The 72,089-nt window shown below is 42.4% G+C and overlaps 1 protein-coding gene across 1 annotated transcript; it reads right to left on the bottom strand.

Annotated features, from left to right (window-relative positions):
* Positions 1 to 11,538: 11,538 nt before the first annotated feature.
* TM9SF2 (transmembrane 9 superfamily member 2) lies at positions 11,539 to 40,440 on the bottom strand. The gene is made up of 17 exons (XM_054827248.1): positions 40,107 to 40,440; positions 36,035 to 36,102; positions 34,840 to 34,933; positions 33,990 to 34,117; positions 29,441 to 29,570; positions 27,746 to 27,870; positions 26,763 to 26,874; positions 24,149 to 24,228; positions 23,947 to 24,055; positions 23,690 to 23,822; positions 23,320 to 23,439; positions 21,067 to 21,124; positions 20,265 to 20,424; positions 18,625 to 18,776; positions 17,469 to 17,580; positions 16,689 to 16,860; positions 11,539 to 12,719 (listed from the first exon to the last, which is right to left on the bottom strand). Exons 1-17 carry the CDS (start codon positions 40,233 to 40,235, stop codon positions 12,652 to 12,654), a joined length of 1,950 nt encoding a protein of 649 aa, XP_054683223.1. The 5' UTR covers positions 40,236 to 40,440; the 3' UTR covers positions 11,539 to 12,651.
* Between the last annotated feature and the right edge of the window lie 31,649 nt (positions 40,441 to 72,089).

Genomic DNA, 72,089 nt, shown 5'->3' on the forward strand with positions numbered 1-72,089 from the left:
TCACTAGATTACTGCCTTTTTGCCATACAAGTTCTCGTTAAGACCTGAGAATAAAACAGTCACTTTGTATGAAAAGGTAAAAACTGAATAAGCAAAGTAAATCTGTTATTAATTAAAATATTTTTTTAACTTCATACTAACATGGCATTTAGATGGTTTAAATTGCATTGTATGAGAACGTGCGTGGAAAGGACACTCAGGCTTCTGAAATAATAACCTGTAAAATATTTTTAAAAAAAAAAGAGTTTGCAAGCTGTTACACAGATCAGCGTTAATTTAATCTAACCCAGAGTGAACTAGAAACCAGAAGTATTTTTCCATACAATTTTTTTCTGTCAACAATCTTACTGAATTTGTCAGAAGGGGAAGTTTTATTCAACTGTGTGGTAAAGCTGAACTGAGTAAGATAGTGGCAGTTTTACAGCCTTATCTTTAATGCCACAGAAGGTTGTCAACAAGCCTTTTCGGTGACGTCTCCACATGAGCGTGGCGAGCGGATGATTTGAGGATTACCAGGCTGCTGGACAGGTCAGCTGGCATCTTAAAAATCTCTTCTATGAAGGACCAAATCTGCAGCCAGAAGCTGTTTACTGGCTGGAAGGTGGAGGGAAATGGGGTTTGTTTAAAAAGCAAAGACCCTTGCGTTTGTTTGTGCGCCTGCCACTGATCGCTGTCTTTAAAGCTTGGCTCTGTACACTGGAGAGCTGAACTCTGGTTCACACTTGTTTGAAAGTGAACTGGTAGGCAAAGTAAAATTTCAGTAGCGAAGCACCACCATGAGAAGAAAAAAATTGTTTATTAAAATTGTATGATATTTACTATGAGTAGAACAGACCCATTTTCTTCCAAGGTGGAATGTGTTAGTACCAAATTTCAGTTATACTGCAAGTCATATTTTAAAAATTGTTTATAATCCCAGTTTTAGGATTTTTTTTTAAATCCTGTTGTTGATAGTCCAAGTCCCTATTGTACTTTACAGAAGAGTTTGGATATTTCTGAATGGAGGGTCAGACTCTTCCATATCAAGCAAATTAAACTCCTTCTGCAAGCGTGCCTGTGTCGGAGATTTCTCTTCCACGGACTGTCCGTCAGCTGATAGTTTTCAGGTCCACTTCCTACACCTGTACAGCCCCTGGATGTATGATGCTGTGGTTTCTGAGAAGCTTATGAAATCCCATGCAGAAGGGCACAGCAAATGGAGGTGGCACAAGGCATCCACAAAGGCATGGCTTTGGGACCAAGCGTGAATTGCACGTAGGGAAGACTATTGCCCATTACTGTAGGCAACGATGCTTGTGCCCAGGGTAGCGCAGCGGGGACCGGGAAACCTTCACATTCTAGTAAGTGTCACCTGAATCGATGTGAAAGAAAAGACAGACCTTTGGCAACCTTTCAGTGCAGCTCCAAAAGAGCAGTTGCGGCCAAAGAACTGAGGAGTTGGCACTGGGAAACTGGAAGGGAAAACACCTAGAAAAAAGCTGATGAGCTTTGATGAATCCATTTCCCCACACAGCTCTCTGTGAGGCAGTGTCCAATTTTCATCAAATCCTAAACTAAAGGTTTGTACAACTTAGCTTTTACTTCTCCTTAGTTAAAAAGTCTTTTATAACAGCCCTGTGGTACTAGCAATTTGGATTAGATTGCTGCTAGCTTCAGAAGTTATGCTTCACTATAATAATAAATGAAATAAATGTTTAAGGAAGTCTTAGAGAAGTTAAATCTAGCCTACCTACAGTCCACTTCAACAGTCTTTTCATAATTTTTTAACATTTCTGAAGTCCCTATGTAAAAGACTGTACGTAGTACATTATCCTTTAATGCCAAAAGAAAAAAAGTAGAAAAAGAAAACCAGAAAGTGCAGCTTTCACTGATTTCCAGTAAGATTTTTCTCAACTAGTAAACTTGCTGAGATCAAGAAGGTAAGAATGTGTTTTGAATACAGTGCATACTCTGAATATATTACTCTGTTTATAGACATCATTTGGATGCTACTGCTGTCATGTCAGAAAGCAGTGTATCACGAAACAAAAGTTTTCCAAAGACCACTAAGCATCCAAAGGCTAGTGTCTCACATCACTTCAATGAGGTCATTTTCTCATTTTGATAAAGAGAACAAAAGAATTTGGCAAGTGTGATAAGATTTTGTGAATGTTTTCGATGTGCAAAACATCAAGTGAAATGATTTTGCTTTCCTCAAATAACCCAGGTACCCGTGCATCCCAGCAAGAAACAGAGACTTCATCAGATGAACAGTGGGACGTAATTGTGTTATACCCCTGTCCTTAAGCACAGGCTGTCGCTGCTGGCAGCAGAACTCCCTCAGGCTCCGGCCCCTGGGAAAACCCGGAATCCCTTGCAAACGCACAGAAGCGCTTTGCGTGCCATGTTCTGTCCTGGCTAGGATTTTAAAGACTAAATTTTCCTTTCCCCTCTTTGCATGAATCAGAATTGGGGGTTTTTGTGTTTGTTTCATCGAGCTGGAGAGATAAAAACGCCAGGTAGCCCCCTCACGGACTCGTCTCTGCCCAGTGCCACGTGCCACAGCAGAATCACGGTGGGAGCTCTCCGAAGACCTCTGTGTGGACAAGGCAGATATAAATTTAGTGCCGGTCCCAGATCCCAAATTGAAGCATCTGCTGACTTCATCATCCACGTTTGTCATGCCCAACAGGTACAGACAGTAGCCTGACAGTGACCGATGTTACAGGAGTATACTAGAAATATACTTTCCATTTTAACCTTCAGTTTTGTGACTGACGTGGCATGAAGAGTAGCGGTTGTCACCATGATTTTAATGACACGTAAGCATTTTCTGCCATCAACTAGCCCAGAATCTTCAATCATTTCACAGATTGTGCCATATGGCTATCACGTGGCAGGAAATTTGTTCTTTAACAATTTGGGCTACTTTTGGATCAGCCAAGGACTGAAAAACTTCCCACCTTAGAGCCCAGCCATGGAGAGTGACCTACAACTTAAATGCAAGTAGAGCAGTCCTAGCAGATGCAGAAACATGCCAGCTAGCCATCTCCCGTATCTCACGTCATCTTCACAGAGAAAAGAGAGTTGTGCTTTAACTAAAGCAACGTAGAGACTGTTTCAGAGTGGATTTGCATCAGCTGTGGTTGTAAATGACCCACTGCTACCTGCAGGACCTCCTGAACTGCCCGGTGACTCGAGAGAAAGGATCATATGATTACTCACAAAAGTCTTTAATTGAAATCAGTTAGTTTAAGTAGGAGATCTTGGCTGACCTAGCGTGTTTGAAATGAAGTAAGTTCAGGGTGGTCTCATGAACATCGCAGCCTGCAGATCTAACAGGTCTCTGAGGTACCACTTTTGGGAGTGAAGCTCCCCAGCCCGGCCTCATGGACAGCCACAGCTGGGAGACAACCTAGATTTCAGACTCCAGGTAAAGCAACGTTGGTTTTACCAATTTAACAAATGGTTAAATATTCTTAAAGGGAGAATACTTACCAGTATACCTATTGGGCTAAAAACTTGGATCGGCAGACCCGTATCTCTCCCTGTGCCAATAATCCAACTGACTGTAAAGAAAACTTGGCTAACAAAGTACACCACGCTCACAGAATAAGCCCGTGGCCCAGTTATGCTTGACAAAAATACTTTTGACAAGGAAGTGTAATTCATTGTTTAGAATTGCTGAAATGTATTTTATAACTGTTATTCTCTGGCATTCACTCCAGAGGAGCAGCTGTGCTGCTTATCCAGCTGCTGCTGAAGGCATACTGAATTCACTGTAGATACAGAAGGGCTGAACATAAGACGTGAAAAATTTTGTCAAATTTTTGAATAGGTATCGTGCAGGCATTCCCTACCTATGTGTCACATTAGCTTGGTATTTCCTATATATATTTTCGTTTCACTTTCTTAATTTCAATCCATTCAAATAATTCCGTCTCAGACCTTGTTTTTTCCTTCGAAAACCCACTGCCATATGGAGGAAACATTAAAATTATTGGATCCAAAGTAAAAACAAAAGCAGCTTAGTGTTAGAGCAAGAGGCTTAAATCGAGACAATTAAACCTGAGTTAAACTGAAAGTAAAAATTACAAATAATTTTGGCCAGTAGATGTATACCATATACCACACAGAAAGCCGTTATCATCCATAGTGGAAGCACACAGTCTTCAAAAGAAGATCATCATCTTCAGAAACACTGAAATAAACTTCCAAGAGAAGTCTGTGTGGTAAGCGTACAAGAAAAATCTCTAGCAGGAGTATTTTTGAGAAGAGGCTGCCACGTCTTCCAGAGTTTCACCAAGGGAACACGCGCTGCTATGCAACCCAGTGATTTTCTGTGACTACCATTTTGTGAAGAAGGTCATGTGGTGTTTTCAGAATGGACGGGACCCAGGATAATCCTTCTGCAGCCCAGCTTTCCTCTTCTGCTTGTTATTTTAATGCTGTGATTTATACTTAGTGCTGCTGCGAGTGACAGCTACTGTGACGGCCACCTGCATATCTCCCAGATGATGACGGTTGGCCTGATTAACTGTTGTGGCGTTGGGATATGTCAGAGTAGCCTGAATAGTTGAAAATGAGATTGCTACACTTGGTGACCGTAGCATGAACTCAGTCTCTTCCACATGTAAAAATCTTGTCCGTATTCATTTGCAGGAATAAACCTGATCCATCAAAAATGCCAAATTTTAAAAATTTAATTGGTTATGTTACCAATTGGATGACACCAATCCATGATCCTTTACTACAGACTTCCACGCTGCTTCCCAAAGACCACTAGGTGTTTATTATTAACACCCATCTGCAGGTTTTAACCAAAATTTTGGCAGGCAGCTCTGGGCATTTCAGTGACAATGAGCATCAGCTAACAGGGAAGGGAAAAACCCCAACACTCTCCCCCCCAAACTGCTGTCAGGGCTGGCAGTGAAATGATGGAAAAAATTGCCCAAAGTTATAATGAAAGGGATGGGTTATAATTTTTACACTCTAATTTGTTAGCCCTATCCACTCTCTTTTACCCCTGCGTGTAACAGCGTGCCCGTGACCGGGCAGCGCTCTTGCTCAGGTTGGGTTATGACAGCCCTTTTCCTTTTCTTCCTGTACTCTGTCCTATTAACAAGAACAAACTCCAGCACCAACTTCTGCATCACGGCTTTCTGAAAACACCCAGTTCCTTGATATTCACAATATATTTACCAAAACCCAACAAAAACATTTAATAAATTCTATGCGCCAGCAAAATTATTTTACTATGACTATATGATACTTTTTGACTATATGATACTTTATATCATATATATGATACTATTTGACTATATGATACTTGATATCATCTTAAAATTTCAATTTATCCCAGTTCTCTTTCCCTTTTGAGCTTAGCTGCAGTAAATAGAGCTCTTTTATTGACTCCTGTAAACTTTCGAAGAGCATATTAATTTGTTCTTCCATGAATTTCTTTTGGCCCTGACGTAGATGGATTTCTGCTACATCCATATATGTACTAGTAGCGTTGCAGCTTTATATTTGCTCAGGCTGTGAGATTCAAAGTTGATTAAAAGTACAAGAGGGAGTATTTGGGTTTGCTGTCATCTGCAGCCCTAGAACTCTTTTGACATTTGTCATGCAATGTCTGTTTCCTATTTATCCCCTTTTTCTTTGGCAGAGTTTTCATGAAGGACACCAAGGCTACAGTTTTCCCTTCCTGGTCCTGCACAGAGATGGCCCATCAGACTCTCTCCATCTGTAGGGGCACCTGCCAGATGTTTCTGTTTGGACATTGTGAACTGGGACTTCTCTTAACAGCGTGCAAAAGTGTATTTTTGCATCAAATCGCACGGCAGGTGGCCTGCTTGGGTTATTTTACCAGCAGTCCTCTGAAGTGTCAGGGATGAGCGGGACAGGAGACTGGGATTGCAAGTTCTGTCCCATTCTGTGCAGCAACTGTCTTCACAAACCTCTGGCTGTAAAGCCGTTTCGAAAAACAGAAAGATAGACATATTAACCCTAAAATAATCCACCAGTCAAGAAAATCTCCGGGGATTTAGAACCACGTTCCTAATCTACCTAAATTTGTCTGCCTCTCTTGCTCTCTTCAGAAATTGTTCTGGATCTAAGACTCCTCTTCCACAAAAAAAAAAAAAGAAAAAAGCTTGAAACTGGTAACAGACTGACAGAAAAGACTTGGATTTAATAAACAAGCATTTTCCTGGTACATTAATCAATTCTTTGTTTGGGTTTTGCTCCCCCTGAGTCTTGATATTGTCTTCCTTGAAGGGAAGGAAGCCTCTTTCTTCTTCTCCGCAATTTTTGTCCAGAGTTACTTCGGTCACCCTGCTTTCTGGGACAAACAGTAAATTTAAGGCCACCCGCTGCTTCCCTTTGCCTTGCCCTCCACCTGCCTCAGGGCTGCGCTGATCCGACATCATGCAGCAGGAGAACATGCATAATTGTGTGATTTAGCTCTGCTGCTGTCACTACGGCCTGGGGACAGCAGGAAAAGGGCAACAGAACAAACCGTCCTCTTCTCGGCTGTCTCGCCAGCCTTGCCAGCGGAGACGAGCAGTTTCCAGGCAAAGAGTGGTTAGGGCTCCTTGTGAGAACCTGCAGGAAAAAAGTAGGAAAAGGGTCTGACCTTCCGATTGCTCCTTTTTTGTAGCTCCTAAGCAAGGCTAGAGAAGAAACGTTACAACCCTACTACCTCTTGTATCCTTAGGCCATAAAGGGAGAGAAGGGACCTTCCCGCCAGCCCACCGACTTCCTCCGTAACGTCCCAGAGCGACTTGTTCCTGGTGCTGCCGGCAAACAAGAAGCTCGCTCATCTTTGGCAACGCCAAGGGCAAGCAGGGGCCAGACTGCCCTGCTGGGAGGTCACCACCTTGTACCACTTCTTCCTCGCGTAGGCGTAGCCAAGTCAGTTTATTCTACTTTTTTTTTTTTCATACCTTGACTGAATTGTAATTGTGAACAAATCAAAAGATAGTAATGGAAAGCTGGGAAAAATGTCAAGAACATTTTCTCTACCTTAATAATTTCGCCAAAATACAGAAGAAAAGTAAAAATAAATCTTCTGTCTTCTTGACTTGATATGATCAAAGGCAATGAAAAAACAACAAAAAAACCCCACCCAACAAAAAAAAAACCCAAGCCAAAATAAATCTTGCTCCAGCAGTAGCAAAACAATGTTTGTGCTGAACTGTTCAAAAATGAGGACTTGACACTATTGAAAGCATGAAGCTGGGAAATGGCATTTGGCTGGCCAGCCCTTTGGGACACTCTGAGGGGCCCCCTCTGATGCACCCCTTCTTTAGTCAACTTAGAAAAACTGTTTAACAGTATCAGAGTGGGCATCTGTCTGAAATACAACTCCTTCTAAAGGTCCCTTGCTAGTCATGTCCCCATACTAGACACAGGAGATACATTTTTAACATCTTCACAGATAAATTTGTACTGTTACTGGTTTTTTGCCTTGATTTTTGGCTGCCTACTTCCAGAAACTTTAACATTAGCATATGTATTTAAATATACAACGTTAAGGATAAGTCCTCGCCAGTCGTGTGCTTTGGTAACTTCCTGTCGTCCCATTAACTCTGCTCCTGCACTCGAACGCTTTATACGTGCTGCGGCCAGCAGGCGATGCTAAAATACCTCTGAGGGAAGGAAGAATTTAAAAATGCATTTTCATTGGAAGTGCTGGAATCCTGAGAAGCAGCAAGAATGTGCCATCACCCCAACGTGACAGGTTTCATTTGTAATCTTCTGGCGTTATCTGATTTACAAGCAGTTAACTACTCTCATCTCACCAACAGTGAGTTCCAGATGTTTCAAATAAGAAGGAAAATGCATGATGGCAGCTATACAATAATCAACTGATCAGTTAAGTCTCTTGGTACTCCCTGAAGATTTATGCTTTAGTCTGAAGTATCATACACTTGCGTACGCACACATACCCAAAGTCAATATATGATGTAATAGCAGAAATAATTCAGGAGTCAGCTTTATGTAGAGACATAAATAAGTAGATTGCTAGTAACTGTCTGGCATAAGGAGAAATAGCAGGATAGTGAGAATAAATTAAATTAGAGGTGAATGGTACAAAACTGTATTTGAGAGAAGATGAGAACATGTCTGCACAAGTCATCTTCTGTAAGATTAATAATCTGTAAGAAAATACTTAGTTGTGATGATCTCCAAGAGCACGAGTTGGGGCTATTACCCAAAGTGAGAGCTTTTGGAGGAACACTAATTGAAAGGAAAAAAGGGATGTAAATGCAGAGATGAAATTGTTCTTTGCAGAATACACATTGTTCTCTAAAGGATGCTTAGTAATTAATCCAAGGGAGCAAGCAAAGATTTTAGAGAGCACTAACCTGGATGAACAGCTCATTTCAGAAGCAATAACTTTTAAGAGAAATTATGACGAGGAAATATGGCTGCCCCCAGAACGAAGCTGTTGCCCAAACTGGTAAGGCACGGAAAGAGGACAGCGTGTAACTTCATGGCATAAAATTATGGTCACGTGTATCCCACACCAGCTAAGCTTATCAAAGTTCCGGCTCACGCAATTTGGCTCACACAATTTAATGTTTGGGGTAGCTGGAGCAGGAAAACAATCCAACATTGCAGTAACACTGAATTATAACAACAACAGACAATGTTTATCAATCATCAAATATAAAAACTTCTCCCAGCTGTTAAGGATTTACTGTGCTTTCATGTGACTTACACCTTACTTGTGAAAGTCAAAGTCTCTATCGGCTGAGTAACAAAAATTCACCAAGCAACCTCAGGTTTTATTTACTGTGTACTGCTAACGTAGTCAGGAGCAGCTGCAGCAAACCCTCCCTCGCAATCCCGCAAAGCTTTGCGGAAATGCTTGGTGACAATTTCCAACTCTACCAACCAAAGTCAGATACACCTTTCAAGGTCTCTCACTCCTCCCCTACCTTGCCTGAAGTACAGATATTGTCCAGCCTACTTTTCTTAATTTAGAGACTAGTATTTTGGCCTTTACTAGTATGAGTAAACTGGTGGTTCTCATCCACAACATTTCATGGCTTTGATTTGTACATCATTTCAAACAGGACTTGATTTGCATTTCCTGTCCCTTCAGATGGGTTCTTCAGATCAGCGTAACTCTGAGTGCCTCGGACGCCTGCCAGAATTCCACCCTGCTCCGCCCCCTCTTCCTCAACTTCTCTTCCAGACTGACTTCTCCTGAAGAAAATACAGGTACCACCCATGACAGGCCTGAAGTCCCCACCTAAAGCATTTTTCAGGCAATCACAGAGAAACTCTAGTTATCTTCCTTCCACCTCACATCCAACAACCAGACAGCTCACCACCCCACATAGGACGGGCTTTCTCCTCCATCCACAAATGACGGACCTCTGTGTGATACCATGACTCTGAACATCTCAAGCCCCGAAGGGACAGCAAGTGACGTTACAGAAGCATGGGAATGCACCTACAGGTTCCACAACGCCGTCCACACCTTTGTGCTTGGGGCTACGTCATACCTGTAACCACACATGTTCTGGGTAGCTGAGTTTTCAAATACAGAAGGATTGTGCCGTTTGCAAGAGCCAGGTAAGGTAATCCCTCCTCTTTGCACTCGTGGGAAAGACAGAGGGTTGAAACATAAGGAAATCTGGGTTTTAAGCAATCCTAAGGCAAAACTGCAAAATGGGAGAAAGGTAAGCAACGACCTCAGGCTTTCCTCGCTGCCCTTTACCTGAAAATGGCACAAAACTCGCCAAGATACTGTCCACGACTAGCTCAGAGTCAACTAATACTTGTGATATGGTTGCAAGACTCCAGCTAAGCAGCTGAGGACATGTGCAATCCGTATGACGGCAAAAATCTAGGAACTCTGACAGCTGCTCACACAGCTGAGCACTTTGCCAAGAAGTGAAGCTACCAGGCTAAAGCTGCTTTTTTATTTCTTCTTTCTTAGAGAAAGAAAACCAAACCAAACCACTAACTGCCATATCACGTTTTCAAAACCCAGTTTGGACTGAGGATTACTTTCAGACTAAATTTGGCAATGATGGTCACTTTTTTCAGACTCAGAAGAATGAGCTTTTAAATTATTTACTAGCCCCCAAAAAACTGACACTGGTCTGAAGTGTTCTACTTTGTATAAATTAGCTCTGTCTTCATGCAGCCCAGCAATTTGTTCCTACGTCTTAACCTTCCTATTAGGTTTACATTTTCTCAGATATCCCTGCAATTAGTGCCTTTTAAGAAAATGTCTGGGACCATGGAAAGATTTTGGAAGAGGCCAACTTTTGAAAGTTTAGACAAAAACCCAGGCCTCCCAAGAGATCTGAAGGACAGGTATGGTATGCAATAAACATCCAGACACCGTAACACACACCAGAAGCCTAAATGCTAGAAAAGCTTCTAAAATTTTTTGAGGCACTAATGGGTTTCAAGGGAGAAGGCAACTTTAGAATAGCTCTTCTGTAAAAAACTGTGAAGTATTAAACTTTCTGGGGTGTCTCAAGCACTGCACACTGAAACCCAACCATTTCAAATTCCAACGCAGCTGCAATTACTGTAAGGCAAGGCTACTTGAAAAAAAAAAATGTGTATGCAGTAGGTTTAGATTTCAGGAGATAATGACACACTTCACAAACTGCATTTAAAGGTGAAAATAAGATACTTGAGAAGCTGCTCTGACTTGTCAACTAGTCGGGGGGGGGGGGATAAAAAATACACCCATCAGTTTCAAAGCCATATACAGACCACAGTGGCTACATCTTACTTCTATTAATCTGATTTTTAGGCAGCAGTTGTAAATACATCACCAAAAAAATTGTTTTCATATCACTACACTGAAATTCTTGAGCATCTATTATATTAATATTTCAATAACAGACAACTGATTCATGTTTCTTGAACTAAGCATTCCCATTTGTGTAATAACTATTGATGATTTTGAGCAGTGACTATACATACCATAAGTGATCACAAAGCCAGGGATAGTAAGAATATTCAATTTTACACTTGTAAAAATTTAAATCAAGAGTCACACTACAGCTCACTGCATCAGTAAAGAACAAATGCTTACCACACTCACCCTTTTCCTGTTTTGAACACAAAACATGGACGATTTATCTGAAATCAGCATTTCAGTGACTGCACGTGGGGAGGGGCATGAGAACAAGTCTGTCCATGTTGTCTGAAGAGAGCTGTGGTTGGGGACAGGCAGAACACGAGAGCGGTGTGGTTCATCTGGGAGGGGTTGTGGAACACAGCGATTGAGGAAATGTCACCTGAGGCCTTCTTACATGCCCACTTCTAGGAGGTTAATACTGACAAGTTACCTTAACCAAAGATATTTTTTATTGGGTTCAATATTCGAGCATCATTAGGTTGAGGTCCTTTAGAAAAGTAAACCTGTAAGACTAAAAAACCCCAACCTTATGAATGGCAATCGGTACATGAATTTTAATTTTAAATGAGATTTTATCAGGCTTGTGAAAGCATGCCAAAAGCCAAATTGTGTTATGAATCTAAAATTACCGAACAATATATGAACAAAATACTCCATTTTCAAAAAACAGCAAATATAGGTTTAATGCTAGTCATCCAAAAATCAACATTGGTTTCTTAATAGAAGGCAAAAATAGTAATTTCCTTTTATTTTTTAACCTACATTAAGTACAAACAGCAATAGTTGCTGTATAGAATATGCATCATCGAGATCTTTTAAAAGCAAAATCAGCAGAGAATGCAGACTCAGGCGTCAAGATCTTCTCAACGTCCTGACAATTCCATAGCAATCTCTGAAAACGTATCTGGGTTAAGGACTGGCTTAATGCTGCAGAGTGGTTCTGTTAAATGTGCGTATAATTTAATTGTCATGCGCCACAATCACATTTCTGTGTTATAGCCATGTAGCACAACTAACATTTTTCTTGCAGATCAAAGGGTGTGTCAATATACACGAAGCCATACAAAATGCCATAAAATACTTTATGCAATCTTTAAGCATCTGTCTTCAATATAATTGTATTTACATATTTTTATGAACTTATAATATGTAACGAGCCACTGAAGACATTTTTACAATATTTATTAGATTATGAATTTATAAATTCAAGGACTTAGAGGCACATAGTTTAAAAGGCCAAGAACACCGAAACTAATGAAGTCACAGAAATCAGAATATTTATGGACGTAACACCAGTAAAAAAATCAAAATCACATCCAAACTAAAAGCAACACTTCTTAAGAGTCATCCTTCAAAGTTAGCATAATAAAAAGTTCTCATTTCCCTCAAAGAAAAATAATTCATCCCATCTACCAAGCTAGAAAAACCTATTTACATTTGTACTTTGATCAGAAGTATCATTGTGTAATACAGCCACTTCTATTCCACCATTAGAATTTAACATTTCTTTTTAAGTATAGTTGTATTTACAAATGCATAAATATCGTAATTCTGATCTTCATTAAGATCTGAATGAAAACAGGTTGTTAAGTCACAATACAAACGTGTTAGTGGAAAAAGTGTTTGGGGCAGCTGCATATTCAGCATCATTCTCAAAGAACAGGAAGCCAATACTTTGATAAAGCTGAAGTTCATCAACTAGACCAGGTCTTTAAGTTACGTTAATGAAGATTAAACCTCTTCTGTGTTAACTCTTTACATTGGTTTCTTCAGTCAACTTTCACCACGCTGTATATTTTGGTTACAAACCAAAAGCATGCAAAGAATCCAATTGTACCTAAAAAAAATAGTAAACATTAGGAAAACTGACACAGGAGACATCAATTTCTATCTGTAGCTCATAAATCAGGACATACATGTATGCACTCTGCTATCTTTAGCGTTCAATACATCCATCAGATCAGATAACAGGAAGTCGCAGACAGTACCTGGTCTTTACAGCCATCAACTACTATATAACGTATCTCATTATTTTCACAATCACAGAGCTGATCACATGGAAGACTCATTTTAAGATGTTTCTGCGTTATTTCCCTTCCTACATATTTGTTCTTTGTTGTTTCCTTATTCCCCAGTCCAACGCCTTCATACCGCTCCCCCCTTCTTCAGTAACTAGTCACACACTCTTTACCTGGTCTGCTCAGCTGGTCAGAATCTTGTTATTATATTTAATAAACCAGTTAGATTAACAGCATCAAAAGGAATTCACATTTCTTAGTTATACTTCAAGATCTTGGAAAATTAGAGTACTACCTTTTTTCTGTGTAAATCAAGTTAATACAAATTTCAGTATAGTGTAGTTACTATACAACTTGTACTTCCTATTAACGACGCGTTACCTTAAAAATAAACACTTTTGACTGCTTTCAGTATTTCAGAAGGTATAAGCAAACTTGAACTGAAATTTAAGGATGAAGACCGTTTCCTTGATAACTTATAATCCTGTCAGCTGAAGAAAAACAGCTGCATCCCTTCTCTTTGTGAAACTTCAACAGAAGTTTTTAACAAAAATATTCTTTTGAATGCAAAGTAGTTAGTATAGTTGGGCTGTGTTAATCTAAATGGATTACTTCAAAATGCAGCCTCAGTCAGAACGATAACAGACTTAGCAGCTCAGAACTGTTACAGGAAACTTCATTTCTCACAAAAACTAGGGCAGGGAAAAAGCCCCAAAGATTATCTGATTTTTGCCTGCATACCTCTTCTAAAAATCATAGCCTTAATTTATGCAAGAGCCAAGTAAGTTCTTTCAAGACAAAAAAAAAAGCGCCTTTATTTTAGATCTGATAAGAGGCACAACAAAAGTTGTGTGCTAACTCATTCACTATACAAGCGTGGAAGGAACCATGAATGATATCACAGTACTTTTTTTTTTCCTTTCACGCTTGCTAAACTACTGATGTTTAACTGACTCATTGACTATGATACATAGTTGTGGTCCCAGCTGTGAATCAAAGATTTGTCACGTAGCTCCCGGTATTTTGCCTGCTGAGCCTGATCAATGACCTGGAATGCAGCATGGATGCAAGTGCCTGAAGCATGTGTTACACTGACATAGCAGCAGGGCACTGTCAAAACCCTTCCCGATACTGACGATTTTTAACAGATGAGTAAGCAGCAGCAGCATAGTTTTGATACAACAATTATGATTTTCTCTTTTTAGCTTCTTTATCATCCTGACACAGGAAGTCAGTTGCCTTTAGGAGCAGTTTTTGCTAAATTACTAATATGCTTTTTCGTTTAAGAAACTGGAGAACTGTCTGTCCCTTTACCCTGCCTCTGACTTTTTATGTAAAACCTTATCTCGAAGCACTTCAGTAAATGTCAGAGAACCGAACATATCCGTCCTTGAGTGCATATCAACCAAAATCGACAAAATTATTCTTAAATCTTAAGAAATACCACTATCCCCTCAAATTAAAGGATAATTTGCACTTAATCTTGTGGGAAGTAGATTTAAAAAAAAAAATTGTTAAGCATATGATGTTTCAAAGTTCTAACCACTTGGTTAACTTCACATGTATTCTCCCCTAATTTCAATATACAAACTGAACATTTCAAAGAACTAAAGCATACAAACTCTGAAAGCTTAGTTCAAGTTGCACAGCATATGTCAGATCTCCGCTGCCCCAATTACACACAAATGACAACCACAGAAAGCACCTGAAGGGGACTGAGAGTAAACCACCTCTCATTTGCATGCTTGTGAACCAACATGGAAAAGGACCCCCAAAATTTGCTGGCAGGTGCTGCACAGCCAACTGGGCAATTGAAAGTGAATGCGTGAGCAAAGGAAAAGGGGGATACACTGGACACATCTTAATGACTCTAGATGACGTCGTGCGACACTGCATAAGGGCAACAGATGGAAATTATACGGGTACCTTAGCTAAACCAAGTCTCAGCATAGAAAATTTAGCGTAAATCCCCTTTATCTTGAATGTGTGCGCTCCAGAATTAGTGCGTGCATCCAAAGTAAACAGACTGAATAAAGGAGGCAGGGTAAACACAATTCTTGTTTTGGCCAAACCTGCTTACTATTGAAAGACAGACATGCTGAATATCTGTTGGAAAAGCTAGTGAAACTAAATTAATTGACCTTACACTTACCAAAGACCTAATTATTTTTTCACGCTACTTTGTAAGTTTGCACTGTGTGTAAACTTGATCTACATACAGCAGTACACATTCACTTCTAGTTGAACAAATGAATTCTTAAATTCTTTCGTTCAATGAGACTATTAGTAAACCAAGATCAGAAATAAAGGTTCAGAGAAAGGCAGGGTGAGAAATAAGAGGGAGAAAGGGAGGCAGATGTATGATCTACTCATTCAGAGTGTCTTGCTAACCAGTGCACAAAGTATAAACAAAAGTAGAGATGTGTAAGTTAGAAAATATCCACGAGCAATGCCAAAACACATTAGACTGACTTAAAAAGAAGGATGGAAGATAAAACCAACCACTTTTGGAACACAGCTTGATCGCTTTTCGAAGAGATTATATAACGTACTTAAGTCTCGTTCCCTCCTTTTAACGGGCAATGACCCAAGAAACTCCTTGCAGGCTCTTGCTCCTGTTCATCATCTGCATTCAACTGTGCTGCACAAACAGCTTCAATATTTCCTAAGCTGAAGTGGCAAGGTCTTTGAAATTAATAGTTGGTTACACTTAAAATGAACACCATTCTCAAATGTCAGTTCTTTTCCCACTAGATTTTTTTTTTCTTCTCCTATGTTAAGTGGAAATGAAAATTCTACTTATAGTGAGATCTGTATTAAAGCCATTTGTGTGCTAGGAGGCCTCAAAATATAACCTGCATAGCTGTATACATAAATATGTATCAAAGCCTTAGGAATCATTAAACTTCATCATAAATGTGGAGCTTGTAATTATTTAAAGCATCGATCAGTTCAAAGTAGTTTTACGGTATTGCTCGTAAAGTCCACAGAGACAAATTAGATTCTGCTGGAACAGAATTTAGTATTTTTAAGATTTTTGAGGAGTTGGCAGTTGCTGCCTTCTTGCATGAGAGTTTGAAAGGAGTCTTCTACCATTTTCACTGCCATTTTTTCACCCTAAACAAGTGGTAAGTGTGTCTGACTGAAGATTCCTTCTCAGTACTAAAGATGACAAATGAAGATTTTGTGACCTCATCTCACTTATCGAAGAGGAAATTGAAACGCAGCAACTAAGACAGGTGCTTTTCCAAAAGCTCACAATAAAGATGACAAGGTTCTGACAGCTGCATCAAAAAATGTTTAAGAAATTCTGTCTCCTTCTCGCGCTACTTCAATGCAATTGGGTAAGAAAGTAAAGAAATTCTGGTAGAAAGCAAATAAAAAGTATTCTCTGTACTTTTACTCCTCTCTCTTCCTTCCACCTATTCCACAAAAGCTGCAATTTTTTCCTTAATTCACACTGTGTTTCTCCGAAGATGACTAATTTAAAAAATTTAGTTTGTCACATGACTAACATAGGAATGAAATCTGGAGAAGTATTTATCACATTTAAAGGTGTCATATTTGAAGATCTAATTGTAGGCCACATCTCAAATTAGCAGTAGTTTTGCCTCATCGTCACTTAATCTCTTTCACTAAAATTTGTAATCAGTGTTGCAAAATGCTACACAACTATCTGGAAAAAATGAAAGACTATATATAAATTTATAATCCTGTATCAAGATAAGTTTTGCCAAGCTAAAGGCAGACTTAAGTTTTGATTTAAAATTAAGGTTCAATATACTTACCCGTGAAGAGGAAGAAGATCAAAACCATAATCATGGTATAACCAAAATATAAAATGGTGCTAGCTGTTCCTGTGATTTGCAGTTTAGAAAAAAAATAATGTATTGCATATATTAGGAAATAAACTGCAGTAAAACCACTAGTGAGAAATGAACGCCACTGCCAGTGATAGTCCTAGAAGGAGCGGGGAGAAAAAAAAAGACAAAAACCAAATGTATGAGTAAAATTCCATACACCTCTAACACACTAACCCTATTACTGGATGCAGATCTACTTTTTCTATTATCTTTTTATCCAAAAGTGAGTTTTTATAGTTTTTATCTACAGGAAAAAGAACGATATATAATCAATACTGCTTTAACTACACCATTCACAGAAAGAAGAAACCTGAAGATCAATATCAAGTAGGTAAGAATCTAAAAGCTCAAATAATCCAGACCTACTATTGTCAGCTACAGATTTCCCCCCCTCCCCAAGGTTGGGCACGTCCAAAATGCACTTTGATTGAACAAAGTTAATGGATTAGTTTAGTGTCTTCAGGAAACAGGGAGTTAGAATCTAACGATTGAGATATCTGACTAAGCAGTACTCAGTGCAGTGTTTTAATATTTGTTACAAGTTTTGCCAAAAGTAGCCTGCTTCACTTTTTTAAAGATATGGTTTAAGCACATGTCATCTAGTAAGTGTTTATGTTGAATTCTGAAATACTTATTTTTCAATTACAAAAGCCCTTAACATTTTTTGGAAGCATTCTTAAAATGATATTAAGTGTGAATTCTTACCTCTGCACATAGATGGAAGTAGCAGAGCAATATTGTAGCCTCAGAACATGTAATAACCAAAATAATGAATACCAGAAACAGGAAGCCAAACATGTAATACATCTGGTGAGACCTATAAAAGGGGGTTTAAAAAGATTAATATTAAAAAGAGACACTGTGCTAATATTATTTCTTCATATGCAGTAAGATCATCTTCACCTTAAGTATTCCCCTTCCTACTGAGTAACTGTCAGTTGTGTGGTCATACAATTGACTAATTTGTTTTCCAACTGAAGAATAGGAGCCTCAGCAACTTAGTCTGAAAACAGCAAGAAAGCAAGCTCGAAGCATGCTCCTGGTTGGGATTTTAGGGAAAGAACTCACTAAACATGAGTGAAATTACAGTTCCAGTGAAGTCAGCGTGACCTCTTCCACTGATTTCAGCAGAACTTGGATTTCACCTCACATTTCAATCAAAGGGGCAGAGTTGCAAAATAACAAGAAATGTCAAATGCTGTAGCTGTCTATGTTGGGCAGAGGCACCTATTCAAGGTTCAGAAACAGTTTAACGAGATCCAATAACTACATTTGCCAGAAGGAAGACAAATTCCTCACAGTAGATTAGTTTGTCAGTATGCTATGAGCTCACATAAGAATTCACTTACACTGGACTAGTCTTTGGTGCTTTATTTTTGAAAAGAATTACTCTCTGGTGCCTTTTCACAAAATTTGTTCTTTCTTTCTTCTCCCAAGAGTAGTAATACTTTTCTAGCTCAACAACAACAACAACAACTACAGCTACAACAAAAACTCAAGACAATTTTAATATACTTGCTACTTTCAAGTTATATGCCATATGTCAACTTCAGAGCCACTTCTGCATCAAGTCAGAGGAGTAGCATGAGAAAACTAGCTATTTGAATATTGTAGGTCAGCTGTAAATTGCTAAGCATATCACAGCCACTTCTCTACACACCCCACCAAGCAAAACAGGCATGGAATATCTTCTAAACCACAAAATGTTAAAAAGATGTTAACATTTACATTTTTATTGAACCAGTATTTTGGTAACCCTGCATCACCAAAAATCAGTCAAAGCATCTTGAAGAAAAACTTTCACAAAGAAATTACCACCTTTTATAACAGAGAAAATTCAAATAGATTGCGGTTAACTTACCAAATACTATTGAGAATAAAGAACAACTGTATGAAGATACATCCAAAAGGCAGAATCCCTCCCATGATAATGCCAGGTAACGGCTTTGTATAGAATGACTGCTCAGGAATCTGACGAGGGATTTGATTTGTGCGAACAGGGTGTTCAATAGCCTTTAAACAAAAATAAGAAACTGCTAAGTAACTAACATGTCAAACTACAGCGCCACCTTTTCGCTTTCTTTTTGAAATGAGTGGTGGCAGAAGGCTACTATTTGTTTTGACTGTGTGCATACCCAGCTACCACTACATCTGCTTTCACTACCAGCCTAGCTACCAAGATTTGCTCAGCAAACAAGCTAAAATACTTAGCTAAAACCCTAATTGGGAACATAGCAACAGATATTTTGGACTTCCCTTTTTATGTTTACCTACCTATGATCTGTTACAGAGCTCAAGCTGATTTCTCACTTTTGAGCTGAGGGGGTAGCGCTGGTGAAGACTCTTGCTTTCCCCTTCTAAAAATCCCTGTATTTTGTTTTTCAGGATTTACTCCAAAAATCACATTAGGGTAAACTTACAAACTGAGATGATTCAATCTGGCAATTAAATCCTAATTTAAGATGCATGTATAGATCAGCATGGTGAAAGAAAAAACTTAGGGCAGATAAATGCATACTTTGTCATCTTTCCACTCTCGTAAATATTACATCAAAAGCATCAATAAATACTTGCTAGGTACTTGCTTTCTGATTTGATTTTAACATATTTGTGACACCTGTCACATTGCCTTATAGTTTATCAAATCCTCCCTTCTTAAAGGAACTGCCTCTGTACAATACAGGGGGTTTGCTGCATTTCAACCTGGTTATCAGAAGAAAACGCTGAATTCTGGTTAAGAAAAATGGGATAACTACAATTGACTTAAAAAGTGCCTTCTAAGATACTTAAAAATTTTCTGAAGGTATTCCATGAGAGCTACAGACAGCTGGAACTCTGGCTTCCTATACAAGAAAAAACCCACAAAAATATCTGAACTTACACATCTAAGTTTGTGGGGCACAGTAAACCACTTCTGAAGCAAAAAAGGTAAGAACCGATTTCACTATTTAAGCAGGTTTGGTCACCAGTATCACAAAGAGCACTCCTATAAATAAGTAAAACTGGTCAGTTTAGGAGTAAGTCTCAATTAATGGCTGCCAAGCAGTGATAACCATTTACAGAACTCTTATGCGAAGAGATGTCACAAGAACTCTTGTAGCAATTTCATCAGAAAATACCCTTCTAAAGACTCAGTGTAGAGGGCAGATAGGAACAAAAAACACAGGGGAAAACCAGAATTGCATAAGTTGCTTTCCCTTACGCTTGGCTGGGTCAACTAATTTTTTTAGTAATGAAAGAGATGCTAATTAAAATAAAGAATGCCTAAATCACTGCTTTATCTGGAGCAGTCACTTAAAGACAATGATAACCTTAATTGTTGCAGAGAAATATCACCACCAACTGAATAGCAAAGTCTTGGAATCTCAAGATCAAAATTCTAATGCATATCTAAAGTAACCAAACAGGACTGGAGCCGACAATAGTCTATACAGTTAAAAATACATATGTGGATATATGTGTATACACACACTTAGAAAACAGTTTCTCAAAAACACTTACGTTTTTCTTAAAACCAAAATAGGCACCAATAAACGTCAGCGGTACAGATATGCAAAACCAGAGTGCCAAAATAGCAACCAAAGTACCAAACGGAATAGCTGCTGAAGAGCCTTCTCCCCAGAGAATGAGGTTCATGATAAAAAAATCTGCAAATACAATTCTGAAAAATATATAACACACTTAAAGCACAGAAATACTTAGTATTTAATAGTGTTAACAAAACAATAGCACTGTATTAAGATTTTTGTGTAATAACCTCTGTTAAAACCAAGTGACACATACAAAATATCAAAACAAAGAGGTCAAACAAGCAATTCTTTGTTAATCTAGTGGGACTGAACTCCAGCAGGAGCTGACGTTCCAACTAAGCAATTTCAAATATATGCTTGTCTTAAGTACACTTCAGGGTAAGACTGCTTGCTGTGATTAAGTAGAAAAATTTATCACAGTATTATACAGTATATGACACTATATAAGACCAACTACAGAGTGGTCAGAGAAACAGCCTAGAGAGTAAAATAAAGCAATGAAAAAGTGTGCCTGTCTAAAACTTACTACTATCATAATGCTCTTTCGTAATCAACCTTTTCATGTGGTAAACAAATGCCTGCTAAAAAAAATATCTAGGGATGATACGCCATTAACATATTCATCTTTGTCAAAAGTGCTGTGATATTCTTGTAGCTTCTGGAATAAAGGGAAGATGTAGTAAGATCTACTTGTAAGCTGAAACTTAAAAATTAGCTATGCATGTCAGAGAAGCAATTTAATTCTTTTAATCATGCCGATATCCCCAACTTACCCAGGACAAAGGAATGATGTCAGCAGGACATTTGTTTTCCATTTCTCACCTCCAAATGCTGTATTAAAACATTTGACAGTCATCAAAACATGCATTAAGCTCACAACTGTTAATTTTCCAGTCCATTTACCTGTTATACTTAGCTTGCAAATACTCCAATAATGTGCTATCATGCTCAAGTTTAAAACACTAAACTAAATCTTCAGTAATAACACTGAATTCCCTCATCATATTGCTTAATTGCAGAGCTTCAAACCAAAGAAAAGCCTCAGACCAAGGTCAGGAAAAGTATTCAACTAAAACTGGATCTCTGACCACTTTATCTGCCAAAAGGAGGAAGCAGATTTGCAGTACTTTTAAATCTTTAAAAAACAGTTTAAATCTGGAGTGATTAGGAAGTTTAAGCTTTCTAGCATTTGACTGCAGGTTTCAGAAGGGAAAAACCCACATAAATATGTGAAAAGCAAGCTTAACAGTTTTCTTGAAATAATTTTTGTTTACGAATCTTACAAGAAAGTCAGGACTAACACGCTTACAGGAAGTAGTGATGTTCTCTTGAGTCTTAACAGCATTAAGCAGTGGTGATACCAAAAGACCAAAGATAGCTTTATTAAGAAAAACTTTATGAATTTGCACTATGCTGATAAAAATTCTAGTCAGCATACTTTCAAATGAAAATATCCTGCTGGAATTCAGTGAAGCTGACAATTTCATCTGAGCACTACCATAATGATATGCTTCTTTACTTTATGAGTCAGAAGTGATTATGGTTAGAGTGATTTTAATTAAGTTTCTATTTCTTCATAAAAATCTTGGTAGAACATGGCACTGGTTATTAAGATTAAACATTTAATTTCAACTCAGGTTTCACTTTTAAAATGCAATGTTGAAAAAAAACCCCCACTTTTAAAACTGAATATCCATTTCAGTTGCATTTTGGTTTATGTCTCACATTACTTCATTTGTATACTACAAGGAGAAACACTCATGTTTACATGCTCTATACAGGGTATGGACCACCTCATGTTAGAACAAGAATATCTCTGGATCAGTCTCTCATTGTCTTAGTAGTTAAACACAACATTCAAGTATCAAGTAATAATTCCCAGTAAGTACAATATGAAATGTTATTATTGTTATTATTATTAGCTACATCTCCACCAAAGATACAGGATTCAATTTACCATTAATACACTTCAAAATAGCCTTCAAAACACATAATACATAGCATGACACAAAGAATAACATCCTGAATTATGCTCTTAGTCCCTAAAATCTCCTTCCATTTAAGTCTAATTGGCCTGAATATTAGGAAAAGGAGTATTTGCTATCACATCATTACCATTGTGGAAAAACTCCTTAGAAAATACAAACCCTCTTTCCCCAGTGATTCTCCCCACATAAAAATTACAAAATGGTTAGAAGAAACGACTCTAATGCCTACTACCAGGCTGAAGTTCAGAAATAAGATCCTTCTAGTCCGGTACGTTCAGAACTAAAATAGTCCAAAAGATCCAGCTCACTCAGTCATAAAGAGTCTTTTACCTTGAGTAAAGTAATTAAAACAAGCTGTATGCTGAATGGCATGCTTCACCTTAAAATAAACCAGAGGGTACAGGGGCAAACCATTTCAGGTTGTTAGGCAGGCCTTGAAACAATAACTAGCTGGGATCAGGGAAGGAAAACAGTATCAGCTAACTACTGTCAGGTGCCCAACCACCGCTGGGGTGATTTCTACAACTACAGAATTCCTAATAATCCTTCCCCCTGTGCCCTTGCCATAGTCTGATAAGCACCATTCTCCAAAAAGACCTAGGAACTAGCTAAAAAGAGGTGACAAATCTCAGGTGTGCAAGAACAGAGAGGTTAATGATTTGGCAAAAAAAAGAAAAAAGTGTTACTGAGCAACATCGATGGCTAAAACTAAATGCAACACTGCCTCCCTCAACTGTAGGAAACAGAAGTACAAAACTGTCTGATGTCATGAGCTTAGTACTAGTAAAATGGAATTTGCTTCTGAATTCCATAAATACATAGTAGTAAGACCAATTCAGGGTCTTTAGGCATGATCACATCAAAACAAATGTAACCATGTTAGTATTCTATATGCATTTTCTGTTGTTAAGGTAAATAAATTTCTCCAGCTTGCCCCAAGGGAAACTACGAACAGCACTGCAAAATAAAAATCAGTTCTGTGATGATAATTTACTTTAATGAACTTAAGCCTTGTCATTTTAAATAATTTTTACTCACATTTGTAGAATCTGGCAGCAACATAACCAGCTGGAGTTCCAAGCAGTACCCACAGAACTACAGCACAGGTCATTAGAGCTCCCCGGTTAGCAGGTGACAAAAATCCCAGGCAAGCAAAAACTGTGAAGCAGAGATGCATAATTTTAGAAAGTAACTATACATTTGAACTAAAGCCAGTATATCAGTTATCTTAAAATCTGTGTATACTAAAGTTTTGTGTCTACTACATCAGCTCAGCTGTTTCTAACATTAAGACTTGTAAGAAATTTCTAGACAAAACCTATACTGCTATTTTTACTAGTACCATGCAATTAGCAGTGAAAAAAAATCACCTTTACTGAACTAACTCCTCCCCACTTTTTTTACTTACACAGGGTAACAAAAGTCATTATTAAGATCTGTGTGCCAGAGCCTAGAAAAACGGACAACAGCATTCCTTTTCTTGGTGGCCTGAAAATATCACCATGAACCAGTTTCCAGCCAAATTCTTCTTGAGCATCTTCCTGTAAAGGAAATAGATGTATTTTAATACAGTAGATTACCATTTAAATAGACCGTTTCAGAAATATATCTAGCTGAAAAAAATTACATTCCAAATAAATTTGAGGAGGTAGATTTTAGACTTACAGTGGAATCCATCTGATTGTATCTTGCAATGTCTTTATGCAGTGTCCTCAACATAATCATAGCTACCATTCCAGAAAGAAAGAGGACAATCACCAAGGAATTCATAATACTGAATTTAAAAAAAGAAAAAATAAAAGTCATCATTCAAATTGCAATGTAAACACTTCAGTCCAGTACACTTGCAGACAAACTTTCCTCTCACCTAAACCATTGAATGTGAGTGTGAGGCATGGATTCCAAAATATAATCCCATCTTGATGCCCACCTTATACTTTTTTCTTCCTGAAAGAGTAAACACAGCAGTTTCACATACATGCAGTATCCAACTTGTAAATCTACAAGTTGATTTTTGTGCAAACCAATATTAAATCTCATGAGAAATTGGAAATTTCATGTTGCATGCCTTAAAGGGAATAGTTTAATAATAGCTACCTAAAACAAACCTAAGATTTAACCACAGAATCTAAACTAAAGTATTTTCTGAATAGTATTGAGCACCCATGTCTTTTTAAGACAAAGGCCTATTTAATTCTTGAAGGGAGGAAGTACAATTAATTTCATTAATTCACTTTGAATTCAAATGACTAGCAGCATAATAAAAGAACATGCATTTTTAGCATATATAAGTCAACACCAGAGACATTGAGAAACTAAGCTCCGCTATAAAGCCTCCGGCATAATATACCACTTTCTAGATAGTGCTTTGTCCAAATTATCCTTTGCTTTCATACAACCTGGTTTCAGTACCAACTACCAATCTGGTTACATTCAGCTTAAACTGCAAGACAGATGGGGGGACAGTACTACAGAACTTACATTGTTAGTAGAGGGAAACAAATTATTCCTTCAGGCATTTCAACTGATTATGCTTATTCATACTGAACATTCATTGATCAGAAATACTTCAAAAAGAGCATTTATTTTGCAGAGTAAACATGAAAAAAAAGGAATAAACAGTGCTGATTTACCTGAAGATTGCTATTAAATAAACCATAAATGCCAGTATCAATTAATAAAAATGGCTAGGTGTCTGACAGGATGTTATCGTAGTAATTTCTAATATACAAGAGCAAGAGTGCTTTCCAGTAAAGCCAGTTTTTGAAAATATAAGAACCAGCAGGGTAAAAAATTTAGCCAAGATCAAATACCTTGTTCACTGAGGTAATAAAACCAGGTCACAAAGCAAACAACAAGTTTCTAAACCAATACCAACAATTCTAGGACAGAATCACATTTTTCCCCATACCTACACTGCCTTTTTTCTGTCTTCCTGAGACAACCTGATCTACCAACCTGATGGAATTTCAAAAGACAACCTCCAAATGATGTAACATTGCGCACAGGACAGTAACGCACACACAGCTGGGCATGCCATTTTTTAAAGAGAAACAATCTAATAGCATGAAGCTAAGGTCATTCTTAATTACTAACTTCTCGCAGGTTTCCAGAAGTACCTGCTTTTCAGTATACAAATTAATTTCAGCATCATAACTGATATAATTTATCAAAATATAATTATTGTCATACATAATATAACCTCCTCCGAACATTTTTCCTATACCGTTTATTGTGTTTTGAACTTTACCATGTAATCCCGTACATTACTAAAGAACGATCACGGTAATTCTACAAACACTGCTGTAACAGCTTACAAGAGATTAGAGGTGTTCATGCCTGAGAAGCTGCAGCAACGTAATGATATTGTAAGGCCAATGTTTTACTGAGTACTTCTTATGACAGTGGCAGTGGAACCCACACCCTAACTCAACACTACCCTCCAATTAACTTTAAAGATCAACTATTCAGTCTCCATTTCACCACGGTTGAACTGAACCCTACAGCAGGCTGTAAGCCTAGAATTAAGAAAGATATATGAACAGCCTTGATATAGCAATGGCCTATCATTTTGAAAGACACCACTGACCTTTCAATCAGAACAAGAAAAAGGTTAAAAAATAGCAGTAAGGCAATTTTTATTTTTGTTTAATCTGTTAATTGCCAAGATTTTGATTAAAGTCCATAACGACAAAAAAAAGTAGGAAGTAGACTCCTTTATATCCAGGAGAATCACAGAAATACTGAGGTTGAAAATATGAACTTGCTGTGAGTTATCCCCTCGATACATACACAAGGAGTCAAGAAATCCATTTAGTTATATTCTGCACTCTTTCTAGTGAGTCACTTGCATTTTGAAGTCTTGGACTAATAGGGAAACAGTGGGAAACTTTGGGAAACAGTTTGTCCAGCAAACTCCATGAAACAAAACAAAACACAAAACCCCAACATAAACTCCTTTCTTGCTTGTCACCAGAATGAGACATAACTTAAGTATCACTGCTCCCTGCAGTTGCCTGATATACTGCTCTTCTGCTTTTAAACAGACACTAGAGGAACAAAGAATACCAGCTTCCTACTCTTCTGCAGATTACCATGGGAGGAAGACCTTGGAGAGAAGAAAGCTTTTGCAGCAGGACAGCAGCTTCAACCTGCCTACAACAGTAATTTGCTGAAACACACAATTTTTCAGACTTAAGAGCCTGGATGGAAAATAACCTACCAGACAACCTAGGTAAGCACAAAAAGTGTGATTCTTCTAAAAAACACATATGCAATTTAACATTCAGTGTGTGTGGGATGGCATACAAAATTGTAAAGCGTGTGGTTAAATCCCAAGCCATCTCTGACATTCCAGTTCAAATAAAGCTTTAAAACCACAAATTTACTATTCTGAGAGAATTTTAGTTGTCCATCTTTGTAATTCAGAGTAGTAATGCATAATTTTAAGAGGTAACTACCACAGAAAGCTTAGTACTCACGTGAAAAGAAACTGAGTATGTGTAAGCAATTTTGACTTCTCCGTTAGCCTTATTACTTATATCCATAGGTATTCCTGAGCAATCAGGGTTGTCTGGATGAGTATGCTTGTAACTGCGGGAAGAAAAAAACAGAATGAAAACTGCTTCACTAACAACACTCTTAAAAAAGAATTTGTTCATCTTACAAAAACGTCAGTTTCATCCAGGATTCCTCCCTTAAGTATAAAAGTTGTTCTTAATGCCTCATAAATTTCAGAACTCAAAAGGAATGTATCATAAGAACAGGAGTTTTTGATAATTGAACTTTTTAAACAAAAGTTGTGTCTTCTAAAAAGAAAACTACAGAGAGCACAGTCTCTAAAGCAGAGCACCAAAAATTAAAGAAGTCTGAATACTGCTAAGACCCTCCAAAACACTCAAAAAGTTACAACATAATTACTAACCTCTGTCAGAAAAAAAATACTTGCATTGTGATGCTGGACCAACAATGCAACAAGCTCAGTTATACCAAGAATACAAGAGAAAGGAAAGAAAAGGTGCTAAGAAATAATAAAACATATCAGTTGTGCAAAAGCCACATAGACACCAGAACAACTGATGAGTAAATCTGTGAAATCATTCCATTCAAACCCTGATTGCTGAAAACATCAAATGTTACATTCTCATTACTGCATCAGGCACTGGTGGCCTATTCCGTCACAAGACAAGATGTTCCCCAGTAGGGAAGTGAGTGTTGCTTCACTGAACACATACCACTTCCAGTTTTTCTTTTATTTTTTTTGGCCCAAATAGGAAATAGTGCACAAAGATCTATCAAATTCAGAACAAAATTATGTTAGACTGCCCTACATTGCATTACATCGATCAACAGGAAAGCTAATCTGCAGGTCACCTATCTGGAAACATTTCTGACTAGCAAAAAATCAAAGCAAGTATCTTGGGATGGACCACTGTTAGAAGACAAGTTACTTCTGAGTACTAACCTTTTTGGTTCAAGTTTAGCAGCAACTAGTCTTGCTCCCAGAGCTTCGTTTTCCACAACATGGTAATATATTTTTATGTCAACATGATTGAAGATATAAAAAGTATCTTTTTCATGAAATTCTGACTGCAATGATAAAAGATGATGTTAAACAATCAAAAATAATAAAGACATCTAAGAGCCTTAGGCAGAAGCTTACATAGCAGAATTTTAGACTGTGTATAGTTTTCTGTCAAGAAATTCAGGATTCTGAATGCAGAATCAATGCAAGAAACGCAGGATTCTAGGAATACAAAGAGAGTAAAGTCTTTACATTAAAGCCTTGCATTAAAAAAACAAACTAGAAAAGTTAGTGCTAAAAACTGTCTTACTACAGTTGAAAAGCAGAAAAATATATTTAAATATAAAATGTATTTATAAATATACATATATTTATTAAAATAACTGAAGATGCCCCTTGTTATTTAATTGAAGTAGCAAACTGAATAGATAATTATGTGCCAACTTTCATATCAGAAGTGCTTCATAAACATCAGCTATTTCAAAACAACATGTATATATAGAACCTTCCAAGACAAACAATTCAAATAATTGCTGACAGAACCACCTTGACATTTGAAACCAAAGATGCATAGGGATGAACTGCAAGCAGCAGCTGAAAAGAATGTTGAAAAAATCTCAGGTGAATGGAAACATCAGCTTGGAATTTTGTCAGTTAAAGAGGTGGTTAAATCACAAGCATTATATCTACTGAAGTTCAACTAATACTTCTTCAGGGTTCTAACCCCACCCCTTTCTACAAAGCACCCTAATTATAAGAATAGTTATTTAAACAAAGAGTTCTTCTACAGTCCTTCAGTTACTCCTTCAAAGGTTATTTCCCTTTTCTTAAAAACAAGTATTTAAACAGACTAAAATAATATTGTCAGATTACATATTTGATCCTAAATGCATCCATTCATATGGAGCCTCTAAAATCAATTTATTATGGAGGCAAGGAAACAAAATTAGAAACTGCAGAAACTGTCATCTATGGTAAGATCCATTAACTAAACCAAACCATTTTGATAAAACAAAAAACCTAATCCAGGGTGTTAGTGACCTCTCCATGGAAGAGCTCTGTGGTAATCTAAAGACATCCTGGACTTTCTATTGCACTCATCTTCGTAATGCTTAGACTGCATTCATCCGGACCTCCACCAGTTAATCCAATAGATCTCTGTCTCTCACAGGAGAAGCTTTGTTCACTTCGAAATCTTAAATTCTGCCTTCTTCCATTAGCTCACACAGTTTTAGGGAAAGCAATCCTTCAAGAAGTATTAACTTCCATGCAGCGGTACAAACACTTCTATCCCACCAAAATGTAAATTCCAAGCCTTCAGATGTTCAGATGACTTAGGCAATGAAGGATGATGTGTTTTTCTTTTTCACCCTTTACATGTACTAAATGTTATGCACGCTCATCTCCACTATCTTTTGGAGCTCTTCTGTATTATGCAACAGAAGAGAGTTCTCAGGTTTAGATGAAACTCAGAAATTGAGGTACTTACAGAGATACCAAAACACTTACTTAGTTTTAGGCAACAAGGGCTCTTAAGATAGTGAGGACTCACCATAGAAACATGACATAGGAGAAATGCCAGTCTTTAAATTAGTAAAAAGGGGATATTAAAAAAAATAAATTGCATAAACCTACATTAATAACACAGGCATCTTTTGGACGGCCATCTTCTGTAATGTAACAGCCAATAGGAAACCCAGGATTGCAAAACCTCTGGCCATCTTCAACATCATAACACCAGGTCACAGGCATGTTGTCCACAATCCTGTAAATGGCATACTGACATTTCACAATCTTCCAAAATACAGAGTGTAATGGAAACAAAACCAGATTAATATTAGTCTAACTTTGCCACACTCGTTATTGAAAGATTAACTACAAGAATAATACTTCTTTCAGATCTTAACCCATAGAATTGCACAGATTGTCAATCCAATTTCCAAATGAGAGGTAAGCATGTAGCTCTTCCACTGAAACTCTTTTCTAGAAAAAAATAACTTAAATCAATTTAGTTCTTCAGAAGGTGGCTTGTAAAAGGAGGCTTACTCTGTGACCCTCAAAACATTCTATTCATTGGACTGGTTTCTGAAGTCCCCTTACAACTATAGCTCAATACATAAAACTCTCCCACTCCAAAGTCATGACATTTCATTATTTTGTTTTTAAAAATGGCCAAAATCATCCACTAAAGCAGCTACAATTAACTTGGTAATTTCAAGTTTAAGACAAAACACAAAATAAATTTGCCTACATGCACATTATTAATTCTCCAGCTTCCTCGTTGTTCTTCCATTGCAAAATACATTTTTTCATGGCACTCCAAACTTTTATTTTGCATTGAAGCTAAAGTGCAAGGATTTTTTTGTTTTGGTGTTGTGGTTTTTTTTAATGTGTGGGGGGTTATTTGTTTGTTTGTTTTTGTTTGTTTGCTTGTTTTTTGTTTTGTTTTTGCTATTTAAGTGAATTCCTGACCATTGACCTCAGCTGTAGTTCCCTGAGAGTATGGAATATTTAAACTAGATAGGTTACATAAGTAAAAAGTTGTAAGCCATCAGACATTTGGGAAAGTAATCACTTTCAAACATCTCTCCACTGTCTACCTGCTGCTTTTATATTATTGCCTCACAAGATTTATATTCGTATTACCTAAAAGTCCTGAACCCAGTAGGTTTATAGTTTAGTTTCAATGATAAATTTGTGGAGGAACCCCACACCCCCCTGAGGAGTTTCAGAAGATGATACATTAAGATACAAACAGTATCCAACATGCTAGAAACAGTACAAATGTCAAATGCAAAAATACACTTTTAAACAAAGATACCCAACATAGTGACCCATCCCTTTGTAAAAGAAACTACTAAAAAACTCAAACCTGTTTCTTTATGTTATAAAGTGTTTTAACTAGCTGAAAGACAAATCCCAAAAGAAAGTAATTCAAAGATGACTTAAAATTCAGTAGCTGTCCCTGGGGCAACATTAATGGCTCCAAGGTGTGTTTTTAAGGGTCTGTTAATGAACTTCACACATGAAGACATGAGACAACTACCACTTTGCGTGCATCACTGGACCAAGAAAAGAACTTTCAGTGGGTTGTCAACAACACACTCTTGTAAAACTTATCAAGCTACTGAACATCCTTTACAATTAAATGTCTCATCATTATAACCACTAGGCTATTAATGTTAAGAGATACCTGACAATACCTCATTAGGTACTTTTAAATACCTAATTAAACACAGTAATTATGACTTCAGACAAGAAAACCAAAGCATTATTTAGTCTGTCCCATATTTTAACAGTCTCTGAATTAGCACTATTTCTTGAAGCACATTAACTGATAGGGGTAAAAAGAGCGGTATGTGCTGCCTTTGCTCACACAACATAGAGATCTGCATCATCCCTACCATTAGCTACCAGGGATAAATAAGTAGCAATGTTCTCGGCTCAATATTGACGTGGTGGAAGAGCTGAAGGCAGGCCCTCCAAAAACCACAGTTTCCAGGTTATCAGGAGATTCCTAAGAATACCACAGTTGCGAGCAGCACCACCACCAACCAAATCCTACTCACTTCACCATGCTACTACGGGGTACAATTAAGTTGCTAATTAGGAGCTACTCCAGATGCAGATTCATTACACTCGGACCATATTTGGAATTTTACCCCCATAATATACACTAGACATATCTCTTGCTTTTGTTAGTATTTTAATTTCATAATCAAAACCAGGTAAAGCCTTAATCTATTGCAAATGAGTCTGGTTGGGGTAAGGGCTTTCCCCTTGTATCTTCTGCAGCAGAGGCATACTGAGCTGCTTTAAAGCAGCAATGCTGGAACAAATTGATGATTTAAGAAGCAAATCATTTTTCACAGTTAATCTTCAAATTTAAAATGACTTGAAGAGATTATATATGTGGGGCAAATATGCTATACAACAGCGTTCTTATATGTCTCTCAAAAACATCTGGTGATGAACATTGTCAGCCAAGATATCAGTATAGCTGTTGAGTCCAATTCAGTATGTCAATTCTTAATCTTATTAAGTGGCTTTTAAAACCTTAAAAGCACTTTACACCATCTGTGTTCCCCAGGAATTTTATGATAAATTGAAGCTGGATAATAAACCTCTATTAAATCCTCACTTATGATACCTTGCTGATCCCTGCACAACATAGCCCTGTACCATACCATGCTCCTGGACCATGCATCATTCATCACAAAATCCAGCCACTTTCACTTTGCAAAGCTGTGGCTGAGGAGGACTATCATTACCAGACACATACAAAGATTCTTCATGCCACTGGTTCTAAAGTTTTAGGGCAGTGGGCCTAGCAAAAAAAGTAGAAGTAGTGCTATTAAAAGAACTAAGAATATAAGTAGTACCCTAAATTAAAAGGGAAGTTTTCACACTGAAAAACAGCACTACATCTTACTAAAATCTGAACAGTCCTATCAAGTTAGCTGTACAGGCTAAAAAATATACTTAAATACACTAAGGGGGGGGAAAAAAACTGTCTGAAGTACTTTTCTGTGTGATTAGTTTTACGTAGTTGTGTTTCAATTTCCTTCAGCTTAAGTTTTGGGCTTTCATAAAAAAAATAAAATTATTTCAAAGAGTGACAGGATCACAGCCTTGGGAAACTATTTTTCATTTACACACTAAAGCATACACAAACTTTTAAAGCTGAAGCTTTATGCCAGACCAACATGCATCAGTGAAATTCAAAGTGGTGTTAACATGATAAATACATGTAGTATTTAATAGGAATGTAACCAAATCCAGCATGTTTGAAGCTCTACTTATTTCAGAATTAGGCATATACACTTTGAATCCCTGCAAAAGTAGCTGTATCTTTCAGGGTTTATTTATTGCTTCCTGGTTCACCTACAAGAACATATGGTTATTGCCTGTGAACCCTTCTGACCTAATTTATCAACTTCCAACTAAACTAATTTTCAAGACGTTCCCAGAAATATTTACATCAGTGAGCTGTAGTTTATCCCTAAAAAGGGATATCCCATATCAGTTCCCAAAAGCAGTAGAAAATACACTCATTGCCTTTCCAGCATGGATGGCTCTTTCAAAACTGAAGAAATGGAATGTGACATTACAGAAAAACATTTAATGACAGTATCAAAATTCAATATTTCACCTGCATTTTTACTAATATATCCAGACAGTTTTAATCTAATTAGATGAAAACCAAAATGTTTGTTTCTGTGAAGCAGGGAGCACACATCTGGAATCATATGAGCAACATTGGTTAATTATGCTCATGTATTACTTGCAAAGACATGCCACAGGAACTCTGACAACTTCGTGCCCAAGCTGTTCCTTCTACCCTTGCAACTAAAGGCTGCTTTTAGCACAGAATACCAAGATACAAAGCACTCTACAAACACTGACAGCGTGGCTGGGTATTTCCAATGTCAAGACGGAGCCTGCTGATAAACATTTCCCAGCTCTTGGATGTGGGCGCAGAGCATGGCTACATCCTAACTGACAATCAGCATGAGATTCAGCGCACACATTCAGCCTTGCCCCACCCTTAACGCCCATCGGAAGAGGACCTCAATGTCCAAGCAGAAACAGAGCCCCAGCATGCTCCAAGACAACTCAGATGGTTACAGAGAGACTCGGGGAACAGGAAAGGACCAAGTGTTGATGCATTCCTCAAAATTATTTCATTAATTAATTTTCACTGGCCACCTTTCACTTCCATATCCTATAAGAGAAACAAACTTTGCATAAAACACTTTCAGAACTGTTGATCCTGTCTCCTGGACACAGCACTTGAAGGGGAGTGCAAAGGCTCTTGAGGAAAACAAAGACGTCACAGCAATAGAATGAAAGTCCCTTAAGACTTTTCTCAAGCTAGGGCAGGGTTAACTGCTAGATTTACAGGTGCAAAGAAATATCAGTATTTTACAGTAAGCACAGAGGCAGCACAAAAACCACACAAAGCTTTGTGTTTGGAAACAGACTCTTTTCCATTATACCTGGTGCTAATCCTTCAAGTGAAGGAATTTTTTTTAATGAAGACAACAAGCAATATAACATCTTTTGCAAGAACATTCAGTGCAAATACCTAGTGTTCAATCTATATTAACTTGCAAATGCAAAATGATAAACTAAATCACCAACACAGAGATTAACCAAGCTATGGATTTTGATATCAACTTACCAATGATGTTGGTAATTCAGTAGCATGCTTTTTTTCAAGAAGTCTAATTTCTGTTTATCTTCTGGCTTTGTGGTATCATATGTTTTTGTACAAACAGATTTACATGTTTCCTTCTTGTTGAATGTGAACTAAGAAAAATGAAAGACATATGAAGAAAAAGATTGTAACAAACTGTGTCATTTCAGTATTTAATGTTTCCCCTATACATTTATAATTGCCTACACTATTATAATAAAAACACCTAATAAATTACCAAGACTATGTGTATTAACCTCCAGAGGAGGTTTCTATATTGGTGTGCGCTATAAAACCCTCCTGTGTTCATTGTAGGAGCCCAGCACTAAGAGCTCCTTGTTACTGATTAAAACCTGTTTCCTGCAATGATTTACCAGACAAGTCAGCTGACCTCACAGCAGCATTGCTGTCCCAGGCAGATTCAATTGATAACTGTCTCTCCCACTAGAAAGTGAGAGCTTCAGTCACCAGAAAAGACAAGCTGGCTAACACCATTTCTAATTCTTCCATTTTACAGCTGTGGTCTCTTCAGATCTGGTTCCAAGAAATAAGAGTACTCAATTCCTTCTAACAAGGGGACAGCTGAGGAGCAAGAATCAGGTTGTGGCAGGTTCCAAAGAGAGGAGACAACCTCCACAGCATTTCAGGCTACAGCTTCATGACGCAAAGTGCATAGTTACAATTAGGTTAAATCGACAGATTTCTATTATGTGGAATTTTAGATTTTGAAGCTCTTTGAGATAAAGCCCTTGTGAAGAGGATCCTCAAGATTCTGATCTCCTTTGGTTACATTTGAATGTACATATTACCAAACAGCCCTTGTCAGAGAACAAACCCTGTAAGGAGATGGTTCTATCCTCTCTCCAAACAATACTTGGCCAAGGTTTTCAGAGGGACGCTTCTTTCCTTCCGCTTGGCAAAAATCAAACCTGAATTAGAGAAAAGATAGAAAAGTTAATAAAAATATTCTCTGCGGAAAATCAACACCTTCATCACAAGTAAAGGAACTATATGGCTTTCCTTCTAGACAACAGTTTCTTCCTTAAACCTGTGAGGCAAAGTGTGAAAATCACAGTCCCGTTTTGGAAAAAACAGAACAAAAGCAACAATCAAATCTCTTCTTCAGCTATTTCAGAACTCAGTTTATATTAAACATGGCAGTATAACAGTTTCCTGAAGTAATTAAAAGTTTACTATTTGAACAGGGATTTTAGCCAAGAACTAAACCTTCACATAGAGTTTCATGACAGCTCTGAGAGAAAAACATGCAGGCCAGATTCTCGGGCTGGGGAATAATAAAAGAAAAAAAATTACACACACACATATACGGGCAGCTCCTTTACAACAAGCACTATTACATAAACAGGTTATTGCAGTTTTATTCACCAAAACATTTAATAGCACATCCTCCAAATTTTTGCAGCCTAATTTCAAGTATATCACATTTGTGTTCATTAAAGTGTAGACATAACTACTGCTTAACCTCTCCAATGTTAACAGTCAAAATATTCTTTCAAGCAACAACTTTACATAGGTGTACCAGGCACTGATATATTTTGTGCGCTCCTATGATGTGTACCAAGAAAACATTTAACACCTCATTAAGATAATTGATGGGAAGTTCACACCTCATTACCACTTTAACTCCTCTGGCTATAGGCTACTAAAGACAGCAATAATACTTTTATCTATAAAATGACAACTAATGCAGAAGTGTAAATGTTATATATACACACACACATTTTAAACTTAAGTTAGTCTAAAGCAGTGATTCGACCTACATGAGGGCCTATGAATCCATGCACTACTTCTGAACTATGAGCAATGACAACCGAGAAGAAGGAAGCAATGCATGCATCCATCTGCTGGTTGAAAATTCTCTATTGGTAAACTTACGTTAGCAAAATAAATAGACATTACTCACTGGCAAACTGCCATAGCAAGAGGTAGATAATACTTTAAGATAAATTAAATTCATCTTTTTGGAAGAACTGGCAACTAAAATGACATAAACAGCATAATATACTTACGCAGTATATTCATAGGGAAGGACAGACTCTACAGAGTCAAGCCTGTTCACAAACAGCTCGATTCCAGACTGAAAGAGTGGAGATAATCAGCAGTTATATTAAAGCATTTCTTCAATTCTGACAGATATATATAAATAGATTTACATGAATAAGGTAAAGGAAAGTTGAAAATGTAAGATTTGTGTAATTATACATCTTGAAATGTAGAATCTTGTGTAATGAACTGTATCTGCTGAGAGCATAAGTAAAACACTATCTAACCATCACAAAAACAGTGATCACATGACAAAACCACTTTAGGGCTAACATAACCATTCAAACTACAAGACAGCAAGAAATCATGCACAAGAATAATACAGTTATCACAGTTGCCAGTGTTTTAGTTTGGTGTACCAAGTTAGAGCCATATTAATCATCACCACAAACTTTTGTGTAATAAAAGTCTTAGAAGAAGATGAATAAAAGTATGGATGATATCAGTACTTCTCCCTATAATTAAGCCGCTCCACAATTTCATCTATGTAGCAACTGAAAACTGAACTATGAGGATTTAAACAATGTATTCAGACCAATACACTATTTTAAGTTTGTACAGAAGCTCTTTCCAAAGAGAAGGCAAGGTTATCCACATTTACCTCCTTATAAAAGTTTATCAATAACTCTAGCAACTCTTGACTAAGAACCTGAAATTCAGCCTGCTGTGGTTTCAGACTAGTTTGGTCTATACACATTAATTACAGATGGGGTAGCCTGCTGCTACAGAAAGGGAGATGTCTCTCACTCTTTCCTCTTAATCTCAAAATCCCTTCCCTTATTCTAGTCCTGCAGCCCCAATACATCTCAACTGTTTACCTTACACTGTTTTTGGCAGTTATCTGCTTGCACAGTAAACCAATTCAACTAGCTAAAACAGCAAAAGATTTACTCCCAAAAAAATTTAAAGAGCAAATTTTAGCAGCATAGCAAGTTAAACTTACTGTGCAATTAGACAACAGCTGGAGAGAGCAAAAGGGAGGGAGTGCTTTCATGAACAAGACCTCCCCCTTTCAACAGCAACCCATCTATTTTCTCACCATAAATCAACAGGAGATCTTTTCCTCCCTATGAAAATTCACTCAAGTTTAGCCAAACCAAGAAATTCTGGAGGGAAAAGAAAAAAAAAAGAAAAAGAAAAAGGATGGAATTGTTCACATGTATCTGTAGCTCAGATACTTCAGTCGTTCAGTCAGGTACTGTGTTTTACTGATATACTGTAGTTGTCCATGTACAAGTCAGGATGCAGTTCCATGAGAGGTAGACAGCTGTTAGGTTATTCACTAAGCGAAGACACACCTTACTTCTCCTTCCTCTGCTCTAAGCCATGCAGACCTGCAGCTTACCTCTGGGTAGTGCACACTTGTCGTAATTTTGTAAGCCACTTCGACTCACTAACACAGCAAAAAAAGTCTGGCAAAAAGTTGGACAGTTTCCTGCCATGTTAATAAGCTCAAAAAAGGATTTAACAAGTAACACAGCTGGGACAATGTAAAAGACAGGAGGAAGACAGGAATGAAATCTCTCACTTCCAGCAGCAAGGAATTAGACTTCCTCAGCTGGTCACAGAACCATTGCCTTAAAGTAGCTATTTTTCATTGGAGGAGGGGATTTACCCAAATGCTCTGATTTTCCATGAGAAGTATATGCATTACTGCAGATCACCATCTTTGGTAAACAATTTCCCATAAAACAACAAGTCCCCTTTGGAGCCATCAGTATTTTTTTAAAATGAGTAAGGATTCTTAATGCTCAGGCAAGAGTTACTATTTAAGTCTGCATAGATTACATTCCATTTCTGATGATATTCCAACCAGAAACAGGAAAGTAACCAAACTGAGTTTGCCCAAGCAGATTAGCAGACAACTTGGAGGAAGGGGCAAAGTTATGAGTCTCATCGTTCTCATGCTGCTAGCCATGTGCCCCACTAACAACATCCCATCCCATCTCACCAACAGAGGACATATGGAAGCTACAGAGATTATAATAGACAAATAGTACCATTTAGAGATCCGGTCTTTGGATCAAAATCCTCAAGGCAGGGGAAAACTCAACATTATTACTGACATCATAATCAACAGTGACAATTGTAAGAACGCAGCAAGAGCATGTGAAAAATTAAGGTTGTTCAGGGAAGCTTAGTTTTACCCACTTACATAAATATTATGATATAGTGATTATCTGATCACATACTGTTTGTCTTCACCAGGGACCAGACTACATGGAAAGACTTGGATGCAAAGTGTGATTTAGCTTTCTTCATATACCTATGTCTCACTTTGTACATATATGGCCGGCACAAGGTAGAGGAATATAAGAGGTGGCTAATTTCAGAAAGAGATTTTTGCAATAATACACTTGGTTAGGTTACCCTAAAATGTTCAGCTAGCCACTGGTAGTAGATTTCCATCACCTAAGCACCTTACTTCACATTTACAAAATGATAAATTCTCAGGATAAGGAGACAAGCATTTTGTACATGAGGGGAAAAAAATACAGACATATCTGCAAAAGATGACCCCATAAGTGTCTCAGGTTGATTACAAAAGACAGCAGGTAACCTAATTTACTTCACTTTAAAAAAATAAAAATAATTCTGCCACAATCCTAGCTTAAAACAGGAATAATTCAAACATAGTGATATTTTTCAGGGATATTGTGAAAAACTACAAACTGCAGCTTTAAAGTCTTAGCCTGTACTTGAAGAAAAAAAAAAAACATTCCTGAAGAGAGTAGTGCAGCACTGTAACAGGTCACCCAGGGAGGTAACGGATGCTCCATGCTTGGATGTTTTCAAGGCTTGCTTAAACAACGGTAGAGCTGATCTACTGCTGGCAACAGCCTTGCTTCAAGCATGAGGTTGGACTGTGTGACCTCCTGAGGTCAATTCCAAACACCGTTTCTATGATCCTATAAAAGAATATCCACAGAATATTTTACTACTACAACACAAGTGGCATGGAAACAAAAGTGAAAAAATCCACAGCTCTGTGTTAGGCGCAAGATTTGACTGGTCTGAATAGAACAATACACTTGGGAAAGAAGGGAAAAAACATTCATAGCAACTACACCTTTATTACCTGCTCTTCTGATTCTGGACAGCAAATTGATAAAGTCAGTGCAAGGTATTTGCCAAAAGCATACAGTTTAAACAGACTCCTATTCTGAAGAATCATGGACCAGTGTTTCATGTAATAGAGCAGCTGAGAGATCAGAAAGCGTGAGACAGCCACTTTGAACAGCAGTAAGACAACAGATCATAAAAGCGATTGGTCTTGAACCTTCTCATTCAAGTCTTAAAGCACGGTCTTGCGTAATTTCCATCACAGCAACAGCAAACAGCAATTTCTAAAGCTCATCCAAAGGACCAAAGCCTATTTTAAGTACAGACCCCTTACCAGCCAACATCCTTACAAATAAGTATTTTGGTTATGTGAACTTTACTTGTCACTTATGTAGGCAGGACAAGAAGTTTAAGCTTCACTTGAGACTCTAGGGCCTAGAAGCCCCTACACCTCAGATTCTTGCAGTTAGGAAGACACAGCAAGGAAAGTGTCACTGCACGCTTGCCTTGATTTTCTATCTGCTTGCGAGCATCAGCTGCTCGCTCCTGCCAAGAATCACACACACACCCTGGCACGACCTGTCACTGTGACCCTTACTTTCTGCAGCTTTCCAGCAAGTATTTAAAAGGGCCCGAGAGATAAGCGGCCAGGGCTTCCTATTTCCGCAACGTGACCGTAACTCACGAGATGAGCCGACAGCTCTGTCTCCCCCTGCGAGGGACCGCGGACACTTTACCATTAGCCCTTATTGCGATAACTGAAACACGCTCCAAGTCCCTGCGGCAACAGCCCCCGGGACGCCGGGGTCGTTACAGCGAGACAGCTACAAACCCTCCGGAAAAAACCCCACCAACAACCCCCCCGCAACCCCCGCAGCAGCATGTTAAAACACCGCGCAGCAACCCGGGCCTCAGGGGCGCGGGCAGCGCCGAGGCCTCCCCTCAGCGCGGCGGGCCCGGCCCCCTCAGGCTCACCCTGCACTCGGCCTTCTCCTTGCCAGCCTCGCAGAAGTTGACGGGCGCCAGGCCCGGCAGGTAGAAGGCGGCGGCGGAGGGCGCGGCCGCCGCCAGCGCCGCGGCGATGAGGAGCCGCCGCAGAGCCATGGCCGGAGGGGGGTGGTGGGCGCGCGGAGGAACGGCGGGGGCGGCGCGAGCTGGGGCGCGGGGCGGCTTGCGGGGGCGGGGGGGTGGTGGTCTCTGGGCGCCTCTCGCGCGCGCCCGCGGCGGCAAACGGTCGCGGCTGGCGACTCCCCCCGCCCTCACGGCCGCCACTTCCGGCTTCTCGCGCGCGCGACACGTCACCCCGCGCAGACCACCTGACGAGCGCGACGGGGGCGGGTCCGGTGCACGCGACGAACCGGACCGGCCCCTCGCGCGTTCGCTTCCGGAGTAGAGCCCCGCCTGCCTCGGTTGCCATGGCAGCGCGGCGCACTACGCCGGGGGCGGCGCGGGAGGGGGCAGCCACGGCGGCCGGCCCGGCCCCGCTCTGTCCTCCCTTCCCCTCCCCTCCCCACCCCGGGAAAGCTGAGGGGCGGCCCCGGCCGCCGAAGAAGGACGGGGGGCGATAGGAGCGGCGCCCAGCGGCCGTTTGGGACCCCCCCCACCCAACGCCTGGGCGGTCCCAGCGAGGCCTGGCCCCGCTCCCGGTCAGGCTGCGCGGCTGTTCAGCGGTCCTTGCTCTTTTAAAAATATATTTTGTCTTTTTTTTTTTTTTTTAATTATCAAGGGTTTCCCCATGGACAACTCTCTCGGTTTTCAAAGGGAACGTGAGGCGAGACCTACCACCGGCTGAGTGGAGCCGAGGAGGAGACAGACAGACAGACAGACAGATGGTGGCTGTGGTGGATGTCTGTTCAGAACAACCCGGATCCGCGTTCCCTCTGTGCCACTGATGGCTGCCGTCATGTGGCACGATCTACCGAAAAAAACTCGCCCACCAAAAAAAACCCAACCACCCTATAGAAGGAACGGGCATGAAAAGTCTGTTGGTTTGATAATGTAGGAGAGGACATTGCTCGGATTGTCATTTTACCTTTCCCTGCTTCCTGATATTTTCAATCAGACAACAGACTCTAATGAAAAACTGTATATATAAATGTTGCAGCATTTCCGCTAATTTCATTGATTTACACATTTCTGATTTCCTTCTATTTATTACAGGGTTTGCAGGATACACCTGTTGCTCATATGATCCTATATATAGCCAAGGTATACTTAGGCAGCTAAGGTATTGCCAGGAAAGTTGGTGAGGAATGAGCAGGGCTATCCAAAGAGATGCCTGCTCTGTGTCCTGTAATGCAATGTCCAGGTGCCTGAGAAAGCAACAGATGAGATACCTGGCTACTGTCTATGCAGGGTGGAGCCTCAGGTGGGTTAATTCACACGGTGTCTGACCAGATGCAGCGTTGAGCATCTAAGCACCTAGGCCACATAATGTAATCCTTAGGTATGGTTATGTTAATATATTTTTTTTCTATATTAAATAAGCCATTCTTAGTTTTATATAAATACATATTAATTTATAACATTATATACATTAGATATTTTTGAACTCTATTTAAAATTTCAGCTGTTAGTTTACCTTTCTCATTCCTAGGTCTGATTCCTACTTGTCTCATCCTGTAGCTATCCTAAGAGCACAATTATAAGATCAAGCCCTGTGACAAGCGCAGCTGGAGAAGAATTCCCAGTTCCCTCTTTTTATTTAAAATTGCTCATGGTTAGGGTAATCAGGTTGTAAATGACCCAAGTTCAGTTTCTCTTCTGCCACAAGGGAGTTCAAACATATCTCCCATTTCCCAGGTTAATATTCTAAGCAAATTACTTTTGTGGGCCTAATTCCATTCCTTTGCATGAGAGAATATTTAAAAGCCTTTGCCCATTTAGTCCTCATCTTCCTTGAGAATGCTCCAAAAGCTGCGCGATGAGTAGGAGTTGCGGTGTGCTTTGTGATCTGCTTAAATCCCTTGTCTTACTCTGCCTTCCTGACTGCAAAACCTGCTGACTCAGAGCGCTTTTAAGGGGTGCTCAGCCAGTTGATGTGCAAAGAACATTTCAGTGGCTGTGGTGTCGTATGCTATGATGCTCCCTCCTTTCTGCTCTACAAAGATGATGTAGAAAAACAGTTTGTAGGCTGTTATTAATTCAATATACCAACTCTTTTGGAGCAGCTATAACCATGGGTTATAATGCCAGGAATGGCTATGGTCCTTGAGATCCAATTTCAGCCTGGGCAAAATTCACCTCCTCTAATTTAATGAGAACGTCAGTGGGAATTTGCTTGATAATTTCTCATCTTAGATTACTTCCCTATGGGTTTTACAGCCATAGGTTACAATGCAGCGGGTGTGGTTTTAGTACCAGAAGAACAAGTATCACAGGTTTTATGATGTGAAATTCCCAGGTTACGCAAGACTGTGAAATAAAACAGGAAAAATTACTGTTTTAGAGATTAATGAACCAACAGAAGCTAAAGCAAAGGAACAGTCTGGGGGTTTTCCTGAGAAATTCTTGTGACAAGAAAAAATAATAGAGTGGTCAGAAACTGCTGGGAAAATGTGTCATTCCTTGAAAAACATCACCACTCTTTTTGTTATCAGAAAGTGTGAATAACTTTTGCTATTATTGTAGTGTTTTTCACCTTTTGCTGCTTATGTCTGGGCTGTGAGGGATACCTCTCTCTTTGGGTGGTTCACAGCTCTCATAATTTAGTTCTTCATTTCAGAAACAACCTCTAAGTCCCTTGTATCCTACACTTCAGTGGCTAGTGCCTTCTCCCAGCATATTCCCTCCCTTGCCCAAGGGCACTGAAACCCGCTTTTCTCACTATAGTGCCTTAGCAGCCAAGCTGTGGGGCTGTTCCGCTTGCTGTGGAACAGATAAATACTTCTTGCTATGGAGGGTGCAAGCACACAGTTAAGATTCCCCCGCTACGGGTTTTACAGCCATAGGCTACAATTCAGTGGTTGTGTTTTTAGTACCAGAAAAGCAGAATAATACTCTGCTGCATAATGTTTAAGGTGCTAACTGGATACAACTAACATCCATTTTACTGCTTACAGTAATTTCAACAATTATTTTTTAATGTTTAATATCAACTATATGTTTGCAATGTGGAACCCAAATCTCCTCTCCTGCAGATGGGTTCCTCTAAGAACTAAAATATAGAGTTTTGTAAATGAGTACGCTCTTTTTCTCTCCTGAGACAACTGGCCCTAATAATTTAATGAGAAATTTCATTGGAGAGATGGATTTGACAGATGGACCACTCGGTGGATAAGGAATTGGCTGGATGGTCACACTCAGAATGTTGCGGTCAACAGCTCAATGTCCAGCTGGAGAACAGCGACTAGCAGTGTTCCTCAGGGATTGGTATTGGGACCGGCTGCATCAAAAGAGGTGTGACCAGCAGGTCGAGGGAGGTGATCCTGCCCCTCTACTCCGCTCTGGTGAGACCCCACCTGGAGTACTGCATCCAGCTCTGGGGGCCCCAGTACAGGAGAGACATGGAGCTGTTGGAGCGAGTCCAGAGGAGGGCCACGAAGCTGATCAGAGGGCTGGAGCACCTCTCCTATGAGGACAGGCCGAGAGAGTTGGGATTGTTCAGCCTGGAGAAGAGAAGGCTCTGGGGAGACCTAATTGCGGCCTTCCAGTACCTGAAGGGGCCTACAGGAAAGCTGGAGAGGGACTGTTTACAAGGGCATGGAGTGATAGGACAAGGGGTAATGGCTTTAAGCTGAAGGAGGGTCGATTTAGATTAGATGTTAGGAAGAAATTCTTTACTGTGAGGGTGATGAGGCACTGGAACAGGTTGCCCAGAGAAGCTGTGGATGCCCCCTCCCTGGCAGTGTTCAAGGCCAGGTTGGATGGGGCTTTGGGCAACGTGCTCTAGTGGAGGGTGTCCTTGCCCATGGCAGGGGGGTTGGAACTAGATGATCTTTGAGGTCCCTTCCAACCCAAACTATTATATGATTCTATGATATTTGGGGGAAATCCCCTGCTGTTACATTGCCCCTGGACTGGTAGTTTGGTCATTTTTCTAGAAAGCGAGAAGTATGGATGAGGACCTCAACAGGTGGAGGTGGAAGTTGCATTAAAGTCCCAGATGGCTGTACTAAGGATGATCACTGGTAACAATTTCCCCCCCCCAGCAAGTGTATCAAGTGTGTCTGAGAACTTCTTGCAGATGAAACAGGCGAAGGATTATGGTTTGTGAAGAATGATGCTACTGTGGCCTGAGGAGATTTGAGCAGTGCAGTCCTGCTAAGCATAAGGTACTGCTGCGAGTGATCAGAAGACAACCTTTAGGGAGCTTTGAGCTTGGAAACGGAGGGGGCTGCGTGCCTCCTCAGTGAGATGACAGCAGAGCAGGGTTATGGGAGGGTTATGGCTCTGTGCCTGAAGTGGAAGTCAAGCACATCAAGTGCCCTAATACTTTTGTGGATCCAAAGCTTCCTTGGCAATAGCAATGTGTAATTGGCCACGTTACCTGTGGGATTGGAAGCATGGCATGAACACCCCCGAGCCCATGCAGATGGATGGCAGCATCCCCTGTGATGCACCAGGCCAGAGATCCTGCTGGTTTCCCTCCCTCTTTCCCAAGGCACAGTCTGCTGGTGGGTAGGTGTTGGCCTCCTGCAGCTCAGGACCATTGCAGGAGCCGTGCTGCAACCTGCAAATACTCTGCAGGGCTTGGTGGCACATGAGGTGTGCTTCTGCTTCGGGTCAAAGTAGAGCCACAGCGTTCCAGGAAAAGTGTATCCTTTTGAACAGCAGCCAGGTCACTACCAAAGTAAACAGTGCAGCATTCGGACTAGTCACGCTGCGTTTAGAAACTCATCTGGTTGTGCCATTGCTGTCCTTGTTTGGTTTTATGACTTGCAAGTCTGTTTGGTTTTGGGGCTTTTTTTTTTTTTTTTTTTAAAATCTTTGTTCAGGCATTAGATCCAGCACCTTCTGTGGCTTTGTGACCAGCTTCAAATTAATACTTAATGCAAATCCTTTCAGGCTGTTGGTATACTATAGAGGCCTATGTCCTTTTCCCTACTATTTCATATGGTGCTAGAAATGTGCAATCAGTCTGATACCTGACTCACCAGGTTAAAAAGAGAAAGGACTGAATAAAATAGGCAAAAAATCACAACTGAATTACTTCTAAAAGGAAAATGTCAAGATGATTATACAGCCATCACACTAAATTCAGCTCGGCTGCCTCCTTTGCCTAGGCAATGGGGCAGAGCCTTCAGAGAAATAGAATTGCCAAGGACACGCCGATGCCTTGGAGCAAACACAAACCAGACTCCTCCAGGAGGGAGAGTGGGCACGTGGCACCAGCTAGTGCGGTCTGAGCACTAACGGCCTTGGGAGCAGCTGCATTTATGACTCTTTTCAGCAGTTGCTATAGGTAAGGTTTCTGTGAGGTCCCTGGTGAATTGTAAACCGGCACAAAAGAAAGTGTGGGAAGATTGCTGCCTGCCTGCCCCACGTCTCCCATGGTTGGAGCGGGTCTGGTTCAGGCTGCACCAATTAGGTTGTTCAGCCCTCAGCGTGTAATAATATAATTGCTGTTCAGGTTAGTAGCAATTAGAGGGACGGGGAAGAAACAAACCTTTATACGGGAGAAAGTAGAATATGTTTGTGGATAAAACAAAAGGGAATGCTTTCTTTTTGTAGCTTTATGAGACCCAAATCAATTGAGCTGGTTACCTGTTCAGCAGTCAGTGTGGTCAGTAATTAATAGTTTCACTGTAGTTCCAAGCTTAAATATCACTCTTGGTGATCACTGTTTTCTGTCAACTGGGAAAAGAAGAATCTGTATTTTTTTTCCTTCAAGAAAAGATCGTTCAGGATCTTTGACAAGAGTTAAATTAGATTTTGGGGAAAAAAAAAAAGAAAAAAGAATTTGTGTAATAATATATATTGAACTGATTGTAAGTGGGAACACACACACAGACACCATGTGGTTATTAGCAGTTAATCTGTGGTCACATTTCTCAAGCATTGTGTCCTCGCCCTATGTCCTCCTGTGCATGACGTATTAACACATACAATCAGCCACATTCATTGACAAAGATTTTTATCCAAGTTCAGTTCCTGGTGGTGAATTTTGTACTGTTGTAAAGCAAATCATGTTTATGAAATTCGCATTCTGGAACAACGCAGCAACGGCTGCAGAGCTGATTTGGGATGCAGCTGCTGGAAATCTAGACAAGAACCAAGAAGGTATCGAGGCAGTTAAATCCTTTTGAGACTCCTATTTTTCCACTAATTTCAATTGGGAATTATGTGCCAAATTAGGAACCAAGTGTTCAGGTACATTGAGTTTGCACTGTGCTTCCTGGGTCTTAATTTCAGTCAGTAAATGGTATGATGGGTATTTTTTGACTCATAGAAAGACTATTTGTCATAATGATTCCCTCCCTCCCCATACTATAGGAATTGCTCTACCAGATGTCTGGCACTGCCCAGCATTCAGGTCTCTTAAGAAGCAGTGTTTAGAAAGGGAGTTTCTCAATAATCCTTTCAGTTCCTGGAGTTTTATGCCCTGAAGTTATAAGAAAGGTTATCTGTCGTAACTTTTTATCCTGCTTTATCAACGTCATCTAACTGCAACCATGACTCTTCCCCTTAAAGGCTTAAGCCTTTTTAGATTTCAATATATTTTGGTCTTAGGTATGAAATAGTATATCTTAACTTGACAAATAAATCGTGAATTATGTAAGAAAATCTCTTTATATGCTTCAAATCTGGAACTTTTATGTTTCATCCCCTAATCCCAGTATTGAAAAAAAGAGGAGATGGCAGAGCCCAGTTTACCTACTGTAAATCACCACCCTTCTCTCATGACTACTTCTTACACTAACCAGTCTGAGGGAAAAAAATCTCAGCCCTGGTGTCAGTCAAGCTGTGAGGAATTCTCCTATCAAAATTAAAAAATCCTGAGCTAGTGAAAAGGTGTCCTCTAATACACAGGATTTTCAAACGGCAGAGGAAGCAGAATAGGGGCAAAGTGATGCTGGAGTGATTGTGTCCCTACCCCTTGGGACCTAACCCGTGCTGAAATAGATCCGCAGGAGCCACCAGCTAAAATGATGTATAGGTTGTCCCAGATTACACCGAGCATCAGGCTGGTACCCTCATCAGATGCTACAGAAACAGCTACAAGTCACCTTTGTCCCATCAGGCAGTTGCAGTGGTGATGGCTCTATGGCACTGTTGTGGTACCCGGTGAGGCGAGTGGGACCGTGGGCATCCTCCCTGGGATGTCACCAGTGGGAAGGTGCCCTGAGGGAGGCTGCAGTGGTCCTGTGGCCAGGCCACACTTTGGCTGAGCGTTCAACATTTGGAGCACTTACCTGGGCTCAGCCCCCCTGCCAGCAAACGCTAGTCTACATGGCCGATTCCTGCCTCTTGTGCCAGGCTCGGAGCAAGCAGTGCCTGGCAGGAGACGGGTGAAAAGATCATGAAAGAAGCAGCTATCAGCTGGTGACTTGTGCTGGGAGGTGGCGGACAAGTAACCTTGCTCCATTTTATGGTAGTGCTTCACCTGCAAGTGCCCGCTGTGAGTGAAATTGCCTGGGCTGGTGCTGTCCTTTATCAATTTCACTCTCAGCAGGCTCCCCAGGTGAAGCATTTCATTGCGGTAGTCGGACTCCAGTCTCTCCTTAACAGCCTGAAATAGAAAGTGGGGAAAGGAAAGAAGGTAATAAACGGCCGGAGAAAAGCAAAAACAGGACAGAGAGCAGCAAGAAGCAGGATGTGTGTTAAATGGTAATGATAATTCAGGGCACTCAGCCCTCTAATTCTGGGGAAATCTGACACTGAAGAGAGCTTTACTTAGCACTTTGAAGCTTCACATTTAGAAGTAAAAGAAGTAAAAGAACTTTACAATTATAAGTGAAAAATTATGGTGAATAATACTATGTTCAAAATACTATGTAAGATGATGTGGGTAAAGCTAAAAGATTAATTTTCTAACAGAATTGTAGTGGCTGTTTCTGGGAGAAATCCAGGCAAAAATTCTTTTTTCCTGTTTTTCTAAAGTCTGCATTTTGGATTTATTATTTTTGTTTTTATTTTCCCCTCCGCTTTCTTAAGACAACCTGTGTGTGACTTTCAGTGTTGTTGCGTGCCTGATACCACTTCCCTTGACTTCAGTGAAAAATTCAGCATCCAAGATGAGATCTGTGCAAAATCAGTAACCGCATCTGAACGTCTGACTGCCTGGTACTGGGGAAAGAAGCCCACTGGTTCAGGGACGAGGATGTCGACGTAGCTTTAAAGGTCACAGACCCATCTCTTTCCAGCCATTTACATCCTAGGGCTTACAGGAGTGGTGGACAGCACAGAGCCGAAGCTTTGAGTTGGTTCCCGGCTCCTCAGGGAATTGCATGGAGACTAGGAGGCTTATTGCAGAGCCACAAGCATCCTGCTTCAGCCACGGCGAGCTGATACCTTGAACCAAGTCCCTGCGTGCGGCAGGAGACACAGGAAGCAATGCTTATACTTCCCATAGGATACATTTGACAACAGCAGAAACTCTGTCCTAGATACGTGTACGGGAGGCGACCGCACCGTGTAGCCCGTCCCTGAAGTTTTGGGGCGGTAAAGAGCAGCTTTTTGTTTCAGTGACATGAGGTGTACGCAGCTGTACCTGGTGGCTTGCAGTTTGCTGCTGGTTGACGTGGGAAAACTGGTTGAGAGGCTGCCACTGGAGGAAGGCGATCTGGGTGGAAAAGATCACAAATCGGCAGAGCTCTCGAGTTTCAGGAGAGGAGAGGGAGAAAGCAATGGACTAATGAACTTAAACCAGAAGACTTCAACTCGCTGAAAGAATTGGTAAATGCAGTCTTGTGGAAAGGAATTTTAATGGGAAAGGGAGCCCGGGAGAACTGTCGGCTTCTAAAAGAGGCGCCGAAGATGCGATGAAAAACCACCATGATGCCCGCAGCAAGAACGGGGAGAGGCCAGTGTGGCCACCTAGGAAAATGGCCTGACAGTCAAAAAGACTGTGAAAAAGGTGGCTTGCAGGCAGGCAGTAGAAGGAAACCTTCTAATGCTGTCCTGTATGACACTCTCATCGGCAAACTAGGGACACATGGTCTTCATTAAACTACTGTAAAGTGGGGAAAAGGAGGCGAGGGATTGGGCAAGTGTGTGGAAAACAGAAAAAGAAGAAAGAGGGCTGGAGAGCAAAAATGGCACAAGATCGGGTAACTTTTTTTCCTCAGAGAATAACAAAAAAAGGTCCAAAATAAAAACCAACATAATATTATACATCTAGTGTTGTATTTTCATGCAAATGCCTTTGTCTTCTTAGCAATGGTGTGTGACTGTAAATGGAACCTGATCTGCCAGATCAGTAAATACAAACCTGACCTATGCTGAAAAGATCCTTTGCATGAAGCCTTTGTTTTCTTAAATGAGGGAGAAAAGTGAACAAACCCACTGCAGCTCCTCCCATACTGAAGTTCCCTTTTATATTCTAGAGGGTGGGGTCTCTAAGTACCCAAATTTGAATGATTAACAAAAAATCAAGAGGCATATTTTTCCAATGGGTAGACTACAAGTGGCAGTTTTGCCAGCTCCTACCCACAAACTGGTTTAATATTGTTATTTGCCCTCATTTGCAACTAAACTTCTTTCTTAGGTACCTCTGTTGTCCTTTGCAAAGTAGTTAGGAGTGCTTAGAGAAGTCAGGGGAAGGGAGTGCACGGGAATTTTTGGATAAGAACTTTGAGAACCCAATCCCAATGCTTTAGAAAAATGTTGTCAATATGCCCCAAGTAGTAACAGGATGGAGATTACTCTAAAACTTAATTAAAATAACAGTTAATGGGATTAGGATATCAAAAGTTGATGTAAAACATCAGCTGGGAGAATTAATATCTCTGTTATTCTGTCTTATAAATTCATTGTAAACTAGAGGAATTCTGGAAATTTCAAATTACATTCTGATTTATTTCTTTCACATCCCACCAAAGATAAGATTACGCAGATTACAGATAAACACAAAACTGCCTCTTTGATTTATGATTGGTGGGAGGAAGGTTGATTAGATACGAAAAAAAATCTATGCATGTTATTTACATGGACAAGAGGCAGAAATTCTTGGGAAGTTCTGGTGAAAAGATGGTGGCTCTCTCGGTGACCTTTTCTCTCTGGAAATTGCAGCACATTCCCTGGGAGCATCACTTGCCGTGCTATACACGATCACTGCGCAGACAGGCAGGAGCAGAAAATAGAGGCTGTAGCGAAAAGAATCTCACCTGATGTGTTAGTTTGCTAACAAGGTGAATCTCAGGGTACTTACAACGAAAATCATTTATGAACAAACCTACGTGGTGGGTTGGTCTGCAGAAGTTACTTTGCACTGCTCAGAAAGAGGCATTTGTTTGCCGTTCTCGGATTTGGGTGAGCAGGAATACAGTGCAGTGCTGCTGAGAAAATGGAAAGGTAATACAACCCAAAATCTGCCATGGCCAAGATTTTTGCAAGTCAGCTGCTCTTTTTTTTCCCCTTTTTTTCCCTTTTTTCCCTGTTTTTCCTTTTTTTTCCTTTTTTTTTTCTTTCTTTTTTTTTTTTTTCCCCGATTAGGTGGTCTCCTAAACAGTATGACTTTGTGTCGTTGTTTAGCCCCAGCTGGCAACTAAGCACTACACAGCCCCTCACTCATTCCTTCCCTCCGGTGGGATGGGGGAGAGAAGAGGAAGGGTAAAAGTGAGAAAACTCATTGGTTGCGATAAGAACAGTCTAATAATTGAAATAAAATAATAACAACAACAATAAATTGTAATGAAAAGGAGAATGACAAACAAATGAGAGAAGTAAAACCCAAGAAAAACAAGTGATGCCAATGAAAAACAGTTGCTCACCACCAACTGACCGATGCCCAGCCTGTCCCTGAGCAGCAGTGGCCCCCCCAGCCAGCTTCCCCCAAGTTTATATGCTGAGCATGACGTCATATGGTATGGAATATCCCTTTGGCCAGTTTGGGTCAGCTGTCCTGGCTGTGTCCCCTCCCAGCTTCTTGGGCACCCCTGCCCTCTCGTCGTCAGGGCGGTGTGAGAAGCTGGAAGGTCCCTGACTGCTTGGCAACAACTAAAAACGTCAGTGTGTTACCAACATTGTTCTCATACCAAGTCCAAACCACAGCATCATGCCAGCTATTGCGAAGAAAATTAACTCTATCCCAGCCGAAACCAAGACATTTTGTAATGTACAGAACACTTGTAGTCCTAAACTAAAATAAAAGAAAATTTAACTGTGGAAAGGGTGATTACTATTCTGATATTACACGGTGCTGTTCTTGTATTTACAGATATTCCAGCTGGGTGCACTGCCCAGTATGTGGTGGATGTTTGACAAGGTATGTGGATGAGTTTCTATACTGTTCCCCCTTCATATAGATGAGTGAGTCCAGAATGGTAGTCTGGTGGGCTGGCAATGCACATGATGTTGCAGTCTATGGATTCCTATGGAACCTAGTGCTTCAGTGCTGTATTTGTGATTGGAGCACATTGTGTGCTCTGGAACTTTTGCAAGCCAAAAAAAAAAAAAAAAAGAGCAATCCATGGTGGCTTGGCCTGCCAAGAATGGTGAATCGGGAAGAAATTGCAATCAACAGCTGAGTCTGCTAGTGCCTCAGCACCTCTGGTGCAGTGGGAAAGGCTTCATAAAGGACATTGCTACATATTTATGTGACCTGGCTGAACAGAAAATACATGCAGCTGAATATGCAACCTGTGCATTCATTGCTCTGAGCTGGGTCACCTGTTTGGATTGCAGAAAGTTACATGTCTACTCACCTGTGAAGTGTTGCATTGATCATAGAATCATAGAATCTTTAAAGTTGGAAAAGACCTCTAGGATCATCAAGTCCAACCGTCAACCCAACACCATCATGTCTACTAGACCATGTCCCAAAGTGCCATGTCTACATGCTTTTTAAACACCTCCAGGGACGGTGACTCCACCACCTCTCTGGGGAGCCTGTTCCAATGTCTGACCACCCTTTCAGTGAAGAAACTTTTCCTAATATCCAACCTAAACCTCCCCTGGAGCGATTTGAGGCTGTTTTCTCTTGTCCTATCACTTGTTGCTTGGGAGAAGAGACCAACACCCACCTCACCACAACCTCCTTTCAGGTAGCTGTAGAGAGCAATAAGGTTTCCCCTCAGCCTCCTTTTCTCCGGACTAAACAACCCCAGTTCCCTCAGCCGCTCCTCATCAGACTTGTGCTCCAGACCCTTCCCCAGCTTCATTGCCCTTCTCTGGACACACTCCAGCACCTCAATGTCCTTCTTGTAGGGAGGGGCCCAAAACTGAACACAGGACTCGAGGTGCGGCCTCACCAGAGCCGAGTACAGTGGGATGATCACTTCCCTAGTCCTGCTGGCCACACTCTTCCTGATGCAAGCCAGGATGCTGTTGGCCTTTTTGGCCACCTGGGCACACTGCTGCCTCATATCCAGCCGCCTGTCAACCAGCACCGCCAGGTCCTGTTCTGCCAGGCAGCTTTCCAGCCACTCTGCCCCAAGCCTGTAGCGTTGCCTGGGGTGGTTGTGACCAAAGTGCAGGTGCAAGGACCCGGCACTTGGCCTTGTTGGACCTCATCCAGTTGGCCTTGGCCCATCGATCCAGCCTGTCCAGATCCCACTGCAGAGCCTTCCTACCCTCAAGCAGATCAACACTGCCTCCCAACTTAGTGTCATCTGCAAACTTACTGAGGGCGTACTTGATCCCCTCATCCAGATCACTGATAAAGATATTAAACAAGACTGTCCCCAGTACTGAGCCCTAGGGAACACCACTTGTTACCGGCCGCCAACTGGATTTAACTCCGTTCACCACTACTCTCTGGGCTTGGCCTTCTAGCCAGTTTTTTACCCAGCAAAGAGTGCACCCGTTTAAGCCATGAGCCACCAGCTTCTCTAGGAGAATGCTGTGGGAGACCATGTCAAAGGCTTTACTAAAGTCCAGGTAGGTAACATCCACAGCCTTTCCTCCATCCACTAGGTGGGTCACCTGGTCATAGAAGGAGCTCAGGTTGGTCAGGCAGGACCTGCCTTTCATGAACCCATGCTGGCTGGGCCTGATCCCCTGGTTGTCTTGCGCACACTTGGTGAGCGCACCCAAGATGAACTGTTCCATAACCTTCCCTGGCACCGAGGTCAGGCTGACAGGCCTGTAGTTTCCCAGATTGTTTGCAACTTCTCTGAAATTTCATCCATGCTAATGAAGTAGGCCAGTATCTGAATGGATAAATTTTACATAAAGAAAAGAGATCATGGAATCACAGAAATGTTGGTTGCATGACACCCTGGAGATCACCCCACTCGAAACAGGACCATCACTATTAGGTCAGCTGTGCCTTTATCTAGCCAAGTCATGAAAAGCCTCCAAGGAAGAAGCTGCCACCACCTCTCTGGAGCACCTGGTGGAGAAGGTTTTTCTAATGGCCAGCCTGAACCTCCCCATCTGCCATGTGTGGCCATTGCCCCTTGTTATGTCCTCTGGCATCACCAAGAAGAGTTTGGCTCTGTCATCATCAGGGGAGGTTTAGGCTGGATATCAGGAAAAGGTTCTTCACTGAGAGGGTGGTTGGGCACTGGAACAGGCTCCCCAGGGAAGTGGTCACAGCACCGAGCTTGACTGAGTTCAAGAAGTGTCTGGATAACGCTCTCAGTCATATGCTCTGATTTGGCTGGGCCTGTGTGGAGCCAGGAGTTGGACTCGATGATTCTTATGGGTCCCTTCCAACTCAGGATATTCTATGATTCTATGATTCCATGATCTTTGTAACTGCTCTTCAGGCAGCTCTTTGATCATCCTTTTGATTCCTCTTCACCAGGCAAAATGAGCCCAGCTCCCTCCACCTCTCACACCACACCTGTGCTCCAGACCCCAGATCGTGGTGGCAGCCCTCAGCTGGACCTCTCCAGTTTTTCCACATCCCCTTTGAAGCAGGTGTCCCTAAAGAAGACACTGTACTTCAGGCGCAGACCTACCAATGCCATGCAGGGGTCCAATCTGCTGGCCACCCTCCTCCCAGCACTGCTGAGTGTGCAATTTGCACTTATTTGTAATGGGATCCTACTGTAGTCTCATAGTGCTCTTGTCACCCACCATAACCCTCAGGCCCTTTTCAGCAGAACTCTTCCTTCCCAGCTTGGGGTCCCAGTCACAGAACGGACTTTTTGTGTCTCCTTGTTGAACTTCATGAGGTTTCTGCTGGTGCAGTCCTTAGGTTTTTGAGGTCTATTTATTTACGCTCTACCATTCAGCTTGTTAGCCGCTCCTTTAGCTTAATACCATCTGCAGATTTGTTTGAGGATGATGCATTTATGGATTTGCATTCTGCCTCCTCATTCAGCTCTTTGATGAGAATAAGGAACGATACCAGCACCAGTATCAACCCCTGTGGCACTCTGCTTGTTAGTAGCTGCCAGCTGAGCATCAAGGCATTGATTGCTGTCCTTTGAGACCCGTGGTCCAAGCAATTGTCAAATCACCTAACAGGCATCCAACAGACATTCAGCCCAGACTTGCTCAGCTCCCAAATGTAGGTGTCTTGCAACGCTCTGCCACTCACTCAAGGCTCCTCATTTCAGCTTGCCTTCTGATACATGGGACGAGATGCAGAAAGAGGCTGATGTTGCTGCTGTGGTAAGGGTGCGTGGTTCTTGGGCTTGCTCTTCTCATAATTTTTCACATTTTTTACAGTATACTGGTGACACAGTAACACAGCTCCAGGAACTACCAACTCTTTCAGTTGCTCACAGCCCCCAGTAGTCTCTCAGCCCCTCTCTGTAACACAACTTGCCTTGATCTCGCAGAACACTGATAATCTCTCTTCTTCTTGACTTTCTTGATTTCCCGCACCTACCTTTGTTTTTCTTAAGCCTCAGATACCCATCTTCATTCATTTCCCTTCTATCCAGATGTTTTTTTTCCTGAATGGTGCCCACATCTGCTGGCAAGCCAGCCCTGGCCCTCCCTCTGTCACTAACACAGAGCGTTATTGCTGGAGGTCCCAGGAAAGAGCAGCTCCTCTGGGTGGGGAAGCTCCTGCGGGAGGTCATGGCCATGGCCCACTGCCCTGTCTCCTGCTCTTTGCTCCCTCACCGCGCCGCATAACGAAGCATTTGTTCCTGACAAGCAGATGGGGAGGAATTGGCAAGGAGCCCGGATTCCTTATAACTTAATCTCTGTCTATTCAGCTGTAAGTAAAGAGAGTTTTGTCTCAAAAGAACATGATTCTTTTGGCTTTGCCACCAAATATTTGCTCACTAACATTTTTTTTCCCCCCTCATACTGTTATCCTAAGAGAAGAAACAGAGAGTTATATTTCCAGCTACCGAGAAAAATTATCTGTGGGCAAGGGAGAATAGATGTGAGGCCATTCACTAAAAGGCAGATTACTTCTAATGAGGATATCATGCCACTTACTTACCAGCTTTTATCTCTATAAAATGCTGTGCTGTCTCAAGTATTGTACTAGAAGGAATTCAAGGTGTAGGGAAGTGTGGTCTTCCATTTACTTCAAGGAAATCACCTTGAGACAGATGAGCTGAGGAATTACCAGCCAGAGATTACAAGTTCTTGTGGAAGGCTACTCCTCTGAGGAGCTTTGGAGGCTATCTAGATTTTTTACTGCATTGGAAAGCCTGTTTTGTTATGAATGGGCGAAATCAAGATCAATATTAAGCTGGCAAGTGACATCATATTTAAAAGTGCAAGAGGTCACAACCATATTCCTTTACTTAGAATACAGCAACAAACCTTTAAGCATCTGTAACCGTTTTCTTTATCAGACAAAGTGCAAATATGCATTTAATTTTTCTCCCTTGACCATCTTTTTCAATTCTTATGTAATTGGGGAGAGGGATGGACTCATGTAACTCCTGCAGAAGCTACAGCTGGGATGTAGCCTAAAATCCACACAGGGACACGAGGTGCCTTCCCTCTTCCCCACTTGTCCACTATGTTGAATAAATTGCCGAGTGAAGGGAGAAGTGTTGGCTGGCAGCTAGTGGTTGGTAGGTGTGGAGATACTACTACCTGGCATCAAGCTGAGGCTGAAGTCAGGAGCACAGACTATGAGCATATCAGATACTTCTGATACTATCCTGAAAGTTTCCCAGCTCCCAGCAAAGGTGATAGTTTCCATTTTACCTCCCTGGTAAGATTAAGTCTTCCCCTGCTGGGACTGGGAAGCTCCCAATGGACCCGTCCTGGGTAACGAGTGAGAGCAACTCCTGCAAAAGGAGCTGGGCTTTGGACTCCTGAGTTTTACCCATGCTGGCTGCACCGAGAGCCTGGTTTATCCGAACATCCAGACAGGAGCAATATCACCTGGTCAGGAGTCTGCGCAGGGATTGAAGGGAGGGCTGCACCAGGCATGGTGGGCTGGCAGGAGCATGGGAGGACCTGACTCCTGGGGCTGCATGCTTTTCCTGCACACGTGGTAGCAACCTGTAATGTAAATTATCCGTCTGCCCCAGGGCTGAGAGCAGAGGGCACTGGCAAAGTGAAGGATCTGGTGCAGAAAACCGGCGCTGCAGGTAGGCAGGCAGCAAAGACCTGACCACAGAGGGTAGCCACCATCTCTTGCTGGTGCCAGTCGGGGCTATATTTAGACTGTTTGGTTAATGAGTAAAAGATATATGAGAAAATAGCTGCTACTTCTGTGTGCACAGTGACGGTGCTTGTTGGCACTTCAGAGGCCAAGAAGCCATACCTAAGGGTACCTTGAAAACAGATGGGGACTGTGGGCACCCTGAGCTGTGTGGGTTTCCTGCTCCTGCGCTGGTCTCCATGGCCTCGGCAGCCCCAGCAGAAAGAGGAGGCTGCACCGGCCGGTGAGCCATCCCTCTGCTTCAACCACGGCGGTGCTCGCTCCGAGTGGAGCGGCCACGCGTGTCCGCCCTGTGCTGCCGAACAAAAGGCTGCCAACCCACTCCGGACCTCGGGCCAGACCCCTGAGGATGGCTGCTGAACTCTCCCCTGCTGCCTGTTGATAAGCTTTGGTGCTTTGCAATTCCCCTTTCCAATTACCGGCCCCGCTCCCTGCGCTGGCTGGGCCTGGCGTGTGCCACTGGCTCGGCAGCGATATGGGGGCTGTGGGGCTCAGGGAGGGAGGAGACGGGAGAAGCGGTGGGGTGGAGCACGGCCGTGCATCAGGCAGTTGGAGGGCATCATCTCACAGCTGCCTTTTGCAGAAGTCCTCGGAGGTAGCTGCACGGTGGAGGATGGAGTTGTCCAGATGAGCCACGCAGAAACGGCCCTTGTGTGAGTTACGTGTAGGAAAAATATTTTTAAATGTTAGGACAAGGACTCATCAGAGTCTGTCACTGGAGGCCACGTGACAGAAATATCTTTCTGAAATAGCTTGGGTATAATTGACTAGTTTGGGAGCATGGAAATGGGGAGGGTGCGCCCTGCTACCCTTTTTTCTTCAGCTGCATTGCTAAAAGAAGCCTGGGGGCATTGTCCATATAAACCTAAAGCTACAGCAGTTAAATGCCAACATCACTATTCTAGTTCTTGTGGGCTCGATACTTTCCCTTACCCTAGGCACATTCCCATTTTTATAACATCCACCTAAAGTTATTTGAAGCTCCAGCACCGACCTCTCGTGTCTGAATAAACAAGCAGAGATCCTGCAGTCATCGGCTAGCTGCTGGCTCACTTTGCGGCAGCACTGGCACGAGGCAGGGTGCCCAGCGGGGTGTCTGGTGGAAATCCCAGCTGGCATAAGGCTGGCGCCCTCCTCTCGCCTCCTCCTGATGCGGGCAGAGCACCGCCGAGTGCCAGGCATCCCTACGGCACGTGTTGTACCCAAGACTGCTTTGCAAGTAGGACAAATTATAGTGGAGCTTGTGCAATCAAGTTGCTCATGAGGGATGGATGAGCAACCTGAGGACTGCAGAGGGCAAAAGTGGGGAGCTGGCATCTTCATTCCCACCCCCTTCCTTCAATTCCTGCTTCCCAGGGGCTAGGCTCCTAACCCAGGCTGGCACTGAGGTTTTATTGGTGTGAGACTGGGATCCGGCTCAGTCTGCCACTGCAGGGACTGTGCTCTGCAATTAGCTTGGAAAAGAGGTCTCCAGAGGGAAAAAGGGTTTCTCACCACAAGAAAGAGCTCTCTATTAAAGTGTCAGCTTGAAAGCAAATCTTATCTGAGTTGAGAACAAAGAGGCTGCTGGCTGGGTTATGATTTTTGATATTTTAAAGAGCTCCCTTTCTGAAAATACTTTTTTAAAAAAAAATTAAAAAATAAAAACATCAGAATGAATGTGAGCAAATCATGAAGATCCAGTCTTGGCCTTGAAAGGAAAGAAGTAACAAGCATGGCCCAGCAACTATCCTAAAACCCCTATGGCAAGCAATAATCTTGAAAAAGCCAGTGCACGCTATGTTTTCAATTTATAAATTAAATGTATTTAAAATTTATGAACTTTGACTGCATGAGTAACTACTTCATTAGACTTTAAGGCTGCATGTTTCCTTGACTTTTTTCACGGTAAAGTAAAACACATTTCTAATAAACATGGAAAGATATTCCAAGCTAGAGTCACTGCTTTTATGTAAAGGACCCTCCAGACTCATTAAAAAAGTTTACCACCTAAATAAAGCAAGCACATTGTAATTCTTGAACTCATAAAGTTGGTAATATACACAGAATATTAGCCTACTCTTACATGTACACCGCTTGGTATCGATGAACGACGTACAGTAAAGGGTTTACTATAAGGAAATTAGCATATAAAACTATGTTTTGGTAAGTCTTGGGCTGAAACGCAAACCCGAGGAACAAGAGAACGTAGGTTGGGTGCTGCTCTGATTTACTGAAGCAGCATGGCTAACTATATGCAGATCCCGAGGAGAGGGCTCTCTGGTGCTTTGACACTAAAGCTTTAGCTGTGACTGAAACTGCCCCATTTCTCCCAGTTTACACCAACCATTTGGACCCCCTTTAAGAGCCAGCGTGGGGATGTGGATGGAGGCATGGTGGTGCCCATGCCGTGCATTGGCCCACAAAATGAAGCTGTGGGTGACAGAGCTGGCACCATGCACTTCCCCTTCCCAGCACTGGTAGGTCTGCAGCTGGAGTACAGCATCCTCTTTGGGGAGCCCTGCTTCAAGGGGGATGCGGAAAAACCAGAGAGGTCAGGCTGAGGGCTGCCACCATGCTCCAGGGCCTAGAGCACAGGTGCAGTGTGAGAGGTGGAGGGAGCTGGGCTTGTTTTGCACAGTGAAGAGGAACCAAAAGGATGATCAAACAGCAGCCTGCGGCTACCTGAAAAGCAGTTACAAAGAAGACAGAGCCAAACTCTTCTTGGTGGTGCCAGAGAATGTAACAAGGGGCAATGGCCACATGGTGGATGAGGACATTCAGGTTGGACATTAGGAAAACTTTTTCCATCGGGTGCTCCAGAGAGGTCGTTGGAGGCTGCTTCCTTGGAGGCTTTTCATGACTTGGCCGAATAAAGGCTAACTTAATGGTATAATGTTGGTGGTTGTCCTGCTTCAACTGGAAATTGGACTAGGTGACCTCCAGCAGTCCCATTCAACCTACATATGTGTGATTCTGTGGTCTTTTTCCCTTGAGTGAGGAAGAAGCATGTCCCAGTTCATGAGTCAGTTCACCCGGTCAGAGAGAGAGAGGGTAGCTCTGCCAGGTCCTGGCTCCTGAGGGCTGGTCGCAGCCTAGCTCTTACTCATAAGTGTGCATTAGGCTAGGCTGGGATTCAGAAACATGTTTGGAACAAAACCTGTCAGGCTTAGCTAGCCAGTGTCTTAAAGCCACCAATATCTGACTTCCACATGGTTGTGCCTTGTAGTGGTCACCCCTCAACATACTTGTGCATCACAAGGTAGTGTACTGGCAGTAACCCCCCCAAACTCATTGTAGACTAAACCATAGGAGACTCCAAATGAGGCTGAAAGCTGCACCTTCAATTTCAAACCTTTAACCTTTCACCACAAATCCTTTGATTTTTCTTTCTGACTCTAGGAGTGGCCAATACAAGTTGTCTTCTGAAGACAAAACCTTGTTTTGCGACAGACTGAACTAAGTTGGAGCCCAAAGACAGAGCATTTTGATACAGTAAATCTGTTTAGTGGGCAGAAGTTATCCATACACTGTACTGAATCACCAAACCCCTCTCTGGAAACAACTTGAAACTTCTTTCCACTTTTGCCTTCCTTTTTCAGCCCTTTCTCCCCTTTTCTGCTCCCTTCCTCCCTGTTCCATCTAACACAGCTTCCTCCTGTCACCTGTTGGACTCCCAGACCTTCTCATGGCAAACCACACGCAGTTCAGCAAGGCCAAGTGCAAGGTCCTGCACGTGGGTCGGCGCAATCCCAAGCACGACTATAGGCTGGGCGAGGAATGGATTGAAAGCAGCCCCGAGGAGAAGGACTTGGGGGTATTGATTGATGAGAAGCTCAGCATGGGCCGGCAGTGTGCGCTTGCAACCCAGAAAGCCGTGTCCTGGGCTGCATCAAAAGAAGTGTGACCAGCAGGTCGAGGGAGGTGATTCTGCCCCTCTACTCCGCTCTTGTGAGATCCCACCTGGAGTACTGCGTCCAGCTCTGGGGGCCCCAGTACAAGAGAGACATGGAGCTGTTGGAGCGAGTCCAGAGGAGGGCCACGAAGCTGATCAGAGGGCTGGAGCACCTCTCCTATGAGGACAGGCTGAGAGAGTTGGGGTTGTTCAGCCTGGAGAAGAGAAGGCTCCAGGGAGATCTAATTGCGGCCTTCCAGTACCTGAAGGGGCCTACAGGAAAGCTGGAGAGGGACTGTTTATCAGGGAGTGTAGTGACAGGACAAGGGGTAATGGGTTTAAGTTGAAGGAGGGTCGATTTAGATTAGATGTTGGGAAGAAATTCTGTACTGTGAGAGTGGTGAGGCACTGGAACAGGCTGCCCAGAGAGGTTGTGGAGGCCCCCTCCCTGGAAGTGTTCAAGGCCAGGTTGGATGGGGCTTTGGGCAATGTGGTCTAGTGGAGGGTGTCCTTGCCCATGGCAGGGGGCTAAAAAAGCTCAGGGGCTGTCCTTTGCGCAGCTTACACCGGTTGGCCCTCAAGTGAGGCACACCAGGTTCTTGTCCATTTACCATGTGCAGAGGTAGGGGAGGACCCAACTCAACCAGAAGGTCTATCAGGCTGCTCCCTCCAATGCAGCAAAGTACAACAGTCTCAGAGGATGTTGGCAGAGCCAAATGCCTCGTTGGCTTGACCGCAGGGCGTTTTCACTAGGATGAAACAAAAATAGGACTGCCATGGGCATGAGTGCTTACATGCCACTGCAGGGCATGGAGCAGGTGAGGCTGAGGTCCATCTCCCCAGCCCGGTGCAGCAGAAGGTCCCTTCTGAGCAGGCCTGAGGGAGCTGCAAGAGTCTTTGGTCTTCAAAACTCATCTTGCAGCAAGATGTCACCTTATTTTCAAGTCCAGTGGTGACAAATCCCTCGTCAACTTTTATTCTGCCTTAGCAAACCTGTCTGTCACAGAATAATCTCCATTTTGGTCTTTATGTGAAGCCTTGTATGTATAATTTGCATTTGATTCTTCTCCTGCATTGGAATTAGTCTCATGAGAATCACAGGATTTGCTTTTTCTGGTGAAAACTCTCCTCTGCAGAAATCCTTTCCTGACTGTCCTCAGAAAGCTGTCCCCAACCTTTCCATGGTCTCAAAGCTGATACGGCCAGTCCTCTCCCTACCTTGCAGCTCCTTTCCTTTTTGGCCACAGAGGTGCTCAAAGTAACACCGGAAATCTCACTTCACAGTTTCTTGCATGACAGCAAGCAACAGAAACCACCCAAAAGAACATTTTTTCCTGAGCCAACTCTCGCACTGTTGCAAAAAGGATGGCGTTGCTGAGCAAACAGGCCTGCTCCATCTCTGATTTCTTTGATACTAAGAGCATATGGGCCACCGAGCTGGTCCCCACTCCCTGGAGCTTTTGTTTGTCTATATTGCATACTCCTTTAAAAAAAAAAAAACCACCAAAAACTAACCTCAAACCCCCAATGAGTTCACTAAGTGAAACAAGCAGGTAAGGTAGTGCTGCATATGGTGCTAGTAAAATTGTAATAGTGAAAGTTAGCAAGAGCCAAACAGCCTTTGTATTAATTCTCTGGAGCTTCAGGTAGAGCCTAATGTAATTACTTGCTCTACTCTGTAGCATTTTAAGAGAAAAGTGTGTGTTTTAAAAAATTACATTTCCAAATAAAACAGTCAGGTCTGGAGCAGACGAAGTGCCTGATTCTGGTCCCTCTGAAGTCAATAGCAAAACTCCCGTTGACTTAAATCAGGGCAGGATTATGTCCCAAATCTGAGAAATAACACCAAACAGAGCTGTGCTCTTTTAAAAATCAATGTCCACGCTACCAGATTGTAATTTGTATTGCTCTCTGATTCAAGTTTCCCTACTGTTTTCTCCACCTGAAACTCAAGAAGGTTTGTCATTCCTCAGCTCCACTGGTTGGGTCTCAATATTAGTGTTTAAAATTTTTTTCTCATGTGAAGACACCTGCTTTGTGGACATCTAAGTATAGATGGGTGAATCCAGAGATCCTGAATCTCACCCACACAAACACAATGATTTAATTCAAGAAACATACATGTTGCACTTTCATATTTCAAAATATCCAGTCTGTCAAAATGTCAGAAATTTAATTTTCCTGGATAGATTCAGAACCCCTAAATGCTGAGGCCATTGACATTGCTGCAAGTAGAAGAATTTTAAAGTGTTTGGGCAGTTTCTGGGAGGAGCTTTTGTTTCTTTCTGGTGGTTTATTTTTGCAATTGATTAAGGTGTTAACTAAGATTAACTTCCCTGTTACAGGCAAGTCTGTGATCCTTAAAACCTGCCTTTGATTGAGTTATATCAATCAGCGTTGTTTGCTAACTCTTATCAAAAATTAGGCAAGGCTGGAACAGATCTTCCTAGCAGCCCTTTCCCAACATGCCACTGGTAATATTAGTAAACCCTGATCATTTGATCACCAAATTAAAAAAGAATATGGATCCATTGCTTTTACTTCTTGGATTTGGTGTGTATAAAGACAGCTCTTGTGGGAACCCTTTTTTGAGCTTGGATGTTCAAACTCATCTTACTGTACATATTTCCTCTAAGTAGCTTGGCATTTCAAAGTTTCTCGAAAGTACTTGCTTCCTGGCTACAAATGAGTCTTCCAGATTTCCATTTAATGCCTGAATAACAAAAATGAGGATGTGGACTGTCTTCTCCTCTCTGCCTTGCTTTGATTTCACCACACTGGTTGTCAACAGAGCGGTCAGAAGTGATACAAAGCTGAAACGCATTAAGATCCTTGCTCTGCCTACACGTCGGGTTAAGAATGAGTCCCCAGAGCTCCCTCTATGTCAAACCTTACGTGAAGCAGCCTGCTACGGCCATCTGGTGCCGGACGGAGCCTTGAATCAGTTTGCAGTTCACCTTCTCCTATGGCTCCTACGAGCAATGCCTTTTCCAGCACCTTGGCTCGCCCTGTTATTTCTATTCAAGTGTTTATGGTCTCTAATCAGCACCTAACTTGCCTGTACTGGAGTTTGTCCTGTACCTACAGTGGGTTTTTCATTTGGGCTTCTCCTGGCCTGCTTTCAATCACTGGGGTCACATGCCTTCAGAGGGAGATGAAAAGCAGATTTTATTAAATGGACATAAACCGCAGTAAAGCTGTTCTGGCTGTTGATAATTTCAGTCTGATGAACCACAGTGTTTATTATTCTCCACAGCCTCTGTAGATTTCCTCACAAGCACAGGAAGGGGACAGAAGCATGGTCCCGCTTTTGAGGTGGCACCTGCTCCAGCTGAGAGTAGTGGGACCTTCACCTCCCTTGGCTTTATGTTCCCTGTCTACCGAGAAGATTTCCTCCACATCTTGGGAAAGGTGTCAGTGTTAACTCTGGTTGCAAGGTCTGGGGCTCCCCCACACCACACGATCCCTAACGCCAGATGAGACCTTTAAACGCCATAACACGCAGGGGTGTCCTCCAGAAATCAGGGTCCCGCTGCCCTCAGGGTGTTGTGCTTCCTCCTGTTGGCATGTTTCCTCCCTTGTCCTCCCAACCCCCACACCTGGCCTTGTATGACGAGGACTATCTCTGACAAGAAATTAAACCGGACCATGTACACCAGTGCCTTTTTGTTTACCAGGAAGCAATATTCACTCCCCCACCTCCCGCCGTGCCCCAGGAGGTGCTGGACAGCTGGATGGCTGCAGCAGTGCCTGGGGCTGCCTGTGCAAACACAGGTTGTCGATGTGCCTGCGAAGCTCGTGAACACGCAGGTAACCCTTTGGGGACACGGAAACACATGCTGGCCCCCGGGGTTCAGACTGGGACACAAGGGTCCAGAAATACTCTGTACAGTGGTGTCCTCCCGGCCAAGCCTCCCGTGCTGCAGGGCCGTGGACCTCCTCCTCCATGTCCTCCTGCAAGCCCTGGCAGCTGAGAGAGAGCCTGGAAACCAGGAGCTCGGTGACTAACTGGTCCTGCAGGTGCATTAACTTTCCTCAGTGAAAGCGAGACTCATTTGTAAAATAAAACAGCTGGGGCCTTTGAGGTGTGACAAAAGAAGCAGTGCCATCCTACCAGCTGCAAAGGGGAAGGATTTACCTGTCCCAAACGTGCCCACCAGTGTCATGGCATCTGCACGCAGTGACAGCATCGAGGCAAAACAGTGCTGCCAAGCATTTGCATTATGAGAAAAAAATTCATTTTTCTATGGGAAATTTCATGGCAAGAACTCCTGAGGGCAACCCCCCTCACAGCCCTACAGTAGCTCAGCTTTCATGGAGAAACGTGTTTTGGGTGCCAGCCTTGGCCGCGCCGTGCTGACCAGGTTTTGGTCCCTGATGCCATACATCCACCACCTTCCACTGGCCCAAAATCCCTCCCATCCTCCTCACCGTGTGGCATTTCGCAGTCTCACGCAGGGCTTTAGGTCCAGGTCCTCCCAAAAAAGTGGCGTTATGAGAGAGGCGGCTTGGCAGAGGGTGCTGGCGTGGAAAGTGAGAGTGGGTTTGCTCGATGTCGGTGGTGATTGCTACAGGCATTTCCACTGGCTAAATATGAGGTAGCCACTAAAAACGAATCCTGCTCTCAGTTTCACCCTTGAAATTGAGGGTGTGTCATCTGGTTTCTAAGGGGAGCGATAGCTGCTGGCATCGGCTCTGAATAATTTCACTCTAGCAATAAGTGAAGATGTGCAATAGTCCGAGGTTTAAGATCATGACACTTAGCCCAAGGCTTTTTCTCAGTTTTGCTCTGAGGAAAGCCAGCTATTCAAAGTGAAACCTGGCTAAAACCATGATGGTTACTTACTTTTAAATTTTACCCTACCTAGAAATGTTTGAGGCATGTAAGTGAGAGCCCTCCATCCCCAAAGAAGCTGAGGCCTGAACTTCAGGCACAAGTGAAAGCATCCAACAAAGGAGATGGGGAAGCTCTGGGAGAAAGATAAAAAAACCCGCCTGATTGTACGTATTTCCCTTGGGCAAGTTTAACAGCTCTCTTATACATCTTTAATTTGTACGCAGTAAGGAGCAAAGATTTAAAAGCAAAGATTTTGATGTAGCAGCTCCTGTAAAGCCCCACCGTGGCTGAGACCTCATTTCTGCCTCACCCTTGCTTGTTGGATGGAGGTAAGGAAGTGTGAAGATGTGTTTGATGGAGGTGTCAGTGTGGGAGAAGCCCTGAAGCTTTCAAAAAAAATCAGTTTCCAAGAGCTGTAGCAGGGAAGATTTTTGCATAGGACACTGTCGAAGGTGTTCTTCAAAAGTTGCCTCGAGTTTCAGAAGCTCCAAAAAAAAAAAAAAAGAGGCATTTTCCATCTGAAGGCTTTTAAATTCTCTAACCAGGTAAGTAGAATTAGATTTTATTAAAATATTTCATTATTATACTAACGAGTAGTAGCAGTGGTATATCAAGTATAGCAAACTGACTCAAGAAGTCCTCGCTCTCAAAGCACAAACTTTGGATTTTTCCTCCCTCCTTTATATGAATAATCTATTTTTAACGCCGTATGCTTCAACGAACCTGTTCCGGGCTGGACATAGGGGCTTCCTCGTTCAACGGCCCGCTTGTAATCACTAATGAAAACCCGTGTTCGCAAGGGCTTGCCTGTACTCCCCGCCCTGCCCGTGCCGCTGCCGGTACCTCGTTGAGACGGTGACCTCTAGCGGCACCGGGGAGCGGCTCTCCCCGCCGGGCTGCTCCATTTCCAAGCGTGAACCCCAAAAGCTGCTGAAGGCAGCTGCCATTCGCCTCTGCTGGTTGTGGCGGGTTGATCCCGGCTGGAGGCCAGGTGCCCCCCAAAGCTGCCCTGTCACTCCCCTCCTCAGCTGGGCAGGAGAGAGAGAATAGAATGAAAGGCTCCTGGGTCGAGATAAGGACAGGGAGAGAACGCTCACCAATTACCGTCACAGGCAAAACACTGGACTTGGGAAAAATTAAGCTAATTTATTACCAAACAAAACAGAGTAGAGCAATGAGAAATAAAACCAAATCTTAAAACACCTCCCCTCACCCCTCCCTTCTTCCTGGGCTCAACTTCACTCCCCATTTCTCACCCTCCTCCCCCCCAGCAGCACAGGGGGACGGGGAATGGGGGTTGCGGTCAGTTCATCACATGTTGTCTCTGCTGCTCCTTCCTCCTCAGGCGGAGGACTCCTCACACTCTGCCCCTGCTCCAGCGTGGGGGCCCTCCCACAGAGACGGCCCCCCACGAACTTCTCCAACTTGAGTCCTTCTCACGGGGTGCAGTTCTTCACCAACTGCTCCAGCGTGGGTCCGTTCCACGGGGTGCAGTCCTTCAGGAACAGACTGCTCCAGCGTGGGTCCCCCACGGGGTCACAAGTCCTCCCAGCAAACCTGCTCCAGTGTGGGCTCCTCTCTCCATGGGCCCACAGGTCCTGCCAGGAGCCTGCTCCAGCACAGGCTTCCCACGGGGTCACAGCCTCCTTTGGGTGCATCCACCTCTTCCAGCATGGAGTTCTCCACGGGCTGCAGGTGGAATCTCTGCTCCCCATCATCCTCCATGGGCTGCAGGGCGACAGCCTGCCTCACCATGGTCTTCTCCACGGGCTGCAGGGGAATCCCCGCTCTGGCGCCTGGAGCACCTCCTGCCCCTCCTTCTGCACTGACCTTGGTGTCTGCAGAGTTGTTCCTCTCATATTCTCACTCCTCTCTCCAGCTGCAATTGGTCTTAGTGTTGTGCAGGTTTTTTTCCCCCTCTGTAACCATGTTACCGCAGATGCACTGCCACTGTGGCTGATGGGCTCGGCCTTGGCCAGCGGCGGGTCTATCTTGGAGCCGGCTGGCATTGGCTCTGTCAGACATGGGGGAAGCTTCTAGCAGCTTCTCACAGAAGCCACTGCGGTAGTCCCCCCACTACCACAACCTTGCCATGCAAATCCAACACGCTGCTTAAGAAAACATATGTTGAAGCGAGGCAGGTGCTGGGTCTTGACTTTTCATATCCAGGTGTGCAGACACAAGTTACCTCTAATTTGTGCTAGGTGTTTTGTGTGTATATTTTTCCTTATCTTCCCTACTAAAAAATCTAATTCTTTCAGTAAGTGGCAATTAATGCAGTACTTAATCACTGCTAGTGTGTAATCCCAAGCTGACATCTCTCGTGTGTATGGGAAGGTAAGCCCGCTTCCAAGGGATGGTGGAGAGTGGCAGATTTCACCTCTAGGTATCCTAAAAATATCCACTAAGGATTAAAATCTATTTTTGCTGTCTCTCCCTTTTTTTAATTCCTTGTTGGAAACCAACATTTCTTCGGCATTCCTGAATATGGATAGGATGTGGGTTGGGGCCCAGCACCCCTGTCCCTCTCCATGCCATCTCTCTGCTCCAGATGGGCTTGGAAAGAGAAAGAAATCATCTCCTCCTGCATTTCTTACTGCTTCCTTCCAGCACCCCACTGGCCCTCTCACACAAGACCAGACCCCTAGGCAAAAGTAAGTCCCTTGGCCAACATGGCCTGATGTACTCGGTCTCATCAGCCCATCTCCTATCTGGGCATCCTGGGCTGGGGAGCCAGCCCCAGAGTGCACCAGCCCCATGTGCCCCTGTCCCACCAACATCTTTCCCTCCCGGGCAAGGAGGTGTCCCACCACCTGGGCCGGCTCCCCATCACCTTGGCAGCCCCTGCGGTCCCAGGACCGATGGCTGTTGCATAAGGAAGTGCCTGAGCCGGCCTCCAGCAGACTTGGTCAGCACCGAGCAGGGCCACATCAACTTGTCTCAAACCCACACATGATGTGTGATGGCTTTTTTTTCCCCCTTACAAAAATCACTTTTCTTCCCTTAAATGTTTTTTTCCGCTAACTCCCTATCCCTCCTTGCCTATGCAGGGCAAGCTCTGTCATGGGCCTTGTACAAGGCTTTGCAATTGGTGTGTAGCAGCAGATCATCCGGAGATGAGAGCAACCACTTCCTCCCTCCACCAGTTCTGTGAATCTGCATCAGGACCTGTTGACAGCTCTGTGCCACCTTCCTCAGCTCAAGCCTAGAGAAATGCCTGCCATCAGAAACTCAAAAGTCGCTCAACACTTCTTCCCTGCTGCATGATGGACACACAGGAGTGACAGCAAGATGACTTTGCCTCCATAGACACTGGAGCATCTGATGCTATAGTGCGTCCATGGTACCTTCCCGTTCTTCCTGAAAGCCCTGGAGGTGTTAACATGCCACCTCCGCTGTGCTAGGGCTTGTCCCTGGCATCGCCCTACTTGGGGCCATGTGCTGAGGTCCCACAGACACCGTGAACCCTCAGGAGAGCAGAGAAAGCTTGATGCCAATTGCGAAGGGTGAGGTTGCACCTGGGCAAGCTCTCTTCCTCTGGTGGGGCTGTCCCACCCCACAGCAGCATTGCCCCGCAGTGTCTCGCTCCTCGCCGGCGGGCAACACATCACACCTGGAAGCACCTTAGCAAGCATTTCCTTGGAGGAAACGATTTTTAAGCAAATTTTTAGATTAGTCTAAGGATGCAGTTTGCTGCCTCTTGAGCTAGGTGGCTTGGGGGATGCCCATTTAAACCCCCTGCGGACCCAGTCTCTGCTTGCTCTGTGGAGATCGTGGTGTCTCTGCTCAGGGACATTTCTTTCCACAAAAGCCCACACCCATGCATGAATTTGAGTCTAATCAGCATTTGTTCAGTGGACCTTACCAAAGGGCCCCAATGCAGTACCTTTCTTTTACCTCAGAGTGGTTTCTGATGAAAAACTGGGTCATCCAAGTGGTAAGTACCTTTTCTGTCTCAAGCTTAGCACATTTTACAAGACCTTCTCCTTTCGCAAGAGCCTTGTGTGATGGTGCACAAGCCTTTGGACCCAGCCAGCTGTGGACAGTCCACCCACAGATACGCTCTACCTAGGAGATGTTTGAATCTCAAGAAGAGAACGTGCTTCTGAGTATGAAATCACCTTCACTCCTGTCCTCACCCCAGTCTGCACCTAATTCATAGAATCATAGAATGGTTTGGGTTGGAAGGGACCTTAAAGACCATCTAGTTCCAACCCCCCTGCCGTGGGCAGGGACACCCTCCACTAGACCACGTTGCCCAAAGCCCCATCCAACCTGGCCTTGAACACTGCCAGGGAGGGGGCATCCACAGCTTCCCTGGGCAACCTGTTCCAGTGCCTCACCACCCTCATACTGATAAATTTCTTCCTCATATCTAATCTAAACCTAGGCTGCTTCAGCTTAAACCCATTCCCCCTTGTCCTATCACTCCATGCCCTTGTAAACAGTCCCTCCCCATCTTTCCTGTAGGCCCCTTCAGGTACTGGAAGGCTGCTATAAGGTCTCCCCGGAGCCTTCTCTTCTCCAGGCTGAACAACCCCAACTCTCTCAGCCTGTCTTCATAGGAGAGGTGCTGCAGCCCTCTGATCAGCTTCGTGGCCCTCCTCTGGACCCTATCCAACAGCTCCATGTCCTTCTTATGTTGGGGGCCCCAGAGCTGGACGCAGTACTCCAGGTGGGGTCTCATGAGAGTGGAGTAGAGGGGCAGAATCACCTTCCTCGACCTGCTGGTCACAAATGACAATCCCATTGTCAACACACATAGCACCAGAATAAGTGTTTATATTTTTTAACTGACAGATCAGCTGTGCAAAACAAACATTAGGGACAACTGCCTGTGAAATAAGAACCATGCAAGCATTGAAATGAAGAATGATTTTGGTGCAGGAGCCTGACACAGCAGCACGCAGCCATCAGGCGAATGTCCACCCCAGTCAGGGGGTCTGGCTTTGGTTCCGGCCACAGAGCGTTTGCTGGGTTGCCAGTGCATATGGAGCCTGGAAGTGAAACACAGCTCCGGACCGATGACACGTGGCGAGGCGGCGGGAGGTAGATGGCGGGAAGCAGCGGGAGGCTCCTGCTGTGAGCCCCAGGCGCCTTCAGCAGGGTGGTGGGACCCGCCACCCATGGGCATCCCGCTGGCAGCGGTGGCTGGGGTGGCATGGTGGGCCCGGACCTTTTGTTCCCTGCTACCAGAAAGAGTTGAAGGCAGAAACTGCATTTTCACAGAGGCATTTGTTCTGCCAGCCGTAGCCAGGCTATTAATTTGTGAACCAAGTGTGGGTGGGGAGACAGTGCATATCCTTATCTACACTTTCTGAGGAGTATCAAAGTCTAGCTATTGAAACTACACTGTCTTCATTTCTAGTAAATACTAATTTTACCCTTCTTAGGAGCTAGCATTTAAATCAGATTAGGGCAATGACTCCATTGTCCCAGAATACTTGAATGCATTTTAAGAAAAAAAAAAACAAAACAGCATACCACTAATAAGGCCACAGCAAACAGGTCATCTCATGTGAAATTTTGTGTTTAGTAATCAATGGTCAAGGCCAACTGAAGTCATCAGATGACTACAACACTGGAGAGATGGGAAATTACTGGCCTCCCTCAAATTTCCCTCAGCTCTTGAAAAAAAATACCCTTTGTTTCTTGTCCTTTTAGAAATATTCTTAATTATTCCCATTTTCTATCAGCAAGCTTTGACTCATTCTGACACCGACCATTTGCAACCAGAGCGGTCACATCCTCTCCTAAGCAGGGACATTCGCATGGTTATAGGGACCTGGTGATTAAAGATGCATTTAGCAAGAAAGCTAAATTCCTGCTCGCTTGAGGGTCATCAGTGGTAGACAACGCGATACCCACGTGAGCTATATGTGATGGTACTAAAGAACCAGTGGCGTGCTCTACTAGCTGTGTAAGGATGGAGATCTGCTCCTGCCTTTGAAAATGATTTCAAAGTAATCGGAATTTTAGACAACTTCGAGGTCAGACTTTGATCAGGGGGTGTGAACAACAAAACGCTTCTCTCTGCACATTTTGACATTACACATTTTAACAGCTCCGAACTGTTGCTGCAGACAACGCTGGCAGAGAGCCAAACCAAAAAAAAAAAAAGAAGAAATTTTTTAAAAAGTCAGAAACTCACTTCCACAACACGCTAAGCCACATGGTATTTTGTCACAAGCAAAATACTTGCTGAATAACAAATTCATGACTTTAACAGTCTCTAAAATTTTCCAGCATGGCTCACAGGCAACATCCCGCTTTAAGGTTTCTGACTCCGCGATGTTAAACCATACAACTGCAATTTGTAGAGAAAATAACCTAGACCACCTCATTCCCTGCCTCTGATCCCTACCCGTGAGATGCAAATCGTTCCTCCGTGCCTCGTGGCAGAGGTAAAACCCGTGCAGATGCCCAGGTGGCGAGCAGTGGGCAGCTGCGGTGGCAGGAGGAGGACAATTATCGCTGCCTCCTCCTCGAGTCACTGTGCTGGAAGTGCTGGCGCTTCCCAGTTTTGGGAAGCCTTCCCAGCAAGAAGGGGCTTGGAGCAAGCCATGGCCAGTGCTCTCACTTGGGGTGGCAAAAGCTGATTTTTTCTTC

Source organism: Grus americana, chromosome 1, assembly GCF_028858705.1.
Source record: "Grus americana isolate bGruAme1 chromosome 1, bGruAme1.mat, whole genome shotgun sequence".
NCBI lineage: Eukaryota > Metazoa > Chordata > Aves > Gruiformes > Gruidae > Grus > Grus americana.

Bases quoted from the DNA above. Each gene is read 5' to 3' on its own strand.
- TM9SF2 (XM_054827248.1), bottom strand. From the start codon at position 40,235: ATGGCTCTGCGGCGGCTCCTCATCGCCGCGGCGCTGGCGGCGGCCGCG. The intron at 36,103-40,106 runs GTGAGCCTGAGG...CCACTCTTTCAG, and splicing joins AGGAGAAGGCCGAGTGCAGG to TCTGGAATCGAGCTGTTTGT. The intron at 20,425-21,066 runs GTAAGTTGGGGA...TATATTTTTCAG, and splicing joins ACATCATTCCTTTGTCCTGG to AATTGTATTTGCAGATTTTT.